We start from the raw sequence: 70820 nt of genomic DNA, 5'->3' as shown, positions 1-70820 counted from the left end.
GTGCTCCTTTGGCGAAGTTCGTGCCGTTGTCGGTGATGATGCTGTGCGGCACGCCGTACCGAGTAGTGATGTCGGTGATGAATGTTACGGCAGTCGGCCCATTCAGCTTCTTAATCGGCTTTGCTTCAATCCACTTTGTGAACTTGTCCACAGCAACAAGTAGATGTGTCAGGCCGCCGCGGGCTGTCTTGAAAGGGCCCACCATGTCCAGTCCCCAGACGGCAAAAGGCCAAGTGAGGGGAATGGTCTTGAGGGCAGAAGCCGGCAGGTGTTGCTTGGAACTAAAAACTTGGCATCCTCTGCAACTCTTGACTATTTCTTTAGCATCCTCCAAGGCAGTCGGCCAGAAGAAACCGTGGCGGAAAGCCTTGGCCACGAGGGATCTTGAGGCTGCGTGATGGCCGCATTCGCCTTGGTGGATGTCTTTGAGGATTGCCACTCCTTTTTCTGGCTCGACACAACGCTGGAAGACTCCAGTGACGCTGCGCTTCACAAGCTCTCTGTTGATTATTGTGTATGCTGCGGCTCGTCGTTGCACTAGTCTTGCTGAGATCTCGTCAGCCGGCAGCTCTCTGCTGACTAGGAACTTGAGGATGGGCTGGGCCCATGAGGGAGCTGTGACTTCTTCTTCTGTTAATGTGGCCACCATGACTCGGGTGGGTGGGTTGGGTGTTGCATTGGAGTCGGCCACCGCTTCTTGTGTCGTTGCAGTCCCCGGGCCGACTGCTGCAGTCCCCGAGCCGGGTTCTGAAGTCCCCGGGCCGGGTGCGACTACGGCAGTCCCCGGGCCAGTCGTCGAAGTCCCCGTGCCGCCTGCGGGATTTCTCCAGTCGGATCCGGCTGTTTCTGGCGCAGGCGGTACGAAGATAGAATCCGACTCTGGAGACGGCTTGATGGACGGCTTGAGGAGGCGCTGGAGGGAGACGCCGGTCGGTATGGCTTGTCGGGTGGAGCCGATCCGTGCTAGGGCATCTGCTTGGTCGTTGTCGGCCCTTGGCACGTGAAGGAACTCGCACCCTTCGAAGTATCCGCTTATCTGCTGGACGAGGAAACGATAGCTCGCCATGTTCGCGTCCTTGGCGTCCCAGTCGCCAGATGATTGCTGGACCACCAAGTCTGAGTCGCCGTAGCACAGGATCCGGCGTATGCCAAGCTCTTTGGCTAGCTGGAGCCCATGTACGAGCGCCTCGTACTCGGCGACGTTGTTGGAGGCGGCGAAGTGGATCTGCAGCGTGTACTTGAGCTTGTCGCCTTTGGGAGAGGTGAGGACGATGCCGGCTCCCAAGCCGGTGCGCATCTTGGACCCGTCAAAGTGCATCCGCCAATGGGTAGAGTCGGGAGCCGGCGGTAAGTACTGGGTCTCGGCCCAGTCGACGAGGAAGTCGGCCAATGCTTGCGACTTGATGGCGGTGCGGGGTTGATAGAAGATCGTGTAGGGCGCCAAGGCAATGGCCCATTTGGCCACCCGGCCGGATGCATCCCGGCTGCCTATGATCTCGGCGAGCGGGGCAGTGCACACGACCGTGATGGGGTGCTCTTGGAAGTAGGGCTTCAGTTTCTTGGCAGCGAAGTACACCCCATAGCACATCTTTTGGTAGTGCGGGTAGTTTTGCTTTGAGCTGGATAGTACTTCGCTGAGATAGTAGACCGGCCTCTGGACTAGCTGGGCTCGGCCTTCCTCCGGGCGCTGGACCACAACAACAGTGCTGACGACTCGGCTAGTCGCGGCGATGTAGAGGAGCATGGGCTCCTTCTCAGTCGGCGCAGCCAGGACAGGCGGAGTGGTCAACATTTTCTTCAACTCATGGAAGGCTTGGTCGGCTTGATCATTCCACTCAAAGTGAGTGGACTTCTTCATGAGTCGGTACAAGGGGAGAGCCTTTTCTCCTAGTCGGCTGATAAAACGATTCAGGGAGGCTAAGCAGCCAGTGAACTTCTGCACATCTCGCAGCTTGGTGGGAATCTCCATCCTCTCGATGGCCTTGATCTTGACGGGGTTGCACTCAATGCCGCGTTCGGAGACCAGGAAGCCTAGCAGCTGGCCGGCTGGCACTCCGAACACGCACTTCTCGGGATTGAGCTTGATTTGGAATCGGCGCAAGTTGGCAAATGTTTCTTTCAGGTCTTCCAGCAAGGTACCGCGCTTCTCTGTCTTCACCACAATGTCGTCTACGTAGACGTGGGCATTTCTGCCGAGTTGTTTCAAGAGACATTTCTGCATGCAACGCTGAAAAGTGGCACCGGCATTTCTCAGGCCGAATGTCATTGTCAGGTAGCAGAAAGCTCCAAAGGGTGTGATGAAGGCAGTCTTCAGGCGGTCAGCCGGGTCCAACTTGATCTGATGATACCCTGAGTATGCATCCAAAAAACTTAACAGCTCGCATCCGGCTGTGGAGTCTATCACTTGGTCAATCCGTGGCAGAGCAAACGGATCCTTTGGGCAGGCCTTGTTCAAACTCGTGTAGTCTATACACATACGCCACTTGTTATTCTTCTTCAGAACCAGAACTGGGTTGGCAAGCCACTCTGGAAAGAACACTTCCATGATAAAGCCGGCTGCAAGGAGCCGGGCTATCTCTTCTCCCACAATTCTTCGCTTCTCTTCTGACAGTCGGCGGAGGGGCTGCTTGACCGGCTTCGCATCATCTCGGACATGTAATTTGTGCTCGGCGAAATCCTTCGGGACACCCGGCATGTCCTTTGGGGACCATGCAAAGATGTCTCGATTCTCACGGAGGAAGTCGACGAGCTCGCCTTCCTATTTACTGTCCAAGTTCGCCCCAATCACAGCGAACCTCTCCGGGTTCTCCGGGTCCAGAGGTATCTTCTTCGTCTCTTTTGCAGGCTGGAAGGAGCCCTGCGCATCACAATCCTTGGGGTTGGGGGACAAGGCCGGCTGCTTGCCGGCCATGGCCACAACCCGTTCCAACATCTTCTTCTCTTCTGCCACCACGAGGGACTCGGCCAGCCGGCTACTGGCCATGGCGCACTCGATGGACTTCTTGTAGTCGCCGGCTACCGTGATGATCCCCTTCGAGCTCGGCATCTTCATCTTCAGGTAGGCGTAGTGGGGCACAGCCATGAACTTGGCCAAAGCAGGTCGGCCAAGTAGTGCATGATAGGGGCTCTCCAAATCCACTACCTCGAACCATATTGCTTCCCGGCGAAAATGATCTTTGTCTCCGAAGAGAACATCCATTTTGATCTTGCCGATTGGAGAGCAAGACAGGCCGGGTACGATACCATGGAAGACGGTGCGGCTCGGCATGAGCTGCTTCGCTTTGATGTTCAGCTTCTCCATGGTATCGCGGTACAGTATGTTGATACTGCTTCCGCCGTCTATCAGGACGCGGGAAAATCTGGCAGCTCGCCTCTCCGTCGCGAGGGTGACGTCCAAGACCATTGCATAGGAGCCAGGCGAAGGCATCACCTCTGGGTGGTCGGCCTGGCTCCAGCTGATTGGTTTTTCTGACCAGTGCATGAACTCGGCGGTGCTAGAGGCGACTGCATTCACTTCTTGGTGCTGTCGGCGTCGGCTGCGCTTGTCGTCGGCTTGACTCGTGAAGACGACGTAGGCGGCGTGCTCTTCGGGGAATTCGTCTTGGATGGCGCCGACTGCCGGCCGAGCCGCCGGCTGCTGAGGGGCTGGAGGCGGCGGGCCGGGAGGCGGAGGCGGCAGCATTCCCTCGCCCTTGCTGATGCGGGTGAGCCAGTGGCATTTCCGGGTTGTGTGGTTGGACGGCTTCGCGCCGCTGTGGAACTTGCAAGGGGCGTCGAGTGCTTGTTCGTAGGAGAAAGACGGCTGCCAGGGCGGCCGGCCACCCTTCTTCTTGGGAGCGGGCTGCTCTTCGGGCTGCTCGTCTTCAATTGTGGCCACCTGCCGACTGGAGGAAGTCGGCATGGGGCCCTTGCGCTTGTGGTTGTTCTGGTAGGGGCGCCGATTAGGGTCGCCAGCCGGCGTCTTGGGGGCCGGAGTAATTACTTTCCCCGAGGCGTCCACTCGGAGCTTGGTTTTCATTGAGGAGTCGGCAGTGGCGTATTTGGCGGCGGTGACCAGCAACTCATCGAGGGTAGCCGGCTCGTCGCAGAGGAGTCGGTGCTTGAGGAGGGTGCCCTCTTGGCACCCGGCGGTGAAGTACTCGATGGCCTGGACCTCGTGCACTCCCTCGCAGGAGTTGCGGAGCTCGGCCCATCGCGTGAGGTAGTCGCGGGTCGACTCGTTGGGCCCTTGGACGCAGAGGGAGAGCTGGCAAGGCTTGGGAGGCCGCTTGTAGGTGCTGGTGAAGTTGCGGACGAAAACTTCGGTGAAGTCCAGCCAACTGTTGATGCTGTAGGGCTTGAGGCTGTTGAGCCATGTGCGCTCCGTGCCTTGCAGCATCAGGGGGACGTACTTCACGGCGACGCGCCGATTGCCGTTGGCTATGCTGACGGCCGTGGAGTAGTCGATGAGCCAATCTTCCGGCTTCACCGAGCCGTTGTACTTGGGCGTGTCTCTGGGGAGCAAGAACCCTTTGGGAAAGGGCTCGTCGCGGATGCGGGGGCCAAAGCATGGCGGGCCGACATCGTCTTCTTCTTCTAACGCCAAGGATCGAGCAAGGCGGTCGATCCTGTGGCGGGCGTCACTCTCGCCGACTCCTTCTCGGCGGCCGAGTCGGTCGCCAAGAGTCGGATGTGTGATGGGTGGCGGAGTGAGCCGTCTTTCTCTTCGAGGCGGGGGAGGAGGCAGGTTTCCTTGGTGCTCTACTGCTCGAGGGCGGCCCTCCGCGTCGCGCTCGATGGTGATGCGAGTCCGGCTGCGGCTGGCAGCCGGCTCCTTGTCTTTCTTCTGGCGCGTGCCGCTCGCAGTCGGCGAGCGGGACGTCGCGGCATGCTCCCGGCGCGGGGGATGACTATCAGCACGGGCGCCGGCTTCGTGCCGTTCTGCAGCCGCGTCGATCAGCTGCTGGATCCGTCTCGTCATGTAGGGGAGCTCATCGGCTCCCAGCCCATTGAGCTCTTCTGCAGCCGCCTGAGCGGCTCGCAGATTTTCGAGCGGGGTGGCGTAGACGGGGCGATCTGCGCCCAGCATGCTGGCGACGGCTGCGCCGCGCTTCTGGACGAAGCCAGCTCGGCTCGGGCCGCTAGGCGGCGGCGTGCCGAAGGCGGCACGGTCGACTTCGCGCTGGTGGGCCTCGGTGAGGCATCTCATCGAGGCTATCTTCTGGCCCTCCGCGATGAGGGCAAGGCGGCGTGCCTCCAGGGTCTCGGCGTCGGCGTCGGCCGGGATGGGGACGGAGAGGTCGTGCATCGCCGCTTGCTGAGCGTCGCGGGCATTCTCGCCCGAGTTGGAGACGTGGCTGATGACCAGCACTTCGGTGACAGCGCTGCTGCCGCTGTCAGTTCGAGGGAGGGGGTCGTCGAAGACCACCACGTCGGAGGGGTAGGCGTCAAGCGACGCGGTGTCGGAGTCGATGAGCATCGGGTCGGTGGAGCCGACAGACTCCATGTCCGCAGCAGGCTCACTGGAGACGTGAAGTTGGTCGAGGAGGCTGACGAGGTGGCTCTCGGGGTAGTCGGCGCCTGCGTCGGACGCAGGCTCGTCGGAGATGCGAGTCTCGCCGAGCAGATCGGCGAGGCGGCTCGCTGCGCAGGCGTCGTCGACGCCTTGCAGCGCGTCGAGGCAAACGCCATCGGGCGCAGCAGGCTGGCTGCGCTCGCGGGGGAGGAAGAGGGTTCCCGTCCAGAACAGGTCTCCGGACGACGGTGCACCTGGCCCCACGGTGGGCGCCAAATGTCGGGTGGTTGGTGCGACATATGCCAAGGGATGGCTTATCATTGTGGGAGCCAATAAGACGTCGCCGGTGCCTGGAAACGGGATGAGGCGAAGACATGCACGCCGGCGGATCTTACCCAGGTTCGGGGCTCTCCGAGGAGATAACACCCCTAGTCCTGCTCTGCGGGGTCTCCGCATGATCACTAGATCGATAAAAGGTAGCTACAATCGCTCCTGGAGCTGTTGAGATCAAGGGAGAAGAAGAACAAGGCTAGCTCTTGCTTCTCTCTATCTATGGTGTGTGTGCTATGCTTAGAAGGCAACTCTATGCTCAGAGGCCAACCCTTTGCATGGGTGCTCCGGGGGGTTTATATAGGCTTACCCCCCGGGGGTACAATGGTAATCCGACTGGGCTCTGGTCCCAGCAGTCAGTGAATACGCTCGCCGGCTTCTCCGCCGGCTGCTGGGTCCCGCCGGCTGGTGGGTCCCGCCGGCTGCCGGCTACTTGGTCGACAGGCCGGCCCCACTGCCTAGGGTCTTGTCGGCGGCTGCTTACTGTTGCCTCGCCTGTGATGGCGAGGGCTTTGTCGAGGTAAGCGTGGCTACAGTGGGCCGCCTCGGGGGCTATCACTGTAGCCTTACCTCGTCTTGTCTCCTTAATGGGGCTCCTGCTGTGAGGAAGGGAGTAGCCGGCTTCTGGAGGCCGGCTACGCTCTTGGCCGACTGGGAAAGGCCGGGCCGCCTTCACGCCTCTCTCTGGCTGAAGGGGCCCGCCGCCCGCGGGCCGTACGGGAGTCGGTCGTGGGTGACGTCGAGGCTAGCATGGCTACAGTGCCGAGCCGCACGGGAGACGTCTGTCCAGTACGGCCTCCTGTAGCTACGCCCGCCTCGGGCTTCGGGGGTCGTGGGCCGCACTGTGGCCACACCCCGTCGTGTCGCCGTTATGTGGGAACAGCTTTGGTGGTTATGGTCTCGGCCGGCTCCTAGAAGTCGGCGTCCTTCTTGGCCGGCTTCTTGGAGTCGGCCACCCCGTACTTGTCCTGGGGAGGAGTTGGTGAGGCTGGGTCGCCTTCCGGGAGTCGGCTTCAGAGGTAGCCGGCCAGGGAAGGCGGCCCAATGCTCGGAGTGCTTGGAGGCCCGAAGGCCTGATAATTTTTTCAGAAGAACCAGGGGCAGTCGGTTAGGCTACCCGTGGCCATTTACTCCGACAGAAGGTATTCTTGATTATGTGCATTCTAATTTATGGGGACCATCTCGCAGAAAGTCACTAGGTGGTGCTAGTTACATGCTAACAATTATTAATGATTATTCGAGAAAAGTCTGGCCTTGTTTCTTGAAGCATAAATATGAAGCATTCTTAGCATTTAAGGAGTGGAAGATTATGATTGAGAGGCAAACTGAAAGGAAGGTAAAAATAGTTCGCACTGATAATGGTATGGAATTCTGTTCTAAGCAATTTAAGAATTATTGCAAGTCTGAAGGCATTGTCAGACCATGACCAACTATGAATCCCTGGCCCGAATCTGGGTAAAATCCATTGTCTCTCTTACCATCACATCTAGGCTACTAGCTCAGGACCCACTACCTGAGATCTGCCTGAATTGACTCCGTCACTTGGCCCCTCTACGGCTCTACCAGTTGCTTCCGACCGCCGATACAGCTGCGCGGCGGCGCCGCCGCCTCGATGGGGAGCTCACCAAGACCGGCAAGCAGTGATCTCTCAACAAGACCGCCACCGCCGCCATCAGTATGGGCAAGGGCAAGGTTCCCCGGGCTGGGTCGACGTTCGATCATTTAAATTATGACCGAACTTTAGTGAATTCCATCGTGTTTGATGTAATTCGTCTGTTTTGTTTAAATTTGGTTTGAAATCTATGCGGGCATGGTTCAATGGCCGGCTCCCACATCCATGTCAGCGGACGGATACCGTGTCCGTTTTAAGGGTCGGCGCTGGAGATGCCATGACCATCAAGGCATAAGGTGTGGTGGTTCATGCAGCTATATCGAGAAACTGAAGTTAACCAACAAAAACAATATATGTGCATGATGAACAAGAAAACATCTTTGACCTAGGATAATTATATGTTGAAAGAGCTAAGGAATGCATAATTTACAGTTTGCCCGAAAGTTTTGATCACCCGTTGCTCCTTGATCTGACCCAAGCAATACGTTTGATAATGAAGGTTTAAACGTGACTTTTCCCTCATCTGGGTGATCTGGGTGTTTGGTTGGTGACCATTTTTTTCAGCGGATTTTTTTAGGGTAACTAGGGATTTATTCAAAGCTCAAGACATCGGGATACAAGCAATGTCGGGGAGATTCCCTAGCCACACATGGCGACCCACCGAAAGAGACGCAGCTCCTTTAGCTATCGAGTGGGCCTCAAAATTATTTTCCCTATGCTCAAAACGGAAAGAAACAGTAAGAAAACTATTCCTACTCACAAGAATTTCCTTTAGGATCGGAGCATAAACCGGTGTTGCAGTGTTGTTGATGTTCGAGATCACCTCAAGGTAGTCCGAGGCTATCACCAGATTATGAAGGTTCAAATCCCGAGCAAGCGCAAGAGCTTCACTGCATGCATGCGCCTCCAAACTCGCTGGATCAATCAGGCCATCAAAAACCACAGCAGAAGCTCCTAGGTACTTGCCTGTACTGTCGCGGCACACCGCAGCCGCTACTCCTTTCTCCCCCAGGGACGAGACTCCACCATCAAAGTTCAGCTTGGCTGCGTTTTCTCCCGATAGGAGCCACACCTTCACCCTAGGCACCATAGACAGAGGAGGATTACCTTGCGAGGTACGAACAACAGCAATGTCCAGATCCTCTAAGAATCACCTTATAAAGCACATTGTGGAAAGTGGGCTCTGAAATTCATCCTCATGTATGGCCCACCAGATCGCCCACATGGTGACCATCACCCGGGCAATGTCCTGTTGACTTGTGGTTTCGAATAGCCAGAATAACCAGATTATTGCATCCTCGCTTCGGTTCGATATCACATGCTCCAGCAGTTCGTCGTCCCCCAGTGCCCAGACACATCTAGCCATGTGGCAGCTAAGTAGTGAGTGCCGCCATGTATCATTCTCTGCACCGCATATTGAACAGCTAGGATCATCCGCCATGTGCCTGTCATGTCGAACTTGGCCCGTCGGGATCGATGTATGTGCTAGTCTCCAGACAAACACCCGCACTTTTGATGGTACTTTCACCTTCCAAAGTAGAGACCAAGACTTTTTCTCTGCTACAATATTAGAATGACCCGTTCTATGCTCCAACCAATCCTCTCGTTGGAACTTGATTGCAGAAAGCACTCTGTAAGCCGAACGGACTGGAAAAATTCCCCGTTTATCATAGTGCCAAGCCCAAAAATCGTCCTGAACCCGGGTGCTGAGAGGTATGTTGAGGATCACCTCGATGTCAGGAGCAATGAAGTGCTCCTTGAGAACTGACTTATTCCATGCCCGCGTGGTAGGATTAATAAGTTCCGAGACAAGAGATGGAGGATTTGTCGATCGAGCGCAGAGCGGTCGCAGGTTATAGTCCCTCGGCATCCAATTATCGTGCCAGATATTAGTGTTTTGGCCCGACCCAATTCTCTTGATTAGTCCCAGAGCAAGAACATCTCGCCCCTCCAAGAGGGAGCGCCAAACCCGAGAGGGCGCAGGTCCTAGGCTTGCTTCCAGCAGATCCCCTTCAGGGAAGTACCTCGCTTTGAGAACACGAGCACTTAGCGAATCAGGGTCATGTAATAGCCTCCATACTTGCCGTGCAAGCAGGGCGAGATTAAAAAGCTCCATGTCTCTGAAGCCCAAACCACCCATGATTTTCGGCTTTGACATCGTTCTCCACGAGACCCATGCTGTTTTCCTCTGACGGTTCTTGCAACCCCACCAGAACTTCCGAATAATTTTATTAATATGGTCACACAGCCCCCTCGGAAGCTTAAAGCAGGCCATCAAGTAAGTTGGAATGGATTGGGCTACAGATTTTATAAGAACATCTTTCCCTCCTCCTGATAAACACTTCTCCATCCAACCTTGCACTTTCTTCCAAATCCGGTCCTTCAAATATTTGAAAGAACCCTCTTTTGCCCTGCCCACATCCGATGGCAGGCCTAGATACTTCTCTGGCAAAGATTCGGTGTGGACAGCAAGAGTGTTTTTAATGGAGTCGCGAGTAGGAGCAGACACACCCTTGCTGAAAAAAACTGACGATTTATCCGTGTTAACCCGCTGGCCCGAAGCATTGCAGTAAGTTCTCAAGAGCTCATTTATACGTGCAGCACTTAAGTCATTTGCTTCGAAAAAGAGTAAGCTGTCATCGGCAAATAGTAAGTGGTTCACCGGAGGGGCATTAGGTGCCACTGATATGCCCCGTACCCCTCCTTCACCCTTTAGCAGACAGGAGAGCCCCTCGGCTGCGATTAGAAAAAGATAGGGCGATATAGGATCTCCTTGTCGCAACCCTCGGGTGGGCCTGAAACCATCCAAACTTGCACCGTTAAACAAAACAGAAAAAGAAACCGATGTGACACACCTCATAATTGTCTCGGTGAAACGTGGACTAAACCCCATCTTGAGCATCACTGCCTTCAAGTATGACCATTCCAACCGGTCATAGGCCTTCATCATATCAAGTTTTAATGCACAAAATCTATTTCCCTTCACCCTCTTTGTTTTCATATAGTGTAAGCATTCATATGCTGTAATGAAATTATCCGTGATTAGACGCCCAGGGACAAAAGCGGACTGCTCTTCAGAGATGATCTCGGGGAGGATAGTTTTCAGCCTATTTGCTAAGACCTTTGAAGCAATCTTATAGATCACATTACAAAGGCTTATTGGCCGAAATTGTCCTAAAACTTTTGGACTTGCAATCTTGGGAATCAAAACGATGAACGTGTTATTAATCTCCTCCGACGAATCTACTCCATCAAGCACTCTGATAATCATCCTTGTGACTTCATCACCACATAAATCCCAATGTTTCTGAAAAAAGTGTGCGGGAAAACCATCTGGCCCCGGGGCCTTAGTGGGAAACATCTGAAAGAGGGCATCTTTAACTTCCTCCTTACTGTAGTTTTCATTCAAACGTGCATTCATATTACCATCTACCTTTGCTGGGATATGTGACAGAACTTCCTCAATACCAACAGTACCTTCAGATGTATATAGATTGGAATAAAAATCAGTGGCCATATTTGCCAACTCGTTCAAATCCGTACATGTGGTTCCATCCTGACGATCTAGCTTTGTGATACTGTTTTTAGCCCTCCTTGCACTCGCCTTTCTCTGAAAGTATTTCGAATTGTTTGTTGACACGGACAAAGTAAGGGAAAACCTCTGAAAGAATTTCCATATTGACCTTGGACATATAAGAGTTCCGAATCGAATCTCTTTAGAAAGAGGATCTTTTGTCTCATGGTAGCCTGCTCCAGTCCCCTTACGAAACTTTCGTTATTGGGTTAGCCATACACTTCACATGTTTAAAATTTCGTGTTGTTGTCCCCTTCAGACAGCCAAGTGATGCGTGACCTCTGACTTGCCATGATTTCCTCCCTATAAGCGAGCTCTACCATGCGGTCCTCTATCCTCTTCTCTTCATCAGTAGGGCCGGATCTCAAGGGGTCCGCCCGAAGTGTGGCAAGATTTCGTCTTAGAGAGCGTAGCTCATGTCGAACTGATCCAAAAGTGAATCTGTTCCAATGAGTCATAGTCCTTGCCATGTTGTGGAGTTTTGTTGCAAGGTCAGAGACTGACGTTGCTGGACCATCGCCATTCCATGCTGTCTCCAGCAAACCTCTGAACCGATCATCCTACTCCCAAACGCACTCGTATCTGAACGGCTTTTTCAGGCCAAGGCGTATGTTTCCTTCCTCGAGTTCATTTGTAAGAAGGATAGGGCTATGATCACTCTTTACCGCGGTCAGATGCTCAACACTTGCAAAAGGGAACATATTCGACCAACTAGGCGAAGCAAGAGCTCTATCAAGACGTACCCTGCAGAATTGACCTCCCGTCACCCTTTTCTCCCATGTCCAGTCCAGGCCTTTATATCCAAGATCGGCAAGGCCGCAAACATCAACCGCTTCTCTGAACCCTTCTATTTGTGCACTGTCTCGTGTGTTGGGACCCATCTGCTCCTCCTGACGCAGAATTTCATTAAAATCCCCAATGCATAACCACGGAAGAGTGCTTTCACCTCTCAACCTTTTCATAGTATCCCAAGTTTTGTACCTCAAACTTCGATTAGCCTCGCCATAGAAGCAGGTAAGGCACCACTGCTCCCCACCTAGTTCCGAGACCCAAGAATCAATGTGATACTGAGAAAAAAAATTATTACCAAATTGACTTCTGACTTCCAGAAAATACATAAACCTCCACTGCGCCCACTACTAGCTACTGCGAAACTACTCTGAAAACCTAAAGATGCCGCCAAACCTTCCACTCGATTCTTTGCAATCTGGGTCTCGACAATGCAAAGAACCGACGGCGCACTGGCCCCCATGAGACCGCGGAGCTCATGTACTGTCGCTGGGTCGCCAATCCCGCGACAGTTCCAGCACAACATTCTCATCAGGCCCGGCGGTCCTCCTCGAGGGAGTCCGCCTCACTTGTTTGAACCACAGTATCATCTCCTGCTCCATCCTGACGCCTCCTCTTCACAATGGGGTCCTTTCCGGAGTGGATACCGCACCATTTGAGCTTGTCGCTGGAGTAACACCTTCGATCATCATGACAGTCTCGGCAACCCGGCCAGCCAAATGGTTGAGCTGTTGCCCATGAACATTTAGTGTGCCGTCCGCCTCGACCAGCCTCTTCCTCGCTCCACTGTCCACTCTTTCTCCTGAGCCTTCTCCCTGGTCCTCCACCTCCATCTGCTGCGATCCAAAGGACGGCAACCCTGCTCCGGGATCTGCTCTCCCCTACCACCCATCGAGCCTCTTCCACCTCTACCTCCTCTATCTCCTCTTCCCGCATCCCTTCCTCTCCCTCTACCACCTCCCTCTCCTCTACCTCGTCCCCTCCGCCCTGAACTGCTGGTACCTCCGGCTCCCAGAGTAGCCACTCGCCCCACTCGAAAGAGTTCGGATCGTGTATCCCATCACCGCACTCATCTGCAACATGACCCATCTTACCACAAGCAAAGCAAAAGTCCGGTAGCTTCTCATAGTAGACACTGTATCTTCTATACTCCTTTAGGGTTATTGGCACGAACCGGACAAGCGGAATATTGACATCCACATAAACCCTCACACGGAGGGTGCTTGCTGGGTTGATTCTCCCCTCATTTATGATCACGGTGAAAGGCGGGTCTCCAACCTTCGCTGCAACCTTCTCAGCTAGCTCTTTCCTTCTCGTGAGACCATCTGGTAGCCCCTTCACACTTGCCCAAACTGGAACTTTATTTAGGCTATAACCTTTGACATCCGAAAATCCATCATACTCCTGGATCACCACCGGTGCCCTTCTAAACAGCCATGGCCCTCCATCCATAATCCTCCTCCAATCCCCCAAACAATGGCACTGAACCAGAAACAAGTTAGGCTCTTTGATATTGAACGTCACCCCCTGTGCTGCCGACCATGCATTACGCATCTGAGACAAGAGCGCGGCATGACTAAAGGGTTTCGTGGTATGGACTCGGAACAGGGCAAGCCAGCGAACATCCTTGATCAGATCTTCAACTTCCGCCGAGAAATCCAGCTCTTCCTCCTCCCTTCCATGCAGTGTCATCCTAGGATTGCTAGAAGGGAGTTGTAAGCGTCCAACACCCCCGATCGAGGCCCAAGCACACGTCGGCTTCAGGTTCGAACAGACGACTTTGAGCAGATTTGCAAGTCTCAGTTCAAACGCTGGTATATCCCGTGATCTGCAGCCGTAATGGCACGGTGATATCATGTTATATCCCGTAAACTTGAGGAGTCCTTCGCTCCAACACCTGGTTTTGCCGCTGCCGCCACCATTTTTAATGCAGGCAATGCCGTTCAAACGCCTCATCTCAGATCGACTAAGATAAGATAAGAGTGACACAAGACAAAACGAAGAGTCCCATGTTGATGCGATCGGCCAGTGCTGTTCAAACGCCTTATCTCGTCCCCATTCCCACCTATAAAATGGCCGCCATGCACCCCGTTGGTTCTTCGCACCACAGACCGCAAAACCCAGTAGCCGATCGTAAGCCTCCGCGCAGCGCATGCACGAGATGGCGCCATCCAAGCCCGCCGCAGCCGCCGCCTTGCTCATCGCCTTGGCCGTCCTGCTCGCGGCCGCGCAGCCGTCGGCCGCCATCAGAATCAAGCCCGCGTGCGCCCCGCTTCTTAAGCCATCGCCGCCTCCCCCCGCAGCTTCCCCACCGCCGCCACCGACCCCGGTGGTCAGCAATCCACCCCCATCCGTCCCTGCTTCCCCGCCGCCACCGACCCCAGTGATCAGCAACCCACCCCCATCCGTCCCTGCTTCCCCGCCGCCACCGACCCCAGTGATCAGCAACCCAACCCCATCCGTCCCTGCTTCCCCACCTCCGGCCACCCCACCACCATCCCCGGTCTCGCCAGCTACCCCGCCGTCCCAACCCACGGAGTGCCTGACCCCGTTGATGGGGCTGACGCCATGCATGGGCTACCTGACCAACACCAGCGTGGCGACGCCCCCGGCCGCGTGCTGCGGCGCCTTCAAGTCTCTGGTGGACAACGCCCCCATCTGCCTCTGCCACGGCCTGAACGGCGACATCAACAAGATCATGCCCGCTCCCATGGACTTCATGCGCATGATGTCCCTCCCAGGAAACTGCGCCGTCCCGCTGCCCATGCAGACGATTGCCCAGTGCGCCAGTAAGTCATCGTAGCCGGCCGATCTTCAGTATTTTTGGCATTGTTATTAGCATGATTGGAGGAGGATTGATTTTTTGTCTATGCTATGACAGCGGCGCCGGTGCCACCACTGGACCCTCCTACCGCCCCAGCAGCCCCATCCCCAAGTAACTACTGTTCCCTTTGGAAATTCTGCCTTCACTAAATAATTTGGCCATGCTTGCTAGTGTTTAATTTGTCGTATGATCTATTGTCTGATACGTGTTTTTTTTCCCTTTGCAGAGCCATCACTGTAGAAGCCAGAGTTCCGAGTAGTTCGAGGAAGCAGTAGAAGCAAGAGGATCCATCGATATGAAGTCCGATCGAGATGATGAATTAGTTGTAAAAAATCGCATACTCTAGTAGTTTGAGTATAGTTAGGGATACGATATATTTACATCTTAGGTTAGTGTCGTATACTACATGTGTGCTGGCGATTTAGATCTACAAAGTACCTATTCTGTAGGAGAATTCTTTTATTTTCACTGTATATATGCGGTGATCAATATTAGTCCATACGTGCATTGCGAATTCGTAAGTGTCTATATGCATGTGCTCCCTGCGTATTGGATCAGCTCTTCGTTCAATCATTTTTCCTCTTTCAGTTTCAGGAGCTTGTGAATCTGCAGGGTACGCGCTTGTTTTCCCCCCCTCTAAATTGCAGGCTACGCGTGCTAAACTCTTAAACCAAACGCACTGTGAGGTGCTAAAGCCCATCTGTTTTTTTAGGTGAATGCTAGAGCCCATGTGTGTTGTGTGTGCTGTCCCTCGATTAGGCCCGCTATGATACGTGGGCTTTTTACTAGGCCAGTGCTGGTTCTATTGTTTAGGCCTGGCTGCGAGCGTGCAAGTGGGCGACGATGATGGCGAGCAACGCAGTGCGCGGGCGAAAGCGATTGACGCACGCGGTACGGCTGCGGTTGCCAGTTGCCGAGTTGGCCACTTGGAGAGCCCAAGTGGGCACCTGCCGTCCACTTGGCCGATAGGATTTCATCAACCGCAGCGAGCAGCCTGCCACGGTGTCTCCTGTGCCAACGCGTGCACATTCTTGATTCTGTCTGCGGCGGTGTTTCTAGGTGCGGTTTGCCGTATGGTGAATTCTGTGAAATACTACAAGAGCAGTGAAATTTGCGATGAATTGAGTTTGAAAATGAGACGCACTCAAGATAGAATGATTGGTAGGATCTCCCTGAAAATCCGCTGCAGCGCTCTGTATGCGTTTCACTTTTAAGAGCATGTGTAACGCTAGGCGTTTACATATACGATTTCCTCTCCTCAACGTTAGTGGTTAATTAAGGCACCGATAGCTCGGAAAATCAGCGTCCGTTGCATTTACCTTTTGCAGAGAAAGGGCCAAGCACCCACCGCCTTATCCTGCGCCGATGCCGTGCCTGACTTTATAATTCAACGGATAGTGTAACTGACGAACGCTCACAAAGTCTATCCTATCGTCAGCCTTAGCACCATGTGTAAGGCATATGCCCTAATAAGATGTTTTCTTCTTCTTATAAAGACGTGCACTTTATTATATTCATACTTAATGCGGATTTATCTTTTGGGTGGTCAAGGTAAAGTTTGCGATAGTGGCGTGAATGTGGGTAAAGAAAATTGTTATCCGAGAGTCAAGATGAAATCCGAGAAAAAAATACTGAGCTTTTTTATGGGTGTGGAAAATACAAGCGAATAAAAGTAACTAAATGAACCCCTTGCAGAAATTAATAATTAATAAATTAATAAATTGATGAAAACGGCGAAAGAAAACATACATGAACTCACCCATCCCCGAATGACCACACGAAAATCGTCTCCTTCCTCTCGGGTCGGTCGAATCTCAGCCCTCCATCCACCGGCCGAACGATCCGGGCCGTCGAAAAGCCAGTCTCCACCCCGCCGCAGCCGCCAGACTTTTTCTCCCCTCCGCCCTCCCCCGTCCCTTTCCTCTTCATCCCCGATCCCTTCCTTCCGCACGCCGCTCTCGAGCTCCTGCCCTACCCGACCTCCAATCCCACCCAATGCGGCTCTAAAAATATCTCACTCGCTCCGCCACCGCCGAGCCCCAGACCTACCGCCGCGCCGCAGCTCACCGTCGCCGACTCCTCCTCTCGCGCTCCCCGCCGCCGCGGCCGCCGTCGCCGTCCCCGTCCTACCCCGTCGCGTCCCTGCTGACTACACCCCGTCCGCGGCCTCGGCCAGTGGTTCTCGAGGTATGAGCTTCTAGTCATCCGGTGATCGATTCATCAGGATTAACTTCGAGAAATTTCGGGTGCGCGCGCGGCGCATCATCTAGATCCGCCGCGGTGCCGGAGCGATTAGCTGTAGCTCGTAGCTGCCGAGGGCGGATTAACCTCTATCTGATCTGTTATAGCAGTTTGTAAGCAAGCAGCGATTGAATGGAATGCTCTTCGTGTGACTGAATTGCTAAATCCGAGCAGGAAAGAAGGCGGGGGCGCATGGGGAGGTAGGCGTCGTCGTCGGTCGCTGCTGGAGTGATTTTGGCTGCCGGAAATGGTGCTGGTGGTGAAGCAGCACCGCTGCACGCACTCGGCGTCCTGCTCCTGCACCAAGGGCCACCTCAGCGAGGACGCGCTGTTCCTCGTCTTCCGCCACATGAACTGGAACCCCAGGCTGATCGCCAACCTCTCCTGCGTCTGCAAGTGGTTCGACGAGGTCGCCAAGCAGGTGCTGTGGAAGGAGTTCTGCCATGCCAGGGCGCCCAAGATGATGCTGGATCTGCATTCCGACGGCAGCCACATTGTCGACGGCAACTGGAAGGCGCTCGGGAAGCTGCTGATCTACTGCAACGGCTGCACAAAGGGGGGCTTGTTCGGAAACATCCATGTCCCCGGACACTTTGTGTTCCGGACGCGCTTCTCAAGGACCGCAGGCAAGAGCTTCCTGCCTCTGCAGTGTAGGATGGATGTCTTGTATGTGTCCGATCCATGCGAACATCTCGATCAGGGGGAAGAAGGCGACCTGGGTTTTTTCCGTGGCATCTTCAAGTCGTTTGCCACTTCAAGGGTCAAGAAGATCCTGATTGAGAAGCAGGCTAGGTTCCATCCAACGGAGGTTTGCCCCTATTGCAAGGCTAAGCTATGGAACATGCTGCACGCTGATATGATGCCGGCGAGTGCTTCCGCCAGGCTGGGTGCTTACGATGATTCCGTGGAGTACTTTGTATGCCTGAATGGACATGTTATTGGATTGGGTACCCTGTTACCTCTCTCGGATTCTGAGGAGGCACCGGAGGAGTAATCATCAGGAACATTGATCAGGTGATGATATGCTATGTTTTCTTGGTTCCTGTCATTAGTTTAATTTTCAAAGCGCAGCTAGCTTTATCTTCAAAGGTTTATTTTTTATTGCTTACTTGTGAAGATAATCAGATAGATTTCTTTATGATATCTGTTGGTATACAGACTGATAGCTTTTAATTTATGAAGATGCAAACTGAAACTCAAGCTGCATATCCATTGTTTGGTCATGCGGGCAGATTAACTCTTCAATTTCTTTAAGAAGACCAATTTCTATGGGCTGTCAATTTGAATGAACAGAGTCATAGAATTAACAGTGTTCAATTTGTATTGTGTACATCAAGGTGCTACATGGCTAGTTCAGTTTTATTTTAATCTTGCATACGTGTGGTTTACCCAGCACATGATATTTACATCCTGAAACCCCAAAAGAATCAGCAAGCAGTTGCTGGAACATTGTGTAAAAATGCTTCTTTTAGATTCTGTACAAAATTTCATGCCCGGAAAGTTTCAGAGAAATTAATATTTGAAATTGGTCTCATACGTTTACATCATTGTTTTTGACACACTGTTCAAACAACAATCAGTGGCTATGTTTATATCAGTAAGAAAGCTCACTAGGCCGGCTCTACCCCTCATCTACTAATCTTAGTGCATGGTACTTCCTTAAATGAAGCCGGGATCATGGCTATAACTAAATTTGGGAATCACAGAATTTCATTTGCCCATTTTTCTGTTAAATCCGCAAGTATACTAACCGTTTATTCTTTAGACCAGCCATGTTTTCCAGCTGCCTGTCCCTCTTGTTTCTCTCTCTAAATTTTTGGGGAGAAAACGTCACTGCTAATATATCTATAAATGTGTGATGTACCAACCTCATAGCTTTATATACCTATATTTTACTCCCTCCGTTCCTAAATATAAGTCTTTTTAGAGATTTCAATACATACTACATACGGATGTATATAGACATATTTTAGAGTATAGATTCATTCATTTTGCTCCGTATGTAGTCCCTTATTGGAATCTCTAAAAAGACTTATATTTAGGAATAGCTAATAAAATAAATTTTGGCGATAAAACTGCCAGTTAGAATAAGGCAGCATAAATGTAAGCTTACTTATGTGATGATAGTGCAACGTATCAATAGCCAGTACATCTATCTTTTGATGATGAACAGAATTGCAAGTCTGTTCAACCAGAGCAGGCCGTTCAACCAAGACCACAATTGGCTCCCATTTTGGACTGAAAAATATGTTTCTTTTGAAGTGAAGAAATATGTTCTTAATATAGCGGTTGTTGGTGACAGGTTTGCAAGATGGAGTCCTGGGGCTTGTGGCATATTGCTTCTGAATCCTGGTTGTGTCTAACAGCGAGAAGGCATGGGCGCGGCAAAACTGCAAGGCGACAAGATCGTGCAGCTAGCTTTGCATCTAACCGCAGTGTTGTCCGTACTGGTGCATCAGATGAAAATGCTGTTTCTCTGTGGTCTCTTCTCTGCTTGTTGATCGATTCTCTGTTGTTCTCGTCATTGTAATGACCATGCCGACCTTTCGCCTTGTCCTACATGTGCAGAGCATATGTAGCAAGGTGTGATGAGACCGAGTTGTAAAATTGGTGCCCATATTGGACCTCATATATTCATGTGCTGTTCCTAACTGTATTGTTTTGTTTCTACTGACTTGATTCGTGTCCTGCTGCTATAGAAATTTGGGAACGGAAGGAGTCGTCCTATAGGTCCTTTGATTTGGACAAAATTTGTCTTTTTTTATGTTTGTTACTCCCTCTGTAAAGAAATATAAGAGCGTTTAGATCAGATCTAAACACTTATATTTCTTTATGGAGCGAGTAGTTGCTAATTGTGCAGCATCGCACAATTGGCCACCATCTCACCTATTGGTGTGCTATGTAAGGGTACTGGACAAAATTTGTCTGATGAACAGGTGTAGGTGTATGGGTTGATGCTATTTCCAACTGCATAACTAGTGTGATGTTATTGAGATCTGTTTAACACTCTTAGCTTACATCGATCTGTACTGTTGCTTATGCCAGAGCCTGTTTATCATTTTCAAAGTTTGCTGATTCTTTATGTTGTCCGCCGTTGAAAATACAGCCTTGTTTACTTGTAGGAGGCTTGGAGTTGGAGATCATATAAGTTGCACGATTTGTATTAGACTGAAGGGTCTTGAATCCGCAGCTTCCGCCTTGACAGGCGGTGCTCTGACCAATCGAAATTACTGTACAGACGACAGATACGAAGTCGAGAAGTACTCCCTCTATAAAGAAATATAAGACATTTTAGATTATACTCCCTCCGTCTCATAATATAAGAATTCTTTTTTGGCTCTAGACTTTTTATAAATACAAGGGAGTATTATTTCTTTAGAGAGGGAGTATAATTTTGCCAGCATCCCCCAAGTTCTTTGGCTCTTTTTTTTTTTTTTAACCTAAGTTCTTTGGCTCTTTGCTGTACTTCCTCTGCAGTACACAGTTTCCCATTGCTCTAGATTGTTTTCTTTCAAGTAAGATCATGCGCTCTAGATTTTTTTAGGAGAACATGCGGTCTAGATTTGCTTTTCTTTTTTGAGGGGAGTCTAGATTTGCTTTCTGGTATCGTCAGAACACGGGCTTGGTGGCGAGGGGGCCCAGCCCAGCCCAGCCCAGTGCGGCGTATATCAAACACGGGCTTGGTGGCCCAATATATCCTTCGTCTAGCCGTTCCCCGCTCCCTCCCCGTTCCGTTCCCCCCAGCGGCGGAACGCCCGCCGTTCCCTGTCAGAGAACCCCCACGCCTCCGCAACCCCTAGTGCTAGTCGGGCGTGGTTCATGGAGATCGCGGCGGAGCCCGTGCGGCTCACGGAGGAGCAGCGCCGCCGCATCGAGGCCAGCCGCCTCGCCGCCCTCGAGAGGCTCAAGCGCTCCGCCGCCGCCGCCGGCACCACCGCCGAGTCGCTCAGGCTCGCCAAGTGCCCAAGAATCGCCCATCCTCTGCCCCCGCGTCCGCCGCCGCAGCCGCTTCCGCCGCCCGCGCCTCCGACGGGGTTCCGGGCGGTGCTGGAGGTGTGCAGCCCCGACGAGTTCCAGGTGACGGTGGGCCGAACGGAGGGCAAGGCTTTCCCCGGGGAGGCCGACTGCCTGCGCGCCGTCGAGGACTGCGTCGCTTCGGTACGATCCTCGCGTTCTTGAATCCTTGTCCAGTGCACGCATCTCTTGCTGATTCGGGCTCCGATTAGGGATCTGGTTCTTTCTTGGCGATGCGCGAGTAATTCCGTGCTTCCTTGATACCAAGAGTTTCTTCAAAGTGTCTTGTTTCGTATTTCTTGGCAAAGCTTTGGTGTTTGCCAGTGTTTTCGTGATCATTCTTTGTTCTTTGATTCGACATGCCTGAACCGCTCGAAGAACGCGGTGGTTATTTGCCCATTCCGCGTGTCTGACAAATAGCCGTTCTTTAATTTGGGTTCTTGGCCAGTTGCTCGTTTTAGAGCATTTTCTTGCTAAATGGATACTGTATTTCATATGGATTTTTGTCAGAAGGTTTGGTTCACTCATAGCCTAGTGATCTAATCCCCTGTGCCATCGCCAAATCAACCCATTCATACCTTCACATGGATAATCACCTCAACGACCTTGCTCCAAACATACTTTGCCCAATCTTCTGTCTGTCTATGGCTCTATGCAATAGAATGCTAGACGCAAACATTGGAGGTCGAACCCTGACAATGCCCCGCCTTTTGGCCTAACTGCCGAGCGTTGAAGAATTTGCTTGGCCTTCCAGATATCAGCTTTATGGGCAATTGCTGGTACCTACCGAATGCCGCAACTAATATTTGAGTATATAAAGTGCCAGCAACTGTTATTTCATCCATATTTCACTGTCACCTTTTTAATCTGTAAATGATTGTGCCACTAAGTTATCTTCACAGTATTCGCTTCTATAAAACATACCTTTTGGACAAGAATATATAGTCAAACTATTGATATTTTGATTGATAACATCTTTGCAAAATGTTTAGATTAGATACTTGAAAATCCTATGTGTGAATCTGTTTCAGAAAGTACTTCTGCAATATTCATTTTTGGATTTTATAGATATATTGCAATAGAAGTTAACGATCCAAGATGTATTTTGAAGACCGCGAAGATGTCTGAAATGGCAGCTTTTATAGGACTGAAGGGAGTAAATGGTGATTATATCACATTTTAGAGTAATCCTTTTGGGGATCGAATAATTTGTGGATGCTTTTAAGCATAAAATGTAAACTTCTGCTGTAATAATTATTTTCATCTGGTTCTTACTTCTTAGTCCCTTTTCTGGATGATAAGCCTTTTGGTCTAGAATCTAAACTGATATCTTCCCTCTTATTGTTGGTAGGCTGTACCATTCTCCACAACACAAAGTCAAAGCGGGCATGTTTCTTCTGTCTTTAAACTTGTGCACTATGAGCTGGTGTTGCAATGCTTGAAGAAGTTGACTGGCGTTGTTGTGCAAGATATACCTTATAGAACAAGCCGTGCTGTTCAAAATGCTGGCACAAACTGCGCTTCTGATAAAGAAGTTGACGAGCTTCTCATGAAGCTGCCACGTCGATTACGAGATGCACTTCTACCCTTCCAACTTGAAGGTGTGAAATTTGGGCTTCGGAGGCAAGGGCGCTGCCTTATTACAGATGAGATGGGGCTTGGCAAGACTCTCCAGGTGAGCATATTGTATTTTGTGTATAACTATCGTGCGGATAGTTTATATGCAGAAAATTGTTTGTTCCACGGTGTTACAACTTGCAAAATACAGTAAATTGGCATATGGATATTGAGCACACTGATATTGAGCTTGCATCAATACATTTTGGGCAGTAACGGATTAGGAATTTTATGTCTATTTTACTGAACAGTTAATTATATAGCACTTGCTTTTTAGACCTTATGAAGAAATCATCATATCTGCTTTTGAGCGTAATTTTTTCCCCCATGTTGAAGCAGTATTATTTTCTTGAACAGAATGGGGAAGCAGTATGTTCTCATTTATTTAAATGCAGGCAATTGCAATAGCTTGTTGCTTCAAGGACGAGGGCCCTCTATTAATAGTGTGTCCAGCTGTTCTGCGTTATACTTGGGCGGAGGAATTGGAACGCTGGGATCCTTCATTTCTTCCAAAAGATATTCATCTTGGTACTGATTCAGAGTTTCATTATTCAAGAGTTAATTTTACTGATGTCAAACCTGGTATTATAATTATTTCATATCTTTAGTGTATCTAATTTGATCCTGAATGCTTGTGAAGTTACAACGATCTCCATATTTATTTTCATCAAGTTTGAATTGCCTACCACATGTGCCATGTGGTAACGATCTCCATATATGGAATTGCATATTTTGTATTTTATCCATACAAATTCTAAGTATCGAATTCTTTTGGCCCAGATATCATTCATTTGTTGCATCAGCGTCAGTTTTGAATATTGCAGTAAAAACAGTTGCAGGACAAAATTGCATTCCGTATGAACAATCATAGATGGACCAGATCACTCTATACCTAGTTTCAATGGATCATTAGTCCAATATTGCTTTTCATAAGTTGACTTATCCTTGGATCTTAGTATCTTACTGAACATAGAACCATAGATTAGCTTGTGTTTTGATGATGTTCTAAGTTCTAACAAAGGTTCATTTGTTCTAATTAAATGTGGCACTGAATGCAGAAAACAAATTATCAAACCAAAACCACATTGCCTTACCTAGTTGTGGCGAACTATGGCAAGCCACTCCTTTTCGGGTCACACCTTAAGCAAGTTCAGGAAAGAGTCTATGCCAGGTTGGTTCATGTCAGGACAATGTGCCAAAGAACTAAACACCTACCGTAGAGTTTCAAACTTGCCTAACTAAAGTTTGGTTAACTATGGCAGTGAACCAAACATGCCTTAACTCATTGCTAGGTCTGTGGCTACTGTTAAGCTTCATGCACTAGCCAACACAACCAAAAGTCTGAACTGATGGAAATGGCTAGGCAATCCACATGTACACTTCAACACCCCCTCTCACGTGTGATGCGGAAGGTCAAGACGTGGATAGACTCAGAGGTATGGCTCAAGAGGCTCATACGTGGACACAAAGGGGGAAACAACAATTTTTGGATAAATTGCGTAAGCCAGGACTTGAACTCAAGACCTTGGACCCTGATACCATGATAAGCTTCATGCACTAGCCAACGCAACCAAAAGTCCGAACTGATGGAAAGGGCTAGGCAATCCACATATACACTTCAACAGCCACTACTTGCTTGCCACACCTTAGTTTGGCAATTGTGGTGCCGGTGTTTGGCTATTTGCGAAACTTCTGGCTCATGGCTCATCACACATTTTCAGTCCTATGTCCTGCATGTCGTTGACACATGTTTTTGGGCCAAACTTTACAACACTTTCGGGTAAGAATTTGCTTGCCACAAAAGTGACATGCCATACTTTTGGCTACATGTGGCTAGCAACCGAAGTTTTTTGGACTGAAACGCTAGCAACCAAATAGGCTCATGTTCAAGTTTACCATGTTGGTCTGCTACCTAGCCAAGTTATGGGTGGTACTTGTATGTTCCCATAAAAATGAAAATCCTAAAGCAGTAGTATTTGGCAACTGGCTGGGTGGTTTCAAATCAGGCTCTCAGTTGACTTCACAATTGTCGCCTTTCATTTTTTGGTCAAGTAATATTTTTGTGTAACCAGTAGGATGCATATGCGTTTCTACAGGACATGTAGTCATTGATAAAAAGGTTGTTCTATTTAGCAAACACGCACGTGGTTTCCAACCATGTCGCGACAAAACTGTTGTCTTTCTCCATCTTCCTGTCCCTCTGCAACCACTGTGCACTCCTCTGGTTCCCTTCCTCGCAGCATTCCTCCTCTGCACTCCTGCCCTGCAAAAGATAATGCGTCATCTTCATCGCTGTCCATCCGCCCCGTGGCTCTCCCTCCAGTAGGGTTGGAGGCAATGAGCTGAGCCAGCCTTGGCTTTCCTCATTCAAGATTGTTCGAAAATATGCTTGATACCGCTCGACCTGGTTGGAGAAATGGAGAGACGGGCTAAAAGAGAGGCTTGGGTTGGACCGCTTCTCGTAAGCACTCGCAAGCCAAGGCAGAAGACCAATAGCCAACATTGCTTCTACATAGTTCAGAAACTACATACACCTTGAGTCCTTGACATCAACTGGAGTATTCACTGCAAATATTGTGAAATCACTGAAAGTACATACACTACGCACAGTTTGTTTCGTTGTACAAAGTAATGAGGTCTCAGAATGTACAATGTAAGCAATATGGTCAATGGTGAAGTAAACGAACTAGTTAAATGATTATATGAAGTAGGTCCATCCATCAACATGCAAGTGGGTCCATGCACAGATGATAAGCTTCACGACCTAGGTCCATAGACGGGTTAATAAGCTGCACTAAGTTGGTCGATATATCAACTATCAACTGGTGGAGCGAAACAAACCAACATGACAAGCATAGGTTGGGGAGCCAAACAAGCCAACATGAGGAGCATAAGTAGGGGGAGGACTCTAGAGGATCGGCGGTGGCGTGCTAGGGCATTGGAAGGAAGCATGATGGTTGTGCGGACAGAGCGGAAGTTCCGGGGTATCATGGAGTATGTGGGCCTCACCCGTCGGCGTTATTTTTTTTCAGGGCACTGCCATTGTGAGTAAGGACGGAGGGCAGTGTGTTGGCAGTACCACCAACCCCATCTTTTTGATATAACTAGATGATGCCCCGCGCTTTGCCGCGAGAACCATGTTAAAACAAATGCATGAATAAGTGTTTAGAAACAGCTAAACTAATGGAAAAATAAATGTAGAATGTTCTCGGTTTACATTTTTAAAACAATAAAACCTACCAAGTATGTGGCAAAAATGATTTTAAAAAGCGAAGAACATTTAAACTGAACCTAATGTGACGCCATCTTTAACAAAAATGTGAAGCATGAACTATATATGTTTGCTCCAAGCGTCCAACACATATACCGTTCATGACCATACAGAACTTAATGTACAGTAAAAAAATTAACTTGTGACTAACATGCATGATTTGATTCCCCCAAGAAAAAAAGACATGCATGGCTTGATGAGGTGGCATGCTTTGCATGGATATATTTGCAAAATTGTAACTTATGAGTATGATTTGAGGATGTCACACAATTTAGTAGATCAAATGGCTACCAATGATTGAGGTGATATGGAGGCACGCATGTGGAGAGTAATCTACTAGTGGGGGCTAGCTATTTAGATATGTAGAAGATTTGTAAAGATTTATGTTGGTGAAAATCATTAATCCTATTCCTTGTCCCTCGTATACCTGTATCTTCAATTTTGGACACTGCTCTATTGCCTTGGCTTTCAGCTTTTCAGTGTTTATTTTGTATAAAGAATACCAAATTTGACTGTTATAATTATATCTGTATTTTTCTCGTTCTTTTTTTTCAGTGTTTGGTCGACGAGACAGTCTGGAATATTTAGATTTTTGTCCGAAGGTCGTTGTTATTTCATACACGATGTTAAGCATCCTTCGGAAAAGTATGATTAATAGGAGATGGGCACTGATGATCATTGATGAATCCCACAATATACGCTGCACAAAGATGAAAGAAGAAAATACTCAGGTGATACTATCAGGCAACAATTGAATATATCAATCCCAATCCAGGAGGGAGAGTGTATTTGACACATCATATTTTATTATTCTGTAGTAATCATAACATTGTTATGCTTGGTTACTCTCTTTGATGAAAAAAGTGTTTTTAAACCTGCTTCGTGTTTTCATCATTCCATTGTGCTTTCTTAATTTAAAATACTGTAAGAATGCAGAACCACTGAGACTCTGTTGAGCAATCTTTTTCTTATCACTTCAGCCACCTTATTTCAATTTAAGGCGCCTTCTCTGATAATTTTATTTATAATTTGTAGTCTTACTAGTCTGATGCATCAACATTCCGCTTGCTTTACCAATGATCACTTCTACTCTCTTGTGACCGTGACAGACAAAAGCTGTACTGGAAATAGCTCTCAATATCAACCGCATTGTGTTGCTTTCTGGGACACCCTCTTTGTCAAGGTTGTACTTCTAAAATATATCCATTGATTCTTCTCAGGGATCCTTGTGTTGTTGCGCTATTTTTGTTGTGGACATTTAAAACTATAAACAGGCAAATGGATTTATGGTATATGAAATATTTTATGTATGCCATTAGACGATTTCAAATGTTAGGATTAGAATCAATCTCAAAGCACTTCCATTTTAGTTAAGAATTAGAAAATAATTGAAGTTTTTTAACTACCATTTTTCCCACTGTTTTGACTTTAGAAAATATTACTAAAAGGTCTTTGCCAGTTTTCTCCTTCTGTTTTGAACATCAAACTAAGACCAGTGATCCATGAGAAACATGTCAGTTGCATACGTCTCTTCAGTATATGGTTACCTGTTCATTTTTTTAATAGGGACCTAAAGGTGTATACTGATTTGCTGAATTATTTGTACTGCATATTGGTTCCACGTCCCTTACCAATTATTGTTACATCTGTATCTTCTATTTTCTTTGCGTAAGCTGAGCTCAGTGTCTGTATTGTGGGTGTTAAAAGTGCCCATCCGTGTCTTTGCATTCTGTATTGTGGGAGTACTTTTTACCCTGCGCACGATATATCTGACTGATTGGTACTGATGTGTGATTTTGTTGTGATACAATTGCATTCCAGAAAATTAGTTAAATCATTTACTACTCTGGACTTGACTTACCATATATGTTTGTTTGTCAGATTTAACTAATGGTTTCTTTTTTTCCTAGGTGACAATAGACCTTTTGACATCTATCACCAGATAAATATGTTATGGTAAGAAAAGCAGAATGTCATCTTATTGTGTTGGGCATATCTATCTTTTCTGACCACTCCCTCTCTTGGTTTTCAGTCCCCGTTTGCTTGGAGATGATAAATTTGAATTTGCAAAGACATATTGTTCACTGCATGTTGCTCAAAGTTCCCAGGGTAAAATTTACCAGGTATCTATATCTTGTGATTGTCCCTATTGTCAAGGAGATTGGTAGATCGCTTCAAAACCTTGCAGACTTGCACTTGCAGTTAATTTGAGCAAATAGTGTCTGACTATCTGTTAGTCTATACAGAAATGTTTAAATATTTAAGTTCTTCACATCGTTTCACGTCCAGGACTTTTCAAAAGGTGCTCGTTTGACAGAGTTAAATGTTCTGCTCAGTCAGACTCTGATGGTCAGCTCTTTCTCTCTCAGCTATTAAAGCCTCTTTGTATAGCTTTCTGTGATTATTGTATCCATGGCACTGTATCTTGTTACTGCTATCCAAACTGCTCATGAACTTATATGGTCACTGCATATTTGGCCTAAGTTCTGCTTGATGACATTTGTTAATTGATTTTGATCAGCTTGGCAGTATATACAGTTTTTATATGTATGAACTTTGTTCACTTGATTATGTATAGAGTCTGCATGGCAGTATGTTATGGAATGCTGTACTCTATGCATGATGAAATTATTTATGTTGTACTCCATCCGTAAAGAAATATAAGAGTGTTTAGATCACTAAAGTAGTGAATTAAACGCTCTTATATTTCTTTGCAGAGGGAGTAGAAACTATCCTTTACATGGTTGATGATGTTTTCACCAATGAACGTGTGTTTACTACAGAAGCATGTTTAAGAATGAGACTAGCTTCAGTGCGTAATGCTCCATACATTCTCTTATAGATATTGTTTAGAATGCGTGCGATGGAACTTCAACAACTGTGTCCACAAAGTATATTGATGTGTCGCATGAAAATTATATTGCTAGATTTCTCACTTGAAGTGCTTCTATATGATCCCATTTCTTAAATATTGTACCATATGATTAGAAAATTAATGGTACAATGTGGGTATTGGAGGGAGGTCATGTTGATGTCTGAAATGACAAGCAGAGGAGAATGAGGGTAGTAAGTTGCTAGCTATTTGCTAATACTAAAGCCCGGCGGGTCGTGTTGCTTCCTGTCACAAGCCATGTAACTGCAATGATGTGTTAGGCTGATATTTGATGGTTTATCAATTTCAGATCTAATGGCTGGAGTTTGCTTCTGTGCTGCAGATTAGGCGCTTGAAGGAGCATTTGTTAAATGAACTGCCGCCCAAGCGCCGGCAGATCATTAGGTTGAAGTTGAAGGCATTGAATAGCAGGACAGCCACCTCTATTATCCAAGGGGATTACAATAGCACATATAGTAGCTCTGATGCTCCTATAATTGCCTCTTCTGAGATAAGCAATGACTGTGAAGAAGCAAAAGAGGGAAAAGGTAACATTCATGCTGCTAATAGTAGCAGATGTCAATCGCATATGTTAATCTTACCAACATGATTACCTTCTATCAATTTGCCATGAACTGGTGTGTGTCGAATAGATAGTTATATTGGCCTAAAGCAAGAGGACTGGCTGTAGATACTAAAACTAACCGGTCATTTTGTTGAAGCATGTTTGTTGCATTAGTCATTGCTTTGCATATGCAATACCAAATGTGCCTGGCCTCCAGCTGTGCAGATTATGATGCTGTCATTGACTATCTGAAATGTATTTACAAAATCTAGATCAATGGGGGAACCCTTTGCTAATGTTATACTGACGGTAACAAAAAAATATCAACACTGTCAATACAAACATTCCCAACATTTTCTTGATTTGAACTATAAGCTTTGACGTTAGCATTGTTTGTACTCCATGTATATCAAAAAGTTGATGGAATCATGGAATTGCAACTGTCTATTTTATACTACCAATGAATTTCCACTGGAAGATTCCAATTCTACCTTATTCTAATGTGTTGAATATAAATTGTCACCTTCAAAATTCCAAACATTTATCTATATGACCATAACCTAGCATTTTTGGATCTGATATATTCTGTTCCTCAACTCGTAAATAATTCTTACTATGACATGGTGAAATGTATCAAAACTGTTACTGAGAGATGATCAGATGAAGCAAATGTTTTTCGTCAGTTTAGCATTTAAGATGATGGTTCTAAGCTATGTGTTACTTTCCTTGTTTTTTTTTCCATTTCCTCAGATGATAGTTGCAAGAAATCTCCAAGGCATTTCTCCCCCCAGGAAATTGGCATTGCAAAAATACCTGGGTTTAGTCAGTGGTTCTCAAATCATTTGATGCATGATAATCTGGACGCCCAGTCTAGTTGCCAGAAAACGCTAATTTTCGCCCACCACTTGAAGGTTCTAGATGGAGTGCAGGTAAGATTTACGTTTACAAACTATGATGGGTTTTTTATATGTAATTTGAATACTTAAGTGGTGCTTCAACCAATTTTGTTCTTTATGTATTAAATAAGGAATAAGAATCTCAATAAGATTCAATACTCAAAAGTCGGCACTCTACAAGTAATTGAAAGAAATTGAGTGACATTTGTTCCTGAAAATTACGGCTTACTGGACCCACATAGTCACATCAAAAGTTAGAGAGATGATAATATCTTGTCCAGCATATTTTGGTAAGGGTCTGAGGACCAGTGGTAGAGCACTTCCTAACGTTTCTTTCGGTGGCTGCTGCTAAACTCAAGTGTCTAATTATATGACTAAGAGAAGAAAAAATATTTCTACTTTTGACTCAAGTGTTCTCTATCCAGGTGTTCCTCTCTGAGAAGGAGATCAAGTTTGTTCGCATTGATGGCAGCGCACTTCCTAGGGAAAGGAAAGAAGCCGTTGATTCTTTCCGTTTGAATCCAGAGGTTTTCATTTCCCCTTGTTTTAATTCATCACTCACCTACTGTTAGAGTATGAGTAATTTTGTGAAAATAGTACAATTTCCATAAATTTGTTTGTGCAAGTTTAAATGTTTTGACAAAAGAATGTCAGCTATAGGTATGTGCCGGCTCTCTATCCATGAAAAATTTCAAGAACAAACTGAATCATTTTTCTAGATACCAAATTTAAAACCATGACATGCAACAGTCTGAATTAAACAGTTAATCTGCCATTTTTGTATCTCGCAAGCAGGACTGAGTCTGTTCTTAAAAAATTGTATGGATATAGAGCATGCCCATACCTACGCCTGAGAAGTTTTACTTCTATATGTGATTTCTACAGAATTTGGCAAACAAATCACGGCAGGGAAAAAATCCCTTGTACCTAGTCCATATGATGCTACGCTTCTTATCTTGCATACTGCTTATCCATCATTGAGTTATTTTACTTTTTGCTAAATAGGTCAAGGTTGCAATAATAGGAATTACTGCTGGTGGTGTTGGTTTAGACTTTTCATCTGCTCAGAATGTTGTTTTCCTGGAGCTCCCAAGATCGTCTTCAGACTTACTTCAGGTACTTGTTTTTTCCAACCTTGCACATACATTTTCATTTCAACCCATAGGAAGTGCAAAATTAAACCAGGAGGAATTTTTTGATATCTTGGTAGTTTTGAAGTATACAATGTTAAACCAATCCAGCTGTTCTTGTGAACCTACCCGTGTAGTGAAGTGTTCCGACAGAGTCCTTGAATTTATGCCCATATGTGTCCACTTCACAGTTTATGTGCAGTCTTGAACACATGTATGGCTCACCCTCTTTTACTTGTTTCAAATTTATGTCCACGAGTGTAATGAAGTGTCACCGCAAAGTCTCTGAATTTATGCCCATGTGTGTTCACTTCACACTTTATGTGCAGTCTTGAACACATGTACAGTTCACTCTCTTCTACTGTTGTTTTAAATGTTGTTGTAACTACTAACTGCTACATTTAATTGGTGATAACATCATAATAGGCTGAGGATAGAGCTCATAGGCGTGGTCAAACAAATGCGGTCAATATATATATATTCTGCGCAAAGGTTAGCTCCTTTCCTGTTTCCCTGTAGTGTATTTTGTAATTTTGGTAATTAGAGCATTAAATTATTTTGTTCCTGCAGAACACATCAGATGAACCACAGTGGCTTCGCTTGAACCAGAGTCTGTTCCGTGTCTCGTCTGTGGTGAATGGGAAGAAAGATGCTATAAGAGAAATTGAGGTAAGTCCATAAGTGATTGGGTTTGCAACTGGCTGCGTCCTAGGTGCTAATTAATTTCAGAAAGGCGAGTGAAACATTTGCAACTGCATGAAGCACACTTGTGGAACATTTGCAACTGCCCGTGGTCATTTCAATTCCTATTTTGTGGAGATAATGTTGAAACTTTATTTACAAACTGAGAAAATATTTTACATGTACGGAGAAGTCTGGTAAAGTGTTAGAACTCAGATGAGACCTGGTTGATTGTATCACTGCTGACATCAGTTGGTTTAATAGGATCTTAGCAAGAATCTAGGGCCAATGCACGCAATTCAGTTATTCTATTAGGCTTTATTCATTCATCGTTTCTTCCCTCTTTGTAAGGTTGATCAAGTTTATTCATTCATCGTTCCTTCCTTCTTTGTAAGGTTGATCAAGTTTACCACCTTGGGGAAATCAGTAACACTAAGGAGAGACCAGAAATTGAGTTTCTTCCGAATTGTAATGCAGGTAAAACATTAGGAAAATCAGTATCAGATGATTAACTAAATTATTTGAATGGGAAGACTTTTTTTAATGGAATCAACAATTAGCCCTAGCTAATTAATTGATAGAGAGACTGAGTTATTTAAGCCTTATACAATGCTCTTCTGGTGAATCAAAAGGTCTTTTGGAAAGTGGCACTATGTCTGTTGACCATCTTCCTGGCATCAGCGATATGGAGCTTGAGTCAGATTTCACTATTAGGACTATTCCTCTACAAATTGAGGTTCAAACAAGATGCCCCTTTTAATTTTTTGCCATTATTCACTGTGCTCTCTTATCATTCATTCAGCATTCCCATGCTTGATTTCCAGCTGATTCTGCTTGTGCACCTTACCCTCTTAGGATGAAGGCCTTCATTCAGGAATGCAATGTAGTCCAGGTCCAGCAGTACATGAAGATACAGTCTGCAATAGTTTTTCTATTTCACCAGCTATCTCTGGCTCTTCAAGTACACGAAGTAAATCAATGAAGGTAATTAAAAAATTCTTGATTGTATTATATTATATTGTATTTTGTGCAATGTGCCATTTTTTAGTGGATAATACAATGTATCTTATGCTGCTCAAATACAACAGGCTCGTAGGAGCTTTTGTGAAAATCGTGATACTTTAGGTCTTCCAGGAACTATTTCAGATGGCCATATTCGAGTGGAGTATCTGCGTTTTGAGGTTAAAAATTCTTCCACTTATGCTATCTTTTGTCGTCTTTGTGTTTACATGTTGTATTACCGCTTGTCCCAACCTGCAACATTATTTTCGTATCAGTTTGCTTGCTTTTGCCATCTAATTCTTCAAATTCCTCTGATTTGTCATCATCTTTTACAGGTTAGCCATCATACAGGTCGAATCCACTTGTACATTTGTGTTCCAGGGCATGATTCAAGACCCAGACCACTTTTTCAGAATTTTCTGCCTGAAGAAGTAGAATCACCTTTATGCTCTAGTAGTGACAAGAAAGCAAGTAGGCAGCTCTTGAGTAATCCAGCATTTTGCAATATGTTCAAGGCATTTGTAAAAGAATGGTTAGAACTAAGACCAATTGATCAGAGGAAACTCCTGGGAAAGCCGTTACAGCTTCCATTGAGCCTTGAGTTGTGCTATTTGACAAATAGCATCAGCCACAGTACACAAGTATGCACGTCTTGACTTTGACACTCTTTTTTTTGCAAACTTGATTTGTTCCAGTTACGAAGATTGCAAATACTGTGCAAAACAATGCCTGGTGTGCACGAGGTTACGACTATACATCTATGTCATGCAAACTTCTTATGTCCTAGAAAAGTATCCCAATATCTGCTTAAGTTTGTATAAGAATAAGTCTGGATTTTCCATTTGCATTCCAGTCTTACCTGAATTAATACTTATGCTACATACATGAGACATGATCTTGTGCCAAACAAAGAACAGATGACATTTATCATAGAATAAATACTTGGCTTGTTCCTTGATTTGATGGTGTCCTCTTTTATGTCTGTTGTGATCGACTTTCTTAGGGATTGATTAAAGGGGGGAGTAAGAGGCGTATAGCTCCATTGAGTGTTGTCAGTGATGATTTGCCTGAAAATGCTGAATGGAGAAAGGTGGTTTTACGTCGTGGCACGACTAAAGAGAGAGAATACACTCAAGGCTGGACTACTGATGATGAGCCTCTCTGCAAATTATGTCAAAAACTTTGCAAGTAATATGACTCGCTGATGTACTTGTTCTGGAGCCAATCGTGTCTGTCATAACAATGCTCTTTGTTTTTGTTCAGTGGGAATCTTGCGAAATCACCCGAATATTTTGAAGATCTATTCTGTAAGCTTGATTGCTTCCGGTTGTACAGATTGAGAACCAACCAGAGTGCCCTGCGGCAGGTATGACTGACTTTTACCTTCTGCCATTAACATAGCCCTGATGTGCAAATAAGGCTAATTTGCCATTTGTACAAACAAAAATTGTGAATTGTATGTAACGGAGTTTCTGCTTGTTAAATACCTTTACTTTACAGGCACTGTTTCAAATAGAACATGGTATATGTTCCCAGTGCAAGCTTGACTGCTGCAAGCTCATCAAACATATTAAACCCCTCAGCAACCCAAAGAGAGAAGCACACATCAGGAGTGTTGCTCCAAATATTGCATGTAGGAAGAAACTGTAAGTGCTAGAACACTCTGATACTATGCATTTCCAACCTTTTGGCAGCTTTTATATGCTTCACTTTTGCATACCTAGCACAGTTTAGCAGAGCACTCAGGTCTGAACAGCTGTAATACACTAACAGAACTCACCAAATATTGACAAAAATGGGAATTTCCATCATTATTAATTTGTCGGTTTCATGTGGATTGTCTTATTAATGCTGTACTGGACCACAGGCTAGCAAAGCTTGTCGAAGAGCCAACACAGGGAAATGCTTGGCATGCAGATCATATAGTACCTGTGTATAAAGGAGGAGGTACAGTACATGTACAGTTTCTATGTTGTTGGCTCATCACTGCATCTCCTAATTCATCTGGTTTCTGGTAGGGGAATGCATGCTCGAGAATATGAGGACGCTTTGCGTGGCTTGTCATGCTGAGGTTACCAAAGCTCAGTAAAAGGAGCGAAAAGAAGCAAGAAAAGAAGAAAGAAGGAAGGCTGAAGAGCTTCTGAGAAATGCCGTGAATCAGCTGAAGGATGATGTTAGTAGTTCCTCTGCAGTTCAAGTATCTTCTGGCCTTTCAATTTTTGCAAGATTTAAGCTCTCTGGATAACCACCTGACTTTTCTGCGTTGCACGTTAAAAAGAAGTGATTTTCTCCTATATTTACTTCTGCAATTTCCAACATTCCATTTCATAGAGGCATGACTGACACCAATTGATTCTTCCGCAAATGACACATTCAGAAGTCAGTTGATTAAGTTGTAAATAAGTTTGATTTTTGTAGAGTTCTTCCATATTTTTGTGGCATGCACAGCTCTAGTTCACTGATAATACTCTTGATGTTGAGTTGTTGACACCCAATTTTATTTTGGTTGTAGGCATGTGAAGCGACAGAAGACGACGATTCTTGGTTGGTTACAGTCCCTGGCAGTGCCTACTCAGCAGTACCTCAGGCTCCTCGTACGCCCAAAAAATAGGCTCTTATGGCACTAGTACACCCGGGACAGTTATTTTGTGGTGCTCATGTATGCATTTTCTTTTAGTTGCAAGCTGATACCATCTTGAGTCAACCTTTTGTTGTCAACTGAAGGAAGGCTGGTAGAATTATGCAACCCAATTGCAACCAACTTGTTGTCAACTACTGTCGCAAAACTCTTACATATACTTGGAGGCAATATTGTGGTATGCTGCTGCTGTAAGATTTGTTTCAATTCATTTCAAGAATCTGGACACCGCCAGTTCCAGGATGTGCTGAGGCTAAATGTGGATGGCTCATACATCGAGGGGCAGAATCATGCGGGCTGCTGGGGTGTTGTCGTGCGTGATAATGAAGGTGCAGTCGCTGCTGCAAGGGCGGGAAGAACTGACCGTGTATCCAGTGCTTTTCATGCGGAGCTCCTCATAGCGTGTGGTGCTGTGGACCTTGCACTCGTTTGGAGCGGTAAGAATATGCCCGGAGCCTGGAGACCGAGTGCCATCTGCTCATGCATGTATAGTGCAGTGTACGTATGGAGAATCTTGATCGGTGCACATGAGAGCACACGAGACAAGGTTTTAAAAGGCAGCACCCGGAACACATCCTAGAAGCTAAGATTACAGGTGGAGCCAAGTGAAAATATTTTCAGTACATCACAATTTTAAGAGACGATGCACCCTGAAAATGCATGTAGCCCTTCGACTGTCAGTGGTCTCAATCACCTGCAGCATAGGTTTACAAATGTTGCAACAACCACCCTTAGCAAGCACAGGAAGTGACAGCTGCTTTCGGTGTCCCTAGGCAGTCCTACACTAAGGAGTGGTTGTTGCAACATTTGTAAACCTATGCTGCAGGTGATTGAGACCACTGACTCCTTAGTGTTGCAGCGACCACTCCTTAGCGAGCATGAGGAAAGAACCAAGTGACAGCTGCTTTCGGTGTCCCTAGGCACCCCCGTGGCTTTCCTCATGCTTACTTTAGCCACGTCCGCGTCCCTGTCTTTCGGGCGCAGAGAACCTGCCAATAACACATGTAAAGATTTTTAGCCAATAATGCATTGGTCGCTGTGCACACCATTTCTCCATGACAGTAACACATGTAAGGGTCATGTAGACAGATAACATATCACTACACTTGTGCATTTCTCAAACTAGGATAGCAAGTACACAGCATTTCGACATGACAGTAACACAGGCAGGTTTCTCAGAAGAGGACAATGCATTTACTAACATACCTGCTGTTATGTCAGCTGGGCGAGGGGGCCTTGATCTAGTGCACGACTTGGCCATGTCCAGCAGGAGCCCTCTGGTGAAACCCGAATACTTAAGCTCAGGCTGGTCAATAACCATTTTTAGACATGGCAGTTTGCCCCTCGAGGATGTAATGATTGTCCCGAGCACCTCATAGCATAAGCCTGTCATTGGCTCGCCATTGCATTGTTCCTGGACTAGCGATGCAATTAAGACTGCATCACAGTTGGTGCTTCCATTCCCAGCATCAGGTAACGCCAAGGTCATAAGGAGGAAGAAGAGCCAAGTTGCCATTCTGCAGGATAATCGGTTGTGATGTCAATAAGAAGAAGAAAGATTTCTAATGGGTGTTTGTATTCACTTTTGAGAAAATCTTACTCCACGATACCTATATGTTCAAAATCCCCAAAACGGAAGCATATACCCTTCGTAATTACTATGTCTAAATCTCTAATGCTAATAACATGATCAAGGATTGTGACTTACATTCTTCTTCACTCCACAACGGGTGATTGTCCTCGAATGAAGCTCCCTACACCCGCCTCGTACCACCACTTTCTGAACGTGCATCGACACGATATGAAGAACAACGAGCTCAAGTGCCAGTACCCTTCATGAATTTGGCGCGGACAGGAGGGTGGTTTGGGATTTGGTGCGGGGTAGGAGTAGTTTTGGTAATGTATGGTTTAGGTGCTGCAGTACCAACTTCCGCACCCAGTAATCCAGAGATGAGACCAGGCTCATCCACTCTCGGTGTGGAATTTCACTCGGCCCATTCATGCATGCAGGTTCTCTAACCTATTCTGTGGCAGTACCCAGCCATGAGCTCAGAAGATGTTACAAGTGATTGAGTGTATCGGGGAAATACCATTATATTTTGTTTTCCTCTAATATTTCATTTCAGAGTATCCAATAGGCCGGACACTAAAACAGAAAGGAAACATACTAACGCTACAACATTGGACCTTTGTCCTTTGACACTCTAATTCTTTAGGCGGGTGGATATATATAGGGCACTAACGATGCAACATTGTGAGCAAGACATGAAATTAGTGTGTTGATCAAGTCATTCAAGAAGCGTTTTATTGTTTCTTTTTTATCATGTGTGTACACGCTGTCAAATCATGTGATCATTCTATTTTCACGTTTTGTTTCCTTTTGCAGGAAGAGAAGGAAAAATCATTCAAGAACCGGGTTACTGTTACAATCTCTTCATCATGCAAAAACGCACTGCAAAACCATGAGCTCATTCTATTTCCATGTTTTGTTTCCTCTTGCATGTAGAGAAGAAGAAAATAGTGCAAATTTCAAATGAGCCATTTGTGGCTGAGCTCTCAGCTCAGTGGACAAAGAGCAGTGCTGCCCGGCGCGGGTTCGAACCTTGGTTTTTACATGGGTCTCACATCTCCTTTATTAAAAATCACATACTGGTCTAGTTTTTTTTTAAATGAGCCATTCTGTACCAATTGCATGAAGCAGCGTGAGAGCTCATGGATGTCCACATACTGTATAAATACTCCCATTCAGGCATTATTCAAGACTTGATATTCACAAATGTGAAATCTGTATACCAAACAGCCTGGGATATAGGGATTTTTAAAAATATTACTTTTTATAACAAATTCCAAAAATATATTACATACTTTGCAAATTACAGATTTATGACCCTAGCGCAATTTTCGGGCTTCTGTAGGCCGAAGAACTATTTTCGGACACGTATAAGCCGAAGACTAGAAGGCCTGCTCTTCTCTTCGGCGTTCATTGGGCCGAAGAGATTATCTTCGAACGCGTCGTTTTCAGGAGCAACTAGTTGGCGAGTGCTCCTTCGGAAGCCTCCTAACGATCACTTGGGGGTGAGCTGGGAGCGCGTCACTTGGCGCGCTCTCTGCCGCCGCCATGTGTCACGCTCTAGACGCTCCCTTCGGATTTTATTTTATTTCATTTTTCCGCACGTGTTTTTGGTTTTTTAAATGATTTTTTGGGGTTTTTTTGACCTTTTGGTTTTCCACTAGTCTTCCTTAGCTTTTGGACCAAATTTTTTAATTTTTTTTTTTGCGAAAAAACACATTTTTTTTCTTCTGCGAGAGGCACGGGTTTGCTTCCGCGAAAAGCACAGTTGTGCTTTCGCGAAAGGCATGGCCGTGCCTTTCGGAACTGAAAAAAATACATGAAAAACTTGGTGGCAAAGTGAAAAGGCTTGCTGACCAAACGGAAACTGTCAAGACCAATCCGACCAAAAGCTGAAGATGGGCTCAATGATTTATATAGATGGCCTCAGATGAAAAGGTGTTTTACACGGAGTTGTGCGTATCGTCGAAATAGTCAACTTTGCTTTTGGAGCCATCATCATACGAAGTAGTATGCAACCTACAGAGCCGCTACAAAACTCAGGCAACCCAGCCAGCTGCATGACCGAGTCCGACTGGGAGTCAAAGATGACCTTGTAAAGTATTTAAGATAGCCTCGAATCAAAAAAGTTCAACATGAAAGTTGTTCGCCTCGTCGAAACGGTTAAATTTGCTTTCGGTCTTATCTTCATCCGAGCTCTTTTTGGCATGTGAGATCCAAAAACGAACTGATGTCTCGAACTTACCTAAATTTGAGTTCGGTTTATTTTGAAAAGATTTGGACGTGATTTGGGGTCATTTACTTGTACGGGAAGTCCAGCGCCTCTTATATATGTTGGGGTGATGGTTGATTGAACAACATACAAACGACATATCAGTATACTATTTTTTCATCTACGTTTTGTCGCTTCACCGTTTTTCTTTCTTGTTCTTCGCCGTTCCTCGAGTTTAAGAGCTGTGAATCCAGAGGCTCTAGGGGCGAGCGAATCGACCTAGGGCAGCCCATAGCGGCCGCATTCCTTGACGGGGTCTCTCCCAGGCGTGTGGGGTTTCGGATCTACAAAAGCACCCGCCGACTGTCCTGCGTATCGCGTCGTCGGTTGGGTCTCCTTCGACGTGAGCTGCGGTGCATCACACGTGCCGTCGAGGGTACACGTGACGTGTTCGTGCGTCAATACGCTTTTTGGCGACTTCACTGGGGACTCAAGATCAATCATCATCATCATCATCCATCATGTCCGAATTTCTCAAGCCATCTGAAGTAGACACCGGTAACATCATTAAGTCTAGTCTTGATGAACTACCGGCCGATCTTCGCCAAATTTATCAAGTGTCGCTCCCGATTTCCCCATAAACATGATTTCTTAAATTTGCAAAGAAGAGAAAACAAGAAAGAAAAAACAATGCAGGAAATATAACCATACGAGAAGAAAAAAGCAAAAAGAAAACAACTTGAACTACCTACCCTTGACTCTTACAGGAAAGGAAAACGACATTTTTTTTCTTTTGAGAACTAGGAAAACGACATATAGGAAACAAAGAAAAAGGAGAAAAAGCCCACCGAACAAAACAACGGGCCGCCAAAACAACAACGCCCCTGGGACATGAGCCGCGAACGGAAGAAGAAGAAAATGAGCCACGGGCCGCAATCTGTGTGCTGAGAGGACAACATGAATCGCGGTGTAAGTTCTCGAAATCACTAATTAAGAAGTACTTGTTGCAAAGAACACTCCACTTTCCTAGGTCGCGACAAGTGGCGCACATGCAGCGCGCCACTTGTCGCAACCTGGGAGTTTTCTCTTTTTTCGTAGATCCGTTTATTCAAAACGTTTTATCTCTTTATTCGTGCGTCCAAATCTCGAACCGTTTTCACCATTGGATTCCTCGCGTCGAGATCTTCAAAACTACTCCCTCCGTCCCATAATATAAGAGCGTTTTTCACACTAGTATAGTGTTAAAAACGTTCTTATATTATGGGACAGAGGGAGTAGATCCCATGTTGATAGGTTTTGACGAACTTTTTTTTTCACGAAAAAACCGGACAAAAAAACCGGGCGAAAAAACCGAACCGGGAGCACGGTTTTTTTCCTTTCCGAAAGAGGCACGCCCGTGCCTCTCGCGAAATCACAACCGTGCCTCTCGTGGAAGCAAAACCGTGACTCTCGTGGAAGGAAAAAAAACAGAAAACGCGTTTTTTTCCGTTTCCGAGAGGCACGGCCGTGACTTTTCGCGAAAGCACAACCGTGCCTCTCGCGAAATCAAAACCGTAACTATCGCGAAAGAAAAAAAACAAAAAACGCGTATTTTTTTCCCTTTCCGAGAGGCACGGCCGTGACTTTCGCGTAAGCACAACCGTGCCTCTCGCGGAAGCAAAACCGTGACTCTCACGAAAGAAAAAAAAAGGGTTTTGTTTTTCCCTTTCCGAGAGGCATGGCCGTGACTCTCGCGAAAGCACAACCGTGCCTCTCGCGGAAGCGGAACCGTGACTCTCGCGAAAGAAAAAAAAAACAAAAAACGTGTTTTTTTCGTTCCGAAAGGCACGGCCGTGACTCTCACTAAAGCACAACCGTGCCTCTCGCGGAAGAAAAACTGTGACTTTCGCGAAAGGGGAAAAAAACGCGTTATTTCGCAAAAAAAATTCAAATTTTTTTTTATCGAAAATCTAGGAAAGACCGGGGGAAAACCAAAACGTCGAAAAAAACCGGGAAAAATACCGTTTAAAAAGCCGAAAACGCGTGTGGAAAAAAAATCCGAAGGAAGCGTCCAGAACGCGACACGTGGCGAATGGCTGAGAGCGCGCCAAGTGGCGCTGATCGTTGCGAGGCTCCCGAAGGAGCGCTCGTTAACTAGTTGCTCCCGTAAGTTCTGATCCAATGGTTAAACTCGTGAATGAGACCAAATTAAAAAAAACTAGCTGAATTTTTAGCAATCCCCGGAATTAAACGAGAATCCACGTTTTCTGTCTTAAAAGGAAGAGTCCACGTCCCGTCCGAATCGGAGTAGGATCAGTGAACGATTCATCTACTGTATGTACTAGGCTGCCTTTGGTGCTATATATATACTCGCGTGTCGCCGTGTTGTGTCTCGTGTGTGTGCTAGTGCCATCAGCGCCAAGGCTGTATCTTCACGTGTGCTTCAGAATCGGCAAGGCGTAGTATTTGATCAGGTAGTCGTCCAACAAGAGCGACGTGTGATCAAGGTCAAGGAAGGGACATGCATATGGAAGCAGTAACAATAAAGCTGCTACCCGACGACGTGCTCGCGGACATCCTCCGCCGTCTCCCGCCGCGCAGCCTCGCGACGTCACGCTGCGTCTGCAAGGCCTGGCACGACATGATCGACGCCGGCCACCTGCTGCGGGCGGACCTCCTTCCGCACACGCTCGGCGGGATCTTCATAGACTTCCGCTTCCTACAGGTCTCGGAGCTCTTCCGTCCGTCGACCAGGACCGCGGTCTTCGGCGACCTCAGTTATAGCTCGGCCAACACCGCCGTCAGCGAGCACTGCAACGGCCTCGTCCTACTACTCTCCGACATGGTGGTCAACCCCGCGACGCGGCGGTGCGCGCGGCTGCCGCCGCTGCCACCGCTGCCCTCGCGCGTCGGGATGGAGGATTTCTACGTCTTGAGAGGAGACAAGTTTCTGGCGTTTGATCCCAGCGTCTCTTCTCACTACGAGGTGGCCTCGGTCCCTCTCGTCCCATTTGAGGAGAGGCTGGGCCGCATGCCCAGGGACTCGGAGTGGCCGCCGTCGCCGTTCGTCCTGCCCGTCTACTCGTCGGAGACGAAACGGTGGGAGGAGAGGCCGTTCGTCTGGCAAGGAGGCGCCGCGGGAACCATCGCCGGCATGCTGGAGGAGGACAGGCTAGACCTGGACGTGAAGCGCTACGGCGTGTACCTGCGCGGGGCGCTCTACGCGCAGATCCAAAACGACTTCTGCTGCAGGATATCGATGGCGGACCGTAAGTACCGGGTGATCCGCCCTCCGGCCGGCATGGAAACGGCCACGTATCCGGAACTTCATCTGGGCAAGTCGGGGAACGAGAGGTCCGCTGCGCGCTGGTGGAGGACGCGTTCAGGTTTCTCCGGGTTTGGGGGCTGGACGAGTCGCGCGGGCGGTGCGAGTGGGCGCTGAGGCATCGCGTCGACCTTGGGCAAGCGCTGGCGCGTGGGATTTACTACCGTCGGGAAGAAACCGACGAGCGTTGGATCCTGGAAAATGTCAACGACGGCGGCGCCGGCTCGGACGGAGAAGCAGAAGAAGACGATCACAACGCGCCGGTGGTGGAGGTGGAGCGGGAAACTATTAAGTCTGATTATATCAGTTTCCTCGGGTTCCATCCTTTTGAGGATGTCGTCTTCCTGTGCGATACGTTGACGAGGGGGCTGGCCTATCATTTGAAGCGCTCGAGGCTTGAGTACATGGGCATCCTGCGTCCAAGGCACTACGGCCACATTGCTGGCTCGGTCGCAGGTGTAAATGCATCTTTCCCGTACACGCCTTGTGGGATGGGGGAGCTGTCGTAATGTATCGTCGTCGTCGTCGTCGTCGCCCGCGGGAACTCTGGGGTAGCAGCTTTTATTGCTTCCATATATGTCCCGTACCGTACACGTCGATGGGTAGGAGTACTGGTATTGTTTGTTTGATGGACGGACGCGTTTTCGCTGGCCTCGACCCTTTGCGCGCGAGGCGGACGCACGCACGCAAGTCGTGTTGCTTGTCGTTTTTCTCTTGTTCCTCCGATTCGATTCGACTAGATTGTAAGGGCGGCTTGCCGCACCCCCACCGCACCCGGTCATATTAAGCCTGGTAGAAAATATGGCTTGCCACACCCCTGTCGGGTGCACCTATATCCAACCTAGTAACAAAAAAACTTGAGTATTGCATATAAAATAAAACATAGCAAGATATAGGTTACAAAAAGCATCATCCATAAACCGACCCAAAAAATAGACACTTATAATGCCTCAGTTTTAATGGGAACTTAACCAAAAGAGGTATAGATAGTTATATAACAATAATGGTCCAGTACAAATAAGTTTAGTTACATGCCACATGCCAACCCAATCAGGACCAACCCCAGATAGCTCAGTAGTATACCATATGAATTTCAGGATAGAAAGGTATGAAGGCGGTGACACATAAAAGGAACTCCATGGCCATTGATATATCTCAAAGAAAGCAATAACACATAATATGATCCACATTTAGAAAGTCGCGAGGAAAGTGCAAAAGACTTGATGTGAGTCATTTTTACAGAAGAATTTGCACCGAGGTTCAAATAGCTGTCGGTGGAGGACGTCACGGTAGCTCATTGTATAATACAACATAAGAGGGTCATCGGTGTAGAGGCAAATGATTCCCAACATCAATCGTCACGGAGATCCTTCCATCAGTAATCAAGTCAATAGTGAGATGCCTGTGGAAAAAGCATCCAAGTATAGATGTTCACTCTGCTGAATAAAAAAACATATGCCCAGGTATTTTTATGTGAAGTGCAGTATAAACTTCAAAGTATCAAGGCTTGAAACTGATCTCAAAAGCCGAAACAAGTCGTATGAACAAAACAAAATAATGTATAAAACATGTTGCCTTCATTTCCAAGTATCATTTACATGTTCCCCATTAGATATCTTTAGTGGCAGGAGATACAACCATTGTTTCACACTGAAAACTTGAAATGTAAAGTAATGACATATTAGTGGAGGCACAAGACGAAATAATAGAGAGATTAGTCATAATCCAAAAGGGTTGTTCTGTATAGAACACTAATTAGATCATGTGAAATCGGAGCAAGAGTTTGACACAAACAATAGGCAACAAAACTATAGATCAGCATGATAGAACATAGCATGTAGTAGGATTCATCGTCCATTTAAAACGATTCAAAGTAACCAAACATGAAGGACAAAAAGACACCTTTAAGCTTTATGAATAACTCATCTACATGACCATACATGCTACTACTGAAAGCTAAAAAAGCTAACAGATCAAGTGTGAGGTGAGCTGGTAACTTTTTATGAGTTTTTTGACTCGTTGAGTTCCTCTGCTGGATTGTAATCCATGTACCTCCATTTTAATCCAGCCATATTATGCTATGTTCTTTGTAGCTGACCAACACTGATAGTGCATTTGGGGCACAGAAGAAAGGTTAATGTAACATTAGGCACTCTCCAGATTCTCATTAACAATTTCAACACCAAATTCGACATCCATCGTGGACAACCTATCTATTTTCAGTAATAGTGAGGACCAACTAAATAGATAAACACATAGTGTGCAGATATGGTATGCACACAGGAGGGGAGATTTTATAGTGGCGCACACAGGAGGGGAGATTTTATAGTGGCGTACAGCGGCGAAGCGGTGACCGGTTGCGCAGGATTTGACGTGATCCTTTCAGAGAAAGACAAATCTAGAAGCAACCGCCTAAGACCAATCGACGTGGCGCAAGAATAGAAAGGAGCGAGTCCACCAATAAAAATACCAATTACACGTGCCGTTATCATGAAACTGTGAAAAAGAAACTTAAAAATTCCGAAAAAAGAAACCCTTATGGGCCTAGTATTCTTGTTACATAACCCTTGTCCCTAGGCACATCGGCACCCCCTTGGCTTTCCTCATGCTTAGCTCCTGTGTGCGTCCATGTCCACGTCCCTGTCTTTGGGGCGGGGAGAATCTGCCAATGAAAAATACTTTTAGCCAGATCATGCATTGGTCGCTGTGCACACCATTTCTTCATGGCAGTAACACATGTAAGGGTCATGTAGACAGATAACATATCACTACACTTGTGCATTTCTCAAGCTAGGATAAGCCGTTTATTTTAGCATACCTGCTGGATCATGCACATCCACAACCCTGTCCTTGGGGCCAACAGAACCTGCCAATTTAAGAGATTGTTAGCACATCAAGTAATAGTACACACCATTTTGACATGACAGTAACACAGGCAGGTTCCCCAAAAGAGGATAATGCATTTACTTTCAACATACCTGCTGTTACGTCAGCTGGGGGAGGGGCCCTTGATGCAGTGCATGACTTGGCCATGTCCAGCAGGAGCCCTCTGGTGAATCCCGAATACTTAACCTCAGGCTGGTCAAGAACCATTTTGAGACATGGCAGTTTGCCCCTCGAGGGTGTAATGATTGTCCTGAGCACCTCACAGCATGAGCCTGTCACTGGCTCGCCATCGCATTGTTCCTGGACTAGCGATGCAATCAAGACTGCATCGCAGTTGGTGCTTCCATTCCCAACATGAGGTAACGCCAAGGTCACAAGGAGGAAGAAGAGCCAAACTGCCATTCTGCATGGTAATTTACTGTGATGTCAATAAGAAGAAGAAAGATTTCTAATGGGCGTTTGTATTCACTTTTGAGGAAATCGTTACTTCATCATGATATCAGTGTGTTCAGAATCCCCAAAACGGAAGCATATACCAAAATTATCTGGTTGAAACTCAAACGACATTCACAACAATGCACCATGAATCTGACTATGAACACGACCAAGGATGGTCACTTACGGTGTACTTTCTTCTCCACTCCACCGCCGGTGCTTGTCCTCTAATGAAGCTCACTACACTCGCCTCGTACTACCGCTTTCTGAATGTGCATCCCTGCTATTTAAAGGAACACGATATGTAGAACAGTGAGCTGACGTGCGAGCACTACCCTTCATGAATATAGCGCGGACAGAAGGGTGGTTTGGAATTTGGTGCGGGGTAGGAGTAGTTTTGGTAATGCACGGTTTAGGTGCTGCAGTACCAACGCCCGCACCCACTGACTCATGCCAATTGTGACACTGAATCATCAATCATGCGTGCATAGAACTATCACTACTACTGCCAATTGTCCGCAGTCACTGACCATCGACTCATGTCAATTGTTTTTTTCCGCACCCACTGACTCATGTCAATTGTAACACTGAATCATCAATCATCGATCGGCTTTTCTCACGTAATGCTCGTGGGGATGAGCACTGGCCAGCCAATTGGACTGCAAAAAGGCCCGGGTCTCAGATTTTTTTTCTCCTGGAGCAGCACCCTTTAGGACAATTGGGCTAGAAAATATAACGTGCGGTGGAAGCCCAAATAGACAGCACATCCGACGGCTGAGATCGTCTAAATCAAGCGAATGAAAGGCTAGAAATGCTCAAGTCATGAGAGGGTGGGATTAGGCTCAGTTTTAATGTCCTAAATTGCTGGCTCGGGCGAACCAACATATTGTTGGATGGTTAGAGAGACAATGGTATCCCCAGACCACCAGAGTTCAAGTCCTGATGCTCACATAATTATTGAATATTTCAGAATTTCCGGCTTTCCGGCGACGAGCTTTCAGTGGGAGGATGGGTGGGGATGGCTGCCGGAGCCTGGTCGCACGGACGGCGCAGCAGCCGGCTGTAGAGCGGAGAAAGCTGGTACATAAGGTTAAGGTAACCACAAGCCTTGATGGCTACTGACATGGAAATCGATGTATTTTGTTGTAATTCCACCTTAGGAAATAACAAGGGGTGCCTTAAGAGCCACAAGGTAACCCGAAGGCTTGGCTAGTGATCGATACATGTTGCTGTACTTCCTCCTAAGATAGAGCCTTGGTTGTTTTGTAATAGAAACTTATTGATTATCAACATACGCATCTCTAAATAATGTTTGAAAAAGGATAACAGCTTTGTCTGGTTTGTACCATGCTTTGAACTGAAGCTCACCCAAAATAGTATATGTGATGTATTTCTTCCCTGTGTGCATGTGTTGGTGCCAGAGTTTGACATTACAGTTCACAGCTTGTTTCTATACAATTCTTTTGGACAAGGAACAGAGGCTAATTTGAGGAATGCATAACGCCGCATCGCAAACTTATTCTCTACAATCACATCTTTAGCCCCCGGGATTTAGTCAAAAAATAACAGGTAGGGTAACCTGGAACCAGCCTGCTGGATATGTCACTGCCTCCCTCATGGTACACTAGTCAGACGCACCATCGCCTCAAAAACCCGAACTCGGCAGGCAGCTTCTTGTGAAGGTCCAGTCAGCTTGTGCAAAAAAACGAATTCGGGAGCCTCTTCTAAAGGTCTTGGTCAGCTTGTGCAAAAACCCGAATTCTGTAGCCTCTGGTAAAGGTCTGGTCAGCTTGTGCAAAAACCCGAATTCTGTAGCCTCTGGTAAAGGTCTGGTCAGCTTGTGCTATTCAGCGTTTTCGCTATGCACCGCCGCAGAAGAACTCTTCTGCTTTGTCAAAGAAGAAAGCCGGGATTTTCCTATGCAACATAAAAGCAGATGAAGCTTCTCCGGCCCTTTGCTTCAAGGGCCCCCCATCATCACCAGCTCGTGCTCCTCTGCCATCCTTTTGATTCTTGTTTCTGTTTAACTTGACGGGCCCTGAAACGCCTTTTCCTAACACTGGCCGCACGCCTTTGCGGCTTGACCGTATCGACATGTCAGATAGTGAGTTTCTGATGTCCGGCAAGATATGAGTGCTGTCACCGGAATTATTGGCTCCAGAACCATCCGCGGCGACGGAATCTGAAGTTGCCAGTACTGACGCTCTGCAGGACCTAAGCAAAGTACTGATCATATCTGAGCTTATTTCTTGAAGTACCACACTTCTGTTCTGATCACAGCCGTAGCAGACGGCAATGAGAGCAGTAGTCAAGATGGGCATCAACTCTGGATCGCTGAAGAAAGCAAAAGGCAGGTCGCACACCTGTTTCTCAACTCGTCAGAATCGCCCAACATCCTCCAGAAATTAAGAAAAACATGGCTACATAAAATAACTGTTTACCTTATGAAGTATTGTGGGGCTCTTACCCCATCGAAGAACTGCTTGATTCCCGGGATGGAACAAAGAGAAGTAGCCAAGAAGCAGTATCGATTCTAGAAGCAGTAAACCGACCTGAAAAAGGAGCACACACCTATTATCCAAAAATGTTTGCCAAAGAATTGTTTCCTTGCATCACTGTGGTATAAAGTTAGCACTGGTCCCTTGCACTGGGTAACCAGAAGAAAGAAAAGAAAAAAGGAGCGATTGTAACACATAAATGTTCCTTTTAAAATAATAAGTATAAATTATCATAGCTGACCATCGAATGGAACTATCACTGTCAGTGCCAGAAATTTGCCTCATGCCCATATCGGTCTTTGTAGAATGGTTAGAAATGACAACATCAACCTCGCCTATGTGGTCTCAACATAGCCGGTCCCAAGCCTGGGTAAAGGAGGGTTGTCATAGGCTTGGCGAGCCAACGTCAAAACTCAGCCGCTCTTATAGAGATGAAACTCAGAAGAACATCGTTGGGGCGTAACCCTCTTAGTGACGCGCCATACCAGAACCCAGGTGTGGTGTTAAGTGGGCAAGGGCCGGGCCGTCACCCCCTTGGTGGCGTGTCGTATCTTGATCTGGATATGGTGATAAGTGAGCAAGGATTGGGTCATCGCATTCTTAGTGGCGCGCTAGATCGACGCCCGGGTGTAGTGAAAATGAACAAGGTCTTCGCATTTGGCGCGACGAGTGCCAAGGGTAAGGAAGCTAGCCGAGCCTAATATGATCTGCTTAGCTTAGGTAACTGGAACGTAGGGTCCCTGACAGGTCAGTTACGGGAGCTAGTTGATACAGCGGTGAGGAGAGGTGTTGATATCCTATGCGTCCAAGAAACCAAATGGAGGGGGCAGAAGGTGAAGGAGGTGGAGGATACTGGCTTCAAGTTGTGGTACACGGGGAGAACTACAAAGAAATGGAGTAGGCATCTTGATCAACAAGAGCCTCAAGTATGGTGTGGTAGACGTCAAGAGGCAAGGGCACCAGACTATCATGGTCAAGCTGGTAGTTGGGGGTTTAGTTCTCAGTATTATCAAGGCGTAAACACCGTAGGCCACAATGAGTGCACCAAGAGGGAGTTCTGGGAAGGCCTCGAGAAAATGGTTAGGAGTGTACCTATTGGCGAGAAGCTCTTCATAGAAGGAGACCTCAATGGCCACATGGGTACATCAAATACAGGTTTTGAAGAGGTGCATGGGGTTTTTGGCTATGGTATCAGGAATCAAGATGGAGAAGATGTCTTAAGCTTCGCTCTAGCCTGCGATATGATTGTAGCTAACACCCTCTTTAAAAAGAGAGAATCCCATCTAATGAGTTTTAGTAGTGGTCAACACTCTAGCTAGCCAGATTGATTTCGTTCTCTCGAGAAGAGAAGACGGGCGTGCTTGCCTAGATTGTAAGGTCATAACCGAAGAGAGTGTTGACAATCAACACAAGCTTGTGGTGGCTGACTTCCGCTTTCGGCTTCGTGTCCAGCGGGATAGGCGCGCCAAAGTCGCTAGAACGAAGTGGTGGAAACTCAGGAGGGGGGAGGCTCGGGCTTTCAAGGAGAGGGTTATTAAGGAGGGCCCTTGGGAGGAAGGAGGTGATGTGATGCAAACAATATGTGGATGAAGATGGCGACTTGCAGTCGTAAGGTGGCTTCAGAGGAGTTTGGGTGATGAGGGTAAGTACAAACGGAGCTAAAGATACCTGATGGTGGAACGATGATGTCCAGAAGGCTATTAAGTAGAAGAAAGATGGTTTCAGATGCGTACACCTAGACATGAGTGCAGACAGCATTGAGAAGTGCAAGGTGGCAAAGGCCACAAAACAAGCGGTGAGTGAAGCAAGGGGTCGGGCGTATGAGGACCTCTACCAGCACTTAGATACGAAGGAAGGCGAAAGGACATCTATAAGATGGCCAAGACCCGAGAGAGTAAGACGAGGGATGTCAACCAAGTCAAATGCATCAAGGACAGAGCATATCAGCTCCTGGTGAAGGACGGGGAGATCAAGCATAGATGGCGGGAGTACTTCGACAAGCTGTTATGGAGAGAATGAGAGCTCTACCATTGAGCTGGACGACTCCTTTGATGATACCAGCAAGCGCTTTGTGCGACGAATCCAGGAGTCTGAGGTCAAGGAGGCTTTAAAAAGGATGAAAGGAGGCAAGGCAATGGGTCCTGATTGTATCCCCATTGTGGTGTGGAGAGGCCTCGGAGACATAGCGCTAGTATGGCTAACTAAGCTTTTCAACCTCATTTTTCGGGCAAACAAGATACCAAAAGAATGGAGGCGGAGTATATTACTATCAATATTCAAGAACAAGGGGGTGTTCAAAGTTGTATTAATTACCGTGGAATTAAGCTGATGAGCCATACACCGAAGCTATGGGAGAGAGTCATTGAGCACCGCTTAAGAAGAATGACAAGCGGGACCAAAAGTCAGTTTGGTTCCATGCCTGGGAGGTCGACCATGAAAGCCATTTTCTTGGTACGGCAACTTATGGAGAGATACAGGGAGCAAAAGGACCTGCATATGGTGTCCATTGACTTGGAGAAGGCCTACGATAAGATACCATGGTATGTCATATGGTGGGCCTTGGAGAAAAAGAAAGTCCCAACAAAGTACATTGCCCTCATCAAGGACATGTACGATAATGTTGTGACAAGTGTTTGTACAAGTGATGGCAACATGACGACTTTCCGATTGAAATAGGACTGCACCAAGGGTCAGCTTTGAGCCCTTATCTTTTTTCCTTTGGTGATGGATGGGGTCACAAGGGATATATACAAGGAGATATCCCATGGTGTATGCTCTTTGCGGATGATGTAGTGCTAGTCGATAATAGTCTAGAATCGGAAGGTTTTAGGCTTAGTAGAACTAAAACTGAGTACATGAGGTGCGGTTTCAGAACTACTAGGCACGATAAGGTTAGCCTTGATGGACAGGTGGTACCTTAGACGGACACCTTTCAATATTTGGGGCCAATGCTACAGAAGGATGGTGATCTCAATGAAGATATGAGCCATCGAATCAAAGCCGAATGGATGAAGTGGCATCAAGCTTCTGCCGTTCTCTGTGGCAAGAGAGTGCCACAAAAGTTAAAAGGCAGGTTCTAAGGACGGAGATCCGACCCGCAATGTTGTATGGCGCTGAGTGTTGGCCGACTAAAAGGCGACATGTTCAACAGTTGGGTGTAGCGGATGACATACGTGATATAGTTGGGGTAGCACCGACTGAAGAGAAGCTTGTCCAACATCGCCTGAGATGGTTTGGGCATATACAACACAGGCCTCCAGAAGCTCTGGTGCATAGCGGACGGTTAAAGCGTGCTGAAAATGTCAAGAGAGGTCGGGGTAGACCCAACTTGGCATGGAGGAGTCCGTTAAGAGAGATCTGGAGGACTGGAATATCACCGAAGAACTATCCATGGACAGGGGTGTGTGGAAGGTAGCTAGCTATCCACATGCCAGAAGCCCAGAACCATGAGTTTGTTTCAAGATCTTACGAGTTTCAGCTCTAGCCCACCCCAGCTTGTTTGGGACTAAAGGCTTTGTTGTTAGAAATGACAGCATCCCAACAATACTTAAAAGAGTGCACAAATATCAGAATCCACTTTATTTTTCTACCCATTGGGAATAGCGGTCGCAACTTTATTATTCTAGTGACAAAGCGATCACAGCCTAATCAGTACAAGACAAATAATAATGAACTCCAGATGTATTACTTGCTACCATTGGCCAACGAAGAAATTATTTAAAAATTGAAAAAACTTGAAACCTGAAAGTAATTACTACAATACTTGAGTGAAACATTCTACTTCAACACAAAGCACTACTTCAAAAGCGACATAGATATGGCCCTCCAGGGACGGACATCCGAGAGAAAAAACCATAGATATATCACACAAACTACTGAGAATACATGGAAAATTTGCTTGTAAATGCAATAGCCTACAGTTTACCTGATCATTTGGTACTCTCCATTTATTCATGCAATGATTCAGCAGAAAACTGATCAAATGAAAGAATTCCATCTTCAGATCTGATCTAGCCTGAAAAGAGTTCATAACCAGTAAGCATACACCATAGGTGGAGAAACAGATCATTAAGATCTTCAGTACTCCCATATTAAAATGTTGCCAGTTTGCCAATAGCAAATTTGCATGAGATCTTTAAGAATGACTAGTTGTCTGCTGGCACTATAAATAGTTTAAGATTCTTTTTTTGTGTGTCTTCCTAGGCTATATTTTGCAGTTCAGAAATTCATCTATTCAGCGTCAAACGATGCATGAAAACCAACAAACAAGAAGCCAATAACAATAATACCCAGCCTTGGATACAACTGCTTACCAGCATACACTGCAGAAGAGTGATATCCAAACATGCCACATTGTTCAAAACTTTCAATACACCAGTGGCTACTTCTTCAAAATTTGATGGAAGAATCGCTGAAGCCTGAAAATTTTAGCTATCATTTTCTAGCAAGAAGAAAACTACAATAAATCAATGCAATAATATCTAAATTGCCTGCTAGCTACCCACAAAATTATATCTATATGATGTCAAACGGTCAATTTTTCTCGTTATATGTTACTAAACTCTTTAAGAACAATAATATGCCAGTGAAAGAAAATTTATGGGCAATACTCTTTTTGGTCAAGAAACAAAAATGGGTACTACTTTGAAGCTGAGAAAATTAGTGCTATATATCAAAATGCATGAGTTCTACAAATATCCCAGTGCAATCTTGTAAAGCAACTCTTAAGGTCTACAGCGCAATTGAGTTTGGAGATAAAACAACTTTTCTCAATAAAGCATTGCACCTTAAAACAAGCAGAAACACAAACCTGGTCGGATGACGATCTGTTGTTTGCCTGCAGCAACACAGCTGTCAACAGTGAAGGCAGACTAACCAGGCCTGTCTCAGCCATGGCAGAAAGTACAAGCACTGCAGGTTGTTTCAGGTTTATTTCATTGCCTTTTCCAGGACTGTCATTCATTTCTGTACATACATTATTCATCTTTCTTCCTTCAAGGTGACCATCCACGGTACTATTTTCATTTCTCTGAGTGGAAACTTCAAAATGTTGATCTATTGTATCTCCCAAATTTGACGATTGTATTTCTGACACAGACCCTGAGTTATTCTGGCCAGCAGAGAGGTCTAACAAGCCTTTTCTAGTTTCATCCAGTGATCTTCTATCTCCTAGAGTGGAACCTTCATGTTGTTCGGCGGGCTTGTTTTCTTCAACCACTTCACTAAACCCACAGTCATCACATTTCGAAATATCACACGTGTTAGATGGTAATTTGGCATCTCCAGACTCGTCCGGTGCCATCAGCTGGTTGCCAACTCGTATGTCTAGTGAACTAAGATACTCACATTCGTGAGCTAGATTACCAGCTGGAGTTCTGCATTTGCAGGACTCCCAATCAATGGCAGAAAAGTTCCCTGGTTTGGATGTCAAAACAGTCAGAAGGTTGAGACCAAATAGTATGGATGATGGGAGTGGGGACCCTTCCACCTGGGGCCTGTCATAAAGGGCAAAAAGATCTCGCAGACGGTGAATTGTTTGATAAGCTACAATCAATTCTATCAGACCCTCCTGCATTTTGAGTTGTTCGTCGTCAACATATAAGTGACCAACAATGACGGTTACAGTCCATAAAAAACCATCTAAAACTTCACCAACTGTCTCCATGTTCTCTGTAGTTTTACTTAACGGAAGATTCAAACTTCCAGAGTTTGATGCTGCCACCTTAATGTAATTCTCTAGTGATGCAGATAGCATGGGAATAATCGGAGGTAAAAGATTTTGTACTAGAAAATAAGTCCGATTAGCTGGAAGTGAGAGTAACACTCTAAGCAGGCGCAAAAGGTAAACAGTGACTTCACAAGCTACTGGTCTTGAAGTGTGTGAGGCAAGTAAAGCAGACGCAATGAAATCAAGCAAACCAACTTGTCTAGTAGCATGCAGTTCGAGATCCTTTCCTTCTAAGAACTGTTAAAAAATAAACAGAAAGTGATATCAGTAACCATCTTTGCTATCATGGTATGGCACAATATGTAATGTAATCAATAAGAAGTACCTTCGTCATGTCACCAACAATCAAACCAATACTCGCAGCACCTTCTTTTCTAGCTTGACGATGTCTTTGCAAGTCCTGAAGCCATCTACTTAACTTACCTTTGGCAGCTCCTAGAGCAGCCCTGTGTGCAATTCCTGTGTTTTCACCTATGGCTGGTTCAACAAATTCATGCTTGAGAGCCATTAATCTCTGACGAATCTTCTTAATCTTTCGTTTCATTTGTGTGGCATTGGATGTTTTAACCATAGACTCTGCAGTGCTGGCATTGCCTACTATCTGTGAATCTTCGCCACTATTAGCTGACGTAGAACGGTTTAGGCTATCTTTACTTGGGAAGCGACGCTGAAAAGGTGAAGACTGATCCCTAAAATCCATTGAAGCTCTCTCACGTATTTGTTCAAGGTAAAACTTCCGGCGCTGCTCACTTTCACGGAGCTTTTCAGCTAGTTTTTGTGCTAAAAGTTCAGCTTCCTCTTGTTGTGCTTTAGCTCTTATCTCTTTTCTTCGTTGTTGCTCTGCGCTCTTCGCTTCTCGTGCAGCACTAGATGCTTTGCGCTCCTCTTCTCTTCTGACTATAGCTTCTTCTTTCTTACGCTGTATTTCAGCAAGGCGCTGCATTTTCTCAGCTTCAAGGAACTTTCTTCGTTCCAACACAGCCTCTTCCCTTGCAGTGTCCTCCTTCTGCTTTGTTTTGATCACCTGTAGCTTTTCAGCTCTCCGCATTTCAGAATCATGAAGTTTCTGCCTCAGCAAGAATTTCTTAGTTTCATCGTTCAGTGATGTAATAAAGCGAACCTCACTGACCTTAGTGCTCTCATCACCAGCTCTTTTCGCAACCTGGGCTAGATATGCTTCATGACGAGATTCACCACGTTGATGACGTGCATTCATTACTTCTCGCAGTTTTGAGCTGCGCACAGCCTGCAATTCATTTACACGACTTAACTTTTCAGTGGTACGTTGTAGTCTCTGAACTCTCTCACTTTCCAGTTGACTCCTGATCCGCAAAGCTCGTGCGTGCTTTTCTTCTGCTTCTCTCTTCGTATCGAAAGCACTTCTTTTCTTCTTTTCGGGAGACATTAACTTGTCATGTAGAACACGTCCACGTTCTGTTACTTTTCTGCCAACACCAGGAGAATGAGAGGCACGGGAACTCCGAACAGGAGATTTCAGTACATCTTCCCAGTTTCTTTTTTCCTTCCAGGCATCCATCGATCTCCACTGTGCTGTATTTTGCTTCTCCTTTTCAAGATGGGTCGTACTCCTTTTCACAATATCTATTGACTTTTTGTTCTCTGCCATTACCCTATCCTTAGAAGTGTGTTTAGCTATCTCAGATATTGGTCCTAGTGCCCCACTTCTACTCCTTGCAGAAAATGAAGGATTACTTTGTGGGAATGATCTACCTGACTTCAATGCCTCCTTACTTTGTCTCTCTTCAGTAACTTCTTTCTCACTACCATCAGAAAGTTTCACCTGACTCTCCACTTTCAAACTGATATTCCCAACTGTTGCTGATGCTGTAGTCAGCTTTGCTGAAATACCTGAAACTTCCCCAGAAGAGCTAGATACAAAGCTCTCTGCTGTTATACCAGCCTGCTTGCGTGCCAGTTCGAACTGAATCCTCTGGAAGGCCTCTAGAGATGAAGACAATATCTCTTGCCTGTGTGGTGAACTTGTCATTCGTCTGACCTGCATACATGATATATCAGAAAATGTCTCTTCAGCCTTCACAACTGTTCATGTTATTCCAACAGCGAAATATATACGAGAAATCTACAGAACACACGGGCCACATTCACCAAGACATCCTATACCACTCTTTTTTAAGGATAAACATATACCACGCTTAACATAACCAACAAGAACTTTTAGCATTGAACGTAGTAGACCTGTGTTCTAGGAGTAGTACCCAATTCATCAGAGTGCTGAAAAACTATCATAAAGAGATAAGAACGCTAAGAAACAACCATATACGCATATTTCAAAGTTCCGCAGACAAAATGAACAGGTGTAATATGAAAATGAACCACACGAAGGTAATCTTGATGGACTGGTGCGAACACAGACCTCCCAAGACAATGCATGAGGTCTTCGATGATCGGCTTTGACAGCCATTGGCATCCCTTCCTTTGGTAAGCTAGGAGACTTCTTGGTGTTATCAAAATGCTCTGCCCTGGACTTTAGTTCTTGAAAATCAGATATAGCTTCGTCAAGAACGAGTATGGATTCATTAATTTGCTCCATGTCACATTCTAATTCACAGAGGAGGTACAGTTCGTCCACAGCTCTATTCAGATTCTCAAAAAGAAAACACCAAAGCCTCTGCCTGAATCTTTCTTTGCTCTCAGCAGTTTCACCTCCAAGATCTACAGAAACCGTTGCGTGGTTAGGAAGTAATGTTTGGCTTTCTATGGGTGCAACCGAGGAAGATGTAACTGGAACTTCAAGATCATTATATGAGGACAGGGAGACAGAGTCAGCTAAGGTAGTTGAACCATTAACAACTACAGGACTATCTTGTATTTCACATATATCCAATGGATTTCTATTACATTCAGTGGGTGTCTCCACTGCATGAATTATGATAGGAGATGTATCAGCATTTCTTATAGAATTCATCTCATCTTCAAGTTCACTTTCACCTTTTAATTCATTTCTGCATTGTGTAGCATCTTCATCATCCATGTACTCTGTAGAAGAGCTATTATCTCTGAAGGCATCTGAGGGTAATGCTAGACCTGTGACTTCATCAAAATTTCCAAACTTGACAGAAGAGTTGGGCAAAACACCTACTGGCTCTGTCTTTGGAGGGTCTTTAACATGATCAGAATGTTCTACAGATTTTGCAAGATCACTTGAACAGTTGGGAGATTCATGAGGCACTGAATGATCTGTGCGATTAATCATGCCAGTTTTGGGAGGATCATTTGTTTCTTCAGCCAACTGCAGTTCTTCACATTCTTTTACTACATGCTCGGAAGCTGAAACACTGAATCCATTCTTCAGGTTACTAGCGCCTACACCAACACATTCCTCACAATGAACTTTAGTTGTTTCTCTGCTATCCAATTCATCAACAGCAAGATTATCATTCGTGCTCTGATGTGGGTGCTGCAGCCTGTCATACCACCTTGAACTGCCACTACTGTAGTTGGCCTGAGACCGTGATGAAGAGTTTGGAGTTTTATGGATGGAACTTCCTGAAGACCTCTGCAGTGTGAATTTCGAGCTGGACCGATGTTTCTGTCAAAACAAATTATAGTGAGTTAACAGCAGCACAGCACCACACAACAGGAGATAAACACACACAACAATGAAAAAAAAGGTCTATTGTGGTTTGACAGTCCACAACACAAGGTAATTTTGGAAAAGCCCATAGCCTTGAAGCATCTTACATGAATCAAACTAACATGGTGATATTGAGAAGATATTGTGTACAATTTCAATCATTCTGTGGAATTAAAACCAAACAGAGCAGGTAAGTGAAGGAACCGCTTACCTTTTTCACTTCAAACCACCCTGATCCCAGATCATCCCCATCTACATGATCATTCTCCATAGCGGTGAACCAATCCTCAGTGGATCCTTACGGCATTCCTGCCCTTCAGACATAGATTCCACGGCAAATCATTTACGGCATTCCTGCTTTCCAAATGAAGCCCAGCATTTGGGGGCAAAACAAGCTGATATCAGACCAATCGAATCAAAAGGGCGACCGCGACTGGAGCATCTAGGACAGGAAAGAAGACATGGGACTTTCGGGGGCCGGATCTAGATGGTCTGCACCGCACCGACGCACCCAGAAATTCTGGAGGTCGCTGGGGTTTAACTATTCACCGGATGGCAAAATGCTCCTACCTTGGACACCAACGACGGAAATTGCGAAGGGGTCGACGCACCAGGGGCGAGATGGGGTGGAACGGGAACGGCGATGGCGATGGCGGCGGGGGGCGGGCGTCGGCGGCGACGCTACGGCACGGCGGCACCTCTAGGGCACTGAGACACTTTATTAGACCCGCCTCGGTGACGTGCCGTGTGGTGCTCCGGGTCAGAGAGAGTACTGCTGCTGCTGCACCGGAGAAGATACAGCCGCAGGATGGGAAACAACGGACAGGATGGCACTTGGTGAGTTGGTGTAAAGGGATAATTACGTTTGAGCCCCTAGTTTCCAAGCTTCCTCGGTTTTGACCCTGAAAACTATGTTTTTGCCTTTCCATCACGATTATGTCGGGTCAATGTCGTTTTACAGTGATGGCCGCCATTTTTTGGACACTCACTGCCCTTGGCATGTCCTTACAAGTGGGCCTGCAGTCAAATTAGTAGAAGCCTCACTTTCATTATGTTGCTTTCCATCATCTTCGTTGTTCTCGCCCCTCCATCCCCCCACCCCCTCAAAAAACAACTAACTCTAGGTTCCTTGTAGGAGGTTTTTTGCACCCATCAGGACGCATCACCAGTACGCACTATCTACTCCTTTGGTCGATGACGTGAGAGCATGATGCTTTCGGATATGCGTTCCGTGATAGTGAATATTGATGGATGTCGCGGCAACGAGTAGGGGAGTGCACTGACAACAGAGAACACAAGCATGGAGATTCTGACGGGGTAAGTGTCTTAGATCCGATTAGTTCAATCGGATGTGATCCAATTGGACCACTAAGACTTGGATTAGTTCCCGATGGAATTTGGGCATGGAATCCTAATGGCCAGCGTTGAGAACATCTCGAGACAACTATGTGAGTGAAGGGGGGACATATAAAGGCTTAGATCGTTCCACGACCTAGCAGTCACCACTTCCACGTCCATATTGTGCATTCTGATCTAGCAGTTTGTTGCCCAACGTTCCTCTGTATATATGTGGATACCTTAAGAGTTGTTGCACCTACAACGTTTGGACTAACCATTACTGGGATCCGTGGGGAGCTATTTGAGGGATCCATGAGGAGGGGACGGTAGATGTGCTTCGCCAAACATCCTTCTAATGTAGTGATTGTGCATCTAGTGGTAAGACCTGAACCTGTGATCTCTAACCACAATATGTTCCTGGTTCGTGCAGTCAATTCCCCACCTATTCCAAAAAAATAACCCTAGGTTCCTCGTCATTCACTTTTCACATCCACTAGGACGCATCACCATTATGCACTATCTATTCCTTTCGTCAATGATGTCAAAGGGCGGCGCCACTGGATCTACGTCTTGGGATGGTGGACATCGGTGGATTTCGCGGCAGTGAGAAGGGAAGCACACCGACAACGAAGAACACAAGCATGGAGAATCCGACAGGGTAAGTGTCGTCGAATTGTCACGGCAGATGTCCTCGTGCAAGGACTTAGTCGTGGAGCCATCGCAGCTAGGAAGCTTAAAGGGGTTAAACGGGACAAGGAACACAAGGGTTATACTGGTTCGGCCCCTTACGGTGAAGGTAAAAGCCTACGTCCAGTTGAGGTGGTATTACTTAGGGTTTCGATGACCAGGGAGCTTAATCGCTATGCCCGGCTCTCGATCTGTTGTCTCCCGTCCTGAACCGCCGCCGGGTCGTCCCTTTATATAGAGAGGTTGACGCCCCGCGGCTCTCAGAGTCCCGGCCGGCTTATAAAAGTATCCGGCTCGGACTCTTAACTACTCTTGCCTTATACTACAAGTCTTGTCATAACGGCGGTTTATCACTACGGGCCTTAAGCCGCCTCCGGGTCTTAAGCCCACTATTGATCCGCCATCCTCTAGCCTGGTACTGGGCTTCACGTGATGATCATTATAACGTAACACGGCCCCTCCTGGGCGGGTGACTATAATGGTTATATCCTCAACATTAGGCCCCAGATTGATTTGAACCGGTTCATGTCAATCTTCAATCCCTTTAAGAGAAAATCGTCCGGCTTCTGCTTGTGTGAAGGTTATAACCCGCCATGACGTCATCTTTTGGATTCCTGGTAACCCGCCATGACGTCATCTTCCATTAAACTCATTTTTTATTCTGTCATATCCCAACGGATCTTATCTTTAATGACCATCCCGAAAATCGAGGCGTTTCTGTGGCGAGATAATCGCGTCTTGGCCTCCTCGTTTCTCGCGCCCATTTATCAGCCGTCCCTTATAAATAGGCCCGGCCCATAAGCCTTCGCCACTCTTCTCCTCCATCGTCTTCCTCCTCTAACGCTCCAGAGCCCGAGCTCCGCCGCCGCCGCCGCGCCCCTGGTCTTCGTCAACCTCGTCCGCTGCATCACCCTGAACCGGTCCAGAGAAACGGCGGCAACCTCCGCATCTCATCAGCGCCGGTAAGTCCTCGCCACTCCATACAGTAGATTCGCATTAGGGTTCTGTCGTTCTTCCCCTGTTCTTCGTAGTTCATCTCGAGTTCTTCACAGTTCTTCCACCGCGACCCCTTTTGATCCGGGAAACAGGGTAGAACTCCTGCGGTAGTGGTTTCGCACTCATTTTTATGCTAGTAGATCCCTTTTGTCCGCAGAAAGACCTCGTTCTGAGCTCATGAACTTCTCTGTATCAGCTTTCTAGGTCTAGAAATTTTTCCTTTCTGGACGATTGTTTGATCCAATATAATCCCTGCAACCTGTGAAACCTGTTTGTACAACACTTAGACAAAAACCTGCATCTGTTAACCATGTCGGCTCATATCTCCGGCTTAAAAGAGGCCATGCGCTGTGAAATTTCCGGCTTATTCATGATAGAGTTTTAAACAACTTGAATTACTTATGATATCCACAGCGGCTTAGATAACCCGACACACTTAGCCATATATCATTAGGCCCCTTTCATAAGCCGCCATCTTGAATACTGAACTGAAATCTTCCTCCGGCTTATATTTGAACCGGACATTTTCTTTTGTCATAGGCTTTCGTCTTTCACAATGCCACCCAAGGCTCCCAAGGCACCCATTACGTGCAACTGGGTGAGATCCAACGTTACTGATGATACCTTAGATGATTTCGTGAAGACGGGTTACCTGCCTAAGAAGGAGGTCATGTCCTATCGTGCCCCTAACCCGTCCGAAGAAAGACCTCAACCCAGAGACGGGGAGGTTGTTATATTTGCTGATCACATGAGCCGGGGCTTTGCTCCTCCTGGCTCAAAATTCTTCAGAGATGTTCTGAACTTTTTCGATCTGCGACCTCAAGACATCGGACCCAATTCCGTGTCGAATATTTGTAACTTTCAAGTATTCTGTGAGGTATATCTCGGAGAAGAGCCCAGCCTACTGCTCTTTAGGGAGCTGTTTTATCTGAACCGCCAGAACGAGTGTGCCAACGGGCCTAGCTGGAACTTGGCGGAATTTCAATCCAACGACGGAGAGATTGCCTCTTTCCTTATGCTGAGCCGCCAAGCCACCCAAAGGACTGGAAGCAGACATGGTTCTACTGCCAGGATACTTCTCCGGCTGATGAAAACCCCCTGCCCGACTTTCGCGCCCTGCGTCTGGAGTCAAATCACCCCCTGCCAGACAAATTATCTCAAGCTGAGCGACAACCGCTTATCCCCACCATCAACAAGATTAAGGCTCTTCTGAGAAACTCCCTTAACGGTGTTGATCTGGTCCGGGTCTGGATTGCTTGGCGGGTGATCCCTCTAAGCCGCCGCCCCGGCTTAATGTGTGATTACACCGGCCGGAAGGATGATCCTCTTCGGCACAGCCCCAACGACTTACCTGAAGACGTCATTGATGACATGACCAAATCCCTTCTGAACGAGAGCTTAGCAGATTGCGGGAGGACCGGCTTAAGTCCATTCTGCAAAGCTAATCCGGCTCCGGCGGTAAGCTACTGATCTGAGCACTTTACCTTTCATTTTAACAATTTTCGTCTTTAACTTCAAGAAACCTTTGTTGTATTTTTCAGGCTAATGATAAGTTCTGGAAGGTCAGGTATGACCATGAGGCTGCTAAAAAAGCCAGGAAGGCTAAAAAGGCCGCCAGAGGAGCCGCTCCCCGCAAGAAGGGGAGTAAGCCTAGCGCCTCAGAGCTGCTTCAGCTGGATGACTCCTCCGAGTCAGAGGTAACCCTTCATTCTTACGCTCTTCTCTTGTTTTTTGTTTGTTCTTAACCACCTTATTGACATTGATTATCAGCAGGAGGACACCGGAGTGAGTAACCCGGTGATTGAAGAGGTAACTATACTTTCCTCTGACTCGGACCCCTTGCCAAGGCTGAAAGTCCGAAGAGTAACCCGGAAAGTAAGATTTTCCCATCCTTTAGCTTATCAAGATCCTCAATTTCTTTTGAAGCGACAGATTCATGAGAGCCGGAGGCAAACCCGGGCCAGCAAGGATGCAGACCTCTCCTCCGGCTTACCCGAAGCATCAAGGAAGCGCCGGACCGAGGTTATCTCCAACTTATATCCTTTTCATCCTTTGGCGGGCATCACTCGCCAACCACTCAATTCTTCTGATTCAAACTATCAGGACACTTCACCTTCCTCCGGTGACTCCATGCAATCTAACTTGCCGGCTTTCAAGACTGCACCCGGGTAATGATAATCATCTTATTTTGTGCTTATCTTACTAATGTTTTTGCACTAACCTTTTGACTTTCAGCGCACAAGCAAAACTCAGCAAGAGGGCAAAGAAAAATCACCCGGTCGAAGAACCGGTCTTGACTGAACCCGACGCCTCTGCTTCTGAGCCTCCGTCTGCACCAGCTCCAGAAACCACCGCTCCAACTGAACAACAAGCCATGGAGAGTTCTGACAACTCGGAGATCCCCAGCTCAGCTCAACCGGCCGATGACCCGGATGTGGTGATTACCCGGACCGAATATGTTGAGCCGGGAAGACCCACTGTGCTGGCCAGATGCTCTGCTAAAGAAGAACTATTGGCGCGCCGCAGGGCCAGACTGGATATCACTGACTATGCTAACTTGAGCATTGGAGACATTGTTTCTGGTTATATTGGTCAAGTGCACAACAGCCGGGACCTGGAGATTGACATGGTGAAGCAGATACAGCAAAAATCTGAGGTACAACTCTCTTGCTTACTCCATAGTCATCCTTACCATGCTAGCCCCCAAGTCTATTACTTATGATAGAATATGTTGTAGACTTAACTTCCGGCTTACCTTCATGAACCGGCACTTATAAATAGAATCTTTCAGCATACATTAGCCCCCAAGTGCCAAGTGTCTTTGCTTGCAAAGTGCTTGGGACTTTAATGTTGCATGATAATCACTCAAACTGTAACCCGGTACAGGCTGCCTGCAAGAAATTTGAATCGGAAATCTCTGAGCTGAAGAACCGCCTGAAGACTCAGGAAACTGAGACCCGGAAGGCCAATGCCAAGTTTGAGTTCAGTGTTGCTGCACAAGAAAAACTGAAGAAAAAATTTGAAACAGAAAGAAAAACTTGGGCCGACGAGAAGACTGCCTTGCTCAGCCGGGCCGAACAAGCAGAGGCTGCCCTTACTGAAAGAACCGCCGAACTCTCCGGCTTAAAACACCATGTGTCACAGATGGTCTCCGCAATCTTCGGTAAGTTATTCTGTAAGCTTTTAACAAGTTTACATTCTTCATGTTTCATAAGTCCCACCGTTGCCATCAGCTCACCTGACGTTAGTATGCAGGTCCCAGAAGCTCCAATCTTAACCAGAACGTGCTGACCAAGCTGAAGGCTGTTTACACCTTGGTGGAGCAACTCTACACCGGGTCACAACGTGCTTTAGCCGTTGTGGCTCTGTCCAATGAGGTTCCCACTCACCTGGCAAACGTACTCAGGCAGCTTGCCGTTCTTCCTCAGCGCTTCCAAGAGCTGAGACGGACTTCTGCAAGAGCCGGAGCTACAGCTGCTCTGAGCTGGGCCAAGGCGTTTCTCCCGGAACTAGACCCGGCCGACATCGCTCTTGGATACCCCAGCCTGAAGGAAGACGGTACCCCCTTTGACCAAAAAGACTTCGCCGCCTGTGTGAAGAGCGTGCGCCCGGTGGCTACCTTGATCGGGAATGATACAGACATTACCAAGTATCAGCCGGGCTATGACGCGGAAAATCAGAGGATCCCAACTCCACGCTATGAAGCAAACAACCTGATCCCTCCGACTCGTAAGCATACCTTCGCCCCAGAAGTTGACCCGGCCAGGTTAATTGATGATGAGGCTCAATTCGAAGCTTTGAGCGGCATTGACTGGAAATCATCAACCTTCCAGGTCATGGAAACAGCCGGAGGAGCGGAGAGGGATGAGCCGGGAGCTTCAACCCAACGAGCACCTTGATTTCTTAGGCGGCTCATTGTTATACCTTAAAAACAATGCCTCACCTTTTGGACTCGGGGAGTCCTGTAATAGAGTAGGACAAACACTTAATTTTGTCATGCCATCGTGCACGTGCAGAGTGCTTAACTCCGTTGAAGCTGCTCCTTTATATTCCTCCGGGTTATGTTCGATCATCTACTTTCCTTAAGTTAAAAAGTTGTCTTTAATTGTCCTGCATAGAAAACAAATCACAAGTCTCTGGGCGCTTACCGCACTGAGAGTCATATACTTTACGTATAACCCGGAATATGAACCAAAGTCACCAAAGACCGGCCCTCAATTATATCCTTGAGGTAACCATAATAGCATACTTACAAGCCTTCAAGTATACTTCCGGTTTATGTAACCCGAATAATGAGGTTGAGAACTCAACTCCGGTTCACCAGCATCGATAATGCTTATTGTGTGCTATCAACATTGTTAATCAAAGTTAAGCCGGCAGAGTAAGAACCGCCCTTGCACACTGTTGATATGATCAAAACAACTTGCAAACCAAAAGATCAAAACTTAGGGGCTTCTGATTCGAATACGACCAGAGAACCGTCCCAAAGGGGTTAAGCTAAGATTCGAATGCGATCATATAGCCCCCAGTGGCTTTGGAGTTGCCGATCAAGAGGGTACCGACAGCTATGTTCTCTTTGGTTCGAATACGACCTATGTTTGAACAGGAAGCCCCCAAATGACCTTGAGAGTTGTTTAACGACGCTGATTCGAATACGATCCACGTCGGTTCCCAAAGGGGGTTGAGCTATGATTCAAATATGATCAAGAAAAACTCCCCAATGAGCTCGGCAATTTGCCAATCAAGTGGGTATCGACAGCTATGTTCTCTTTGGTTCGAATACGACCTATGTTTGAACAGGAAGCCCCCAGGTGATCATATTGTTAACGGCTAGATTCGAATACGATCGTAAGCCGGATCCACCTCCAAGTGACCATGTAATGTTGTAATGGAAATAACACATTTACCTTTGGAGGAGAAAAGGACAGAGGTCCTGCTTTATTATTTATCATAATATATACATGGCTATAGAAATATGTACATTATGAGAGCCGGTGGCTCAAGTGTAATAAGGCCGAAGCTGAGCTATGTTCCACGGCCGACGGGTCTCTTCCTCCGACTTACGTGAATCTTTGTGCTCCCGAACATCGATAAGGTAGTATGACCCGTTGTGCAAGTTCTTGCTGACCACAAAGGGCCCTTCCCAAGGCGGGGATAACTTGTGTGCATCTGTTTGATCTTGGATGAGCCGGAGCACCAGATCACCTTCCTGGAAGACCCTGGACTTAACCCGGCGGCTGTGATAGCGGCGCAGGTCTTGCTGATAAATCGCCGAGCGAGCTGCTGCCACATCACGCTGTTCGTCCAACAAGTCAAGAGCATCTTGGCGCGCCCGCTCATTATCCGTCTCAATATAAGCCGCCACTCGAGGCGAGTCATGACGGATGTCGCTAGGGAGGACCGCTTCCGCTCCATAAACCATGAAGAAAGGCGTATAACCCGTAGACCTGTTAGGAGTAGTATTCATGCTCCATAACACGGAGGGTAACTCCTCCACCCAACAACCCGGCGTCCGTTGCAAAGGGACCAAAAGCCGGGGCTTGATGCCCTTCAAAATCTCCTGATTAGCTCTCTCAGCTTGACCATTGGATTGAGGGTGAGCCACTGATGAAACATCAAGTCGAATATGCTCTCGTTGACAAAACTCCTCCATGGCGCCTTTAGACAGATTGGTACCATTGTCAGTTATAATGCTATGTGGAAAACCAAAGCGAAATATCACCCTTTTCATGAACTGAACCGCTGTGGCTGCATCACACTTACTAACTGGCTCTGCTTCAACCCACTTTGTGAACTTGTCGACCGCCACCAAGAGGTGAGTCTTCTTATCCTTGGATCTTTTAAAAGGCCCAACCATATCAAGCCCCCAGACCGCAAATGGCCAAGTAATTGGAATCATCCTCAGCTCCTGGGCCGGCACATGAGCCCGTCGCGAGAACCTTTGACAACTGTCACATTTACTGACCAAGTCCTCCGCATCAGCATGAGCCGTCAGCCAATAAAAACCATGACAAAAAGCCTTGGCCACAAGGGATTTTGAGCCGGCATGATGGCCACAATCCCCCTCGTGAATCTCACGTAAAATTTCTTGACCTTCCTCAGGGGAAACACAGCGCTGGAAAGTTCCAGTAACACTGCGACGATGCAGCTCGCCATTGATAATTATCATTGACTTAGACCGCCGGGTTATTTGTCTGGCCAAAGTTTCATCCTCAGGCAATTCTCCTCGGGTCATGTAAGCCAAGTATGGTACTGTCTAGTCTAGGGTAATGTGGAGAGCCGCCACCAACTGTCCTCCGGGTCAGGGACAGCCAAGTCTTCCTCTGTAGGCAACTTAACAGAAGGGTTATGCAAAATGTCCAAGAAAGTATTAGGCGGCACCGGCTTTCGCTGAGAGCCCAGCTGGCTTAATGCATCAGCCGCCTCGTTCTTCCTGCGATCGATGTGCTCTACTTGGTAACCCTGAAAGTGTCCAGCAATGGCATCAACTTCGCGGCGATAAGCCGCCATGAGAGGGTCCTTGGAATCCCACTTGCCTGACACTTGTTGAGCCACTAAATCGGAGTCGCCAAAGCACCTTACCCGGCTCAAGCTCATCTCCTTAGCCATCCGAAGACCATGGAGCAAGGCCTCGTACTCAGCCGCATTGTTAGTACAGGGAAACATCAACCGTAGCACATAGCAAAACTTGTCACCTCGAGGGGAAGTTAATACAACTCCAGCCCCCGAGCCCTCCAATTGCCTAGACCCGTCGAAGTGAATAGTCCAGTATGTATTATCCGGTTTTTCTTCAGGCACCTGCAGCTCTGTCCAATCGTTGATGAAATCCACCAATGCTTGAGATTTGATAGCCGTGCGCGGCACGTATTTCAGACCATGAGGCCCAAGTTCTATAGCCCACTTAGCCACTCTTCCTGTGGCTTCCCTGTTTTGGATGATATCTCCTAAGGGAGCAGAACTAACCACAGTGATAGGGTGACCCTGGAAATAGTGCTTAAGCTTCCGGCTTGCCATGAATACCCCATAAACAAGCTTCTGCCAATGTGGATACCGTTGTTTGGACTCAATGAGTACTTCGCTGACATAGTAAACCGGCCGCTGAACCGGATACTCCTTACCCTCTTCCTTGCGCTCCACCACCACAGCCACACTGACGGCTCGTGTGTTAGCGGCTACATACAGCAACAAGGGCTCCTTATCAACAGGAGTAGCAAGAACTGGGGGCTCAGCCAACTGTCTCTTCAAATCCTCAAAAGCAGCATTAGCAGCATCATTCCAGACAAAGTCATCTGTTTTCTTCATCAACTGGTACAGTGGCATGGCCTTTTCACCCAAACGGCTTATAAATCGGCTCAAAGCAGCAATGCGGCCCGCCAGACGCTGGACGTCGTTTATGCACGCCGGCTTAGCCAGAGAGGTGATTGCCTTGATCTTTTCCGGGTTAGCTTCAATGCCTCTATGAGAAACCAGGAAACCCAAGAGCTTGCCTGCGGGAACACCAAAAACACACTTGGCTGGGTTAAGCATCATCTTGTAAACCCGGAGATTATCAAAGGTTTCTCTAAGATCATCTACCAGGGTCTCCTTCTCCCTGGATTTAACCACGATATCATCCACATAGGCATGAACATTGCGCCCAATCTGGTTATGAAGACAATTCTGCACACAACGCTGGTAAGTCGCATGTGCACTCTTGAGCCCAAAAGGCATAGACACATAACAGAAGGCTCCAAAGGGAGTGATGAACGCCGTCTTCTCCTGGTCCTTAACAGCCATTTTAATCTGATGGTATCCAGAATAAGCATCCAAAAAACTCAAGCGCTCACAACCCGCCGTAGCATCAATAATTTGATCAATACGGGGGAGAGCAAAAGGATCAGCCAGACAAGCTTTGTTTAAATCCGTGTAGTCCACACACATCCGCCAGGTGCCGTTCTTCTTGAGCACGAGCACCGGGTTAGCTAACCATTCTGGATGAAAAACTTCAACAATAAACCCGGCCGCCAAGAGCCGGGCTACCTCCTCACCAATGGCTTTTCGCCTCTCCTCATTAAACCGCCGAAGGAATTACCTAACCGGCTTAAATTTCGGATCAATATTGAGAGTGTGCTCAGCGAGTTCTCTAGGTACACCTGGCATGTCAGAAGGTTTCCATGCAAAAATGTCCTTGTTCTCATGGATGAACTCGATGAGCGCGCCTTCCTATTTCGGATCCAGATTGGAACTGATGCTGAACTGCTGAGATGAGTCACCTGGAACAAAGTCAACAAGTTTAGTCTCATCAGCTGACTTAAATTTCATTGCCGGCTCATGCTCCGTGGTTGGCTTTTTCAAAGACGTCATATCTGCCGGGTCAACATTGTCCTTGTAAAACTTCAACTCCTCTGTTGCACAAACAGATTCAGCGTAAGCCGCGTCACCTTCCTCACACTCCAAGGCTATCTTTCGGCTGCCATGAACCATAATGGTCCCATTGTGACCCGACATCTTGAGCTGCAAATACACGTAACACGGTCGTGCCATGAACTTGGCGTAAGCCGGCCGCCCAAATAAAGCGTGATACGGACTTCTTATCTTAACCACCTCAAAGGTTAATTTTTCCGCCCTGTAGTTGTACTCATCTCCAAAAGCCACTTCTAGCTCGATCTTACCAACTGGATATGCCGACTTACCAGGCACCAGGCCATGGAAAACAGTATTGGACTGGCTGAGGTTCTTATCAATCAACCCCATACGACGGAAGGTCTCGTAATAGAGGATGTTGATGCTGCTGCCTCCGTCCATGAGCACTTTAGTGAATTTATATCCCCCCACCTGAGGAGCCACCACCAGGGCCAGGTGACCCGGATTATCAACCCGGGGAGGGTGATCTTCCCTACTCCACACAATAGGCTGCTCAGACCATCTTAAATAGCGTGGAACCGCCGGCTCAACAGCATTCACATCCCTTTTATGAAGCTTCTGATCTCGTTTGCACAGACTGGTGGTAAACACATGGTAATGTCCACCATTGAGCTGCTTTGGATTGGTCTGGTATCCCCCTGCTGCTGCTGATGACCCTGGCCGGACTGCTGATTAAAGCCCCCTTGAACATTCTGAGAATTGGAATTTGAGCCGCCGCCCGGGCCATGAAAGCCGCCGGCGCCTGAGCCGCCGCCCGGGCCATTATTGCCATTGAAAGCATTGGAATTCTTAAAGGCCTTCATGATTGCGCAGTCCTTCCGTAGATGAGTGGCCGGCTTTTCCCTAGAGCCATGCCTCGGGTAGGGCTCATTTAACAATTGTTCAAGCGTCGGGCCTGACCCGCCGGCTCGGGGAGGTGGTCTCCCCTTGCGCCGGTGGTTGTTACCCTGTGAATTGGTGTTGGCCACAAATTCCATACTGCCATCAGCCTTACGCTTGTTACCTCCTTGGTTCGCTGGGTTATGCTGGGGGCCCTTGCTATTGCCATTCCGTTTTCCCTTCCCTGTCCTTTCATCATCCGACGCGGGATCCTTGGTACTATCAAAGTCGACGTACTTGACCAGAGCCGCCATCAGCATACCCATATCATTGCAATCGCGCTTGAGCCGCCCGAGCTTCATCTTCAGGGGCGCAAAACGACAATTCTGCTCTAACATTAAGACTGCAGAGCCGGCATCCATCTTATTAGATGAATGTATTATTTCTTTGACCCGGCGAACCCAATGGGTCGTAGACTCACCCTCCTGCTGCTTGCAGTTAGTCAAATCCACAATTGACATAGATTGCCTACATGTATCTTTGAAGTTTTGGATGAAACGGGCTTTTAGCTCAGCCCAAGACCCGATAGAGTTCGGTGGCAGTCCCTTCAACCAAGTGCGGGCAGTCCCATCTAACATCATGGTGAAGTACTTGGCCATTGCCGCTTCGCTGACCTCCAGCAACTCCATAGCCATCTCGTAACTCTCGATCCATGCTCCGGGTTGTAAATCAGCCGTGTAATTAGGTACCTTCCTAGGCCCCTTGAAATCTTTGGGCA

General features: G+C 46.9%; 2 protein-coding genes, 1 long non-coding RNA gene and 1 pseudogene across 8 annotated transcripts; 2 read left to right on the top strand and 2 right to left on the bottom strand.

The window, feature by feature from the left end:
• Positions 1-13912: 13912 nt before the first annotated feature.
• LOC123052195 (uncharacterized) lies at positions 13913-19520 on the top strand (annotated as a pseudogene). The gene is made up of 4 exons (XR_006424516.1): positions 13913-14588; positions 14681-14734; positions 17039-17878; positions 19167-19520. The product of XR_006424516.1 is annotated as an uncharacterized protein (transcript).
• Positions 19521-20578: 1058 nt separating this feature from the next.
• LOC123052193 (DNA annealing helicase and endonuclease ZRANB3) lies at positions 20579-35761 on the top strand. 2 transcript variants are annotated; one of them, XM_044475304.1, is made up of 25 exons: positions 20579-21022; positions 22230-22553; positions 22891-23023; positions 26322-26497; positions 26876-26949; positions 27687-27722; positions 27799-27889; positions 28056-28115; positions 28982-29186; positions 29954-30132; positions 30525-30626; positions 31105-31215; positions 31656-31721; positions 31800-31898; positions 32306-32387; positions 32543-32646; positions 32766-32894; positions 32999-33091; positions 33248-33553; positions 33916-34100; positions 34176-34278; positions 34413-34558; positions 34780-34859; positions 34931-35085; positions 35425-35761. In XM_044475304.1, the coding sequence occupies exons 1-24, from the start codon at positions 20684-20686 to the stop codon at positions 34999-35001; spliced, it is 3294 nt and encodes a 1097-aa protein (XP_044331239.1). In that variant the 5' UTR covers positions 20579-20683; the 3' UTR covers positions 35002-35085; positions 35425-35761. The 2 variants fall into 2 exon arrangements, with proteins under 2 accessions (XP_044331239.1, XP_044331238.1); XM_044475303.1 differs by having other exon boundaries at positions 34931-35109.
• A 9362-nt stretch (positions 35762-45123) lies between these two features.
• LOC123049056 (uncharacterized) lies at positions 45124-45915 on the bottom strand. Its single transcript, XR_006423433.1, has 3 exons — positions 45615-45915; positions 45455-45502; positions 45124-45298 (listed from the first exon to the last, which is right to left on the bottom strand). It is a non-coding gene; the product is annotated as an uncharacterized lncRNA (long non-coding RNA).
• A 1400-nt stretch (positions 45916-47315) lies between these two features.
• Positions 47316-58575, bottom strand: LOC123052192 (S phase cyclin A-associated protein in the endoplasmic reticulum). Of its 4 annotated transcripts, none has more exons than XM_044475302.1 (9): positions 58370-58575; positions 58011-58156; positions 56579-57754; positions 54509-56200; positions 53266-54420; positions 52769-52873; positions 52381-52470; positions 48399-48509; positions 47316-48320 (listed from the first exon to the last, which is right to left on the bottom strand). In XM_044475302.1, exons 2-9 carry the CDS (start codon positions 58068-58070, stop codon positions 47817-47819), a joined length of 4893 nt encoding a protein of 1630 aa, XP_044331237.1. In that variant the 5' UTR covers positions 58071-58156; positions 58370-58575; the 3' UTR covers positions 47316-47816. The 4 variants fall into 4 exon arrangements, 3 of the variants coding, with proteins under 3 accessions (XP_044331237.1, XP_044331235.1, XP_044331236.1); XM_044475300.1 differs by having other exon boundaries at positions 58011-58153; positions 58370-58574; XM_044475301.1 differs by having other exon boundaries at positions 58011-58574.
• Between the last annotated feature and the right edge of the window lie 12245 nt (positions 58576-70820).

This window comes from Triticum aestivum, chromosome 2D (genome assembly GCF_018294505.1).
Source record: "Triticum aestivum cultivar Chinese Spring chromosome 2D, IWGSC CS RefSeq v2.1, whole genome shotgun sequence".
NCBI classification, from domain to species: Eukaryota; Viridiplantae; Streptophyta; class Magnoliopsida; order Poales; family Poaceae; genus Triticum; species Triticum aestivum.
This window is presented reverse-complemented; position numbering and strand designations above follow the sequence as displayed.

Coding starts and splice junctions, on each gene's coding strand:
- LOC123052193 (XM_044475304.1), top strand. CDS start 20,684: ATGGAGATCGCGGCGGAGCCCGTGCGGCTCACGGAGGAGCAGCGCCGC. Junction 21,023..22,229: donor TCGAGGACTGCGTCGCTTCG/GTACGATCCTCG, acceptor TATTGTTGGTAG/GCTGTACCATTCTCCACAAC. Junction 31,722..31,799: donor TATATATATTCTGCGCAAAG/GTTAGCTCCTTT, acceptor TTGTTCCTGCAG/AACACATCAGATGAACCACA.
- LOC123052192 (XM_044475302.1), bottom strand. CDS start 58,070: ATGGAGAATGATCATGTAGATGGGGATGATCTGGGATCAGGGTGGTTT. Junction 57,755..58,010: donor GGTGGTTTGAAGTGAAAAAG/GTAAGCGGTTCC, acceptor TTGTTTTGACAG/AAACATCGGTCCAGCTCGAA. Junction 52,874..53,265: donor ACAGATCGTCATCCGACCAG/GTTTGTGTTTCT, acceptor TAAAATTTTCAG/GCTTCAGCGATTCTTCCATC.